This window comes from Anopheles arabiensis, chromosome 3 (genome assembly GCF_016920715.1).
Source record: "Anopheles arabiensis isolate DONGOLA chromosome 3, AaraD3, whole genome shotgun sequence".
Taxonomy (NCBI): Eukaryota; Metazoa; Arthropoda; class Insecta; order Diptera; family Culicidae; genus Anopheles; species Anopheles arabiensis.
In genome coordinates this window covers 59,153,404-59,225,492 of record NC_053518.1, presented here as the reverse complement: position 1 = coordinate 59,225,492, position 72,089 = coordinate 59,153,404, and the positions used below count along the sequence as shown (strand labels likewise).

At 41.2% G+C, this 72,089-nt stretch overlaps 3 protein-coding genes and 1 pseudogene across 3 annotated transcripts; 2 read left to right on the top strand and 2 right to left on the bottom strand.

Moving 5' to 3' along the window:
• The first annotated feature begins 4,162 nt into the window (after positions 1-4,162).
• Positions 4,163-7,063, top strand: LOC120901093 (annotated as a pseudogene).
• A 25,727-nt stretch (positions 7,064-32,790) lies between these two features.
• Positions 32,791-35,217, bottom strand: LOC120901092. Its single transcript, XM_040308798.1, has one exon. The coding sequence runs from the start codon at positions 35,215-35,217 to the stop codon at positions 32,791-32,793; it is 2,427 nt and encodes an 808-aa protein (XP_040164732.1).
• An 88-nt stretch (positions 35,218-35,305) lies between these two features.
• On the bottom strand, positions 35,306-36,265 carry LOC120901091. The gene has a single exon (XM_040308797.1). It carries the CDS (start codon positions 36,263-36,265, stop codon positions 35,306-35,308), a length of 960 nt encoding a protein of 319 aa, XP_040164731.1.
• Positions 36,266-36,366: 101 nt separating this feature from the next.
• LOC120901090 lies at positions 36,367-40,502 on the top strand. Its single transcript, XM_040308796.1, has 4 exons — positions 36,367-36,408; positions 39,647-39,728; positions 39,795-39,887; positions 40,004-40,502. Exons 1-4 carry the CDS (start codon positions 36,367-36,369, stop codon positions 40,102-40,104), a joined length of 318 nt encoding a protein of 105 aa, XP_040164730.1. The 3' UTR covers positions 40,105-40,502.
• Positions 40,503-72,089: the final 31,587 nt, after the last annotated feature.

Sequence of the window (72,089 nt, the reverse complement as noted above, 5' to 3'; positions counted from 1 at the left end):
GTGCAATGATGGAGACAATTACTAAGTTGGTCACGCAGTGCTCGGCGGGAGGGAGTGAATATGAGCCTTCTGTTTCGGAAGTCAGTGGTAGAGCAAAATCAGCAGAATGGCTACACAAGCAACGGATTTTTTTCCCGGATGTCACCTCTACCCTGCACCCGCAGGATAACGGGATGAAAGAGCCGACGCCGACGGGTAGCTACACAACGAAGCTAACGGCAGACCAGATCGTAGCGAGACAGACGTGGCCCAAAAAACTGCCGACGTCTCAGGCACACCAAGGGACTGGCCAAAATTCTATAAAAGCTTCGTGGAATTTACCGGCTGCATGTGGGTTATCCCACGTGGAAAATTTAGACAGGTTAGAGGAGTGCTTGACAGAGGGAGCGCGCGAGGTTGTCGAAGGGTGGTTTGATTCGCCGCAATCAGTGCCGTTAATTATAAAAACGCTGCAACGATTATTTGGTAAGCCATCGCTCGTAGCCAAGGACATGTTAGCGAAAATTCGCCAAGTGCCAGCACCAGGACCGGAACGATTGGATGAATTAATTACTTTCGGCTTAGCGGTACAACTCTTGTGTAATCAACTGAGCTCATCCGATAGAGAACACTACTTGTCGAACCATGAGCTGCTAGAGGAGCTAGTTGAAGAGCTACCGGCTTCAAGACGACTTGAGTGGGTTAACTACAAATTTACCGTAAAAAAACCTACAAAACAGAGCCTTTGCTTCAAGAATTTGAACAGTTCATGAAACAGCTAGTGGAAAAGGCAAGTGAGGTGACCACCTACACTTCACCTAAGACGAATTTCCCTCGAATCATGAGAAATCAGCAACGATCACACATCTTTGTGCACTCAGAAGAAGCTATCGCCACCAGCCCGGCAACCCCTGACTCAGAAGCCCACACGTCTAACGTCAGAGAAGATACTATCAACAGGATGCCCAAATGTTTGCTTTGCCAAAACCAAACTCACACTAGCGTTCCTTGATGAAGGATCGTCACTCACACTGGTGGAAACCGTCCTAGCTGAACGCCTCGGATTAAAGGGAAACCCGGACCCACGTACTACACTGGTCTTCTAATGTGGCCAGAAAGAAAACTGCATCACAACGCTTCAGCATGGAGATATCTGCAATGGGGATGAGCGGCGCTATTCAATAGGGGCTGCTCACACTGTCAACAAGCTAAGCCTTCCTCTATATAACAAAAAATGCAACACACTGATAAGTACACTTAACTATTTACAGGATGTCCCGCTAAACACCTACGACGATTAAATGCCAAAACTGTTGATCGGACTAGTTGATGTAAACCTAATCCAACCCCTGGAAACGCGTTCAGGACACTCCGGCAAACCTATTGCTGTGCGCTGCGCGTTAGTTCGGGTATTTATGGACCGTACAATACAACAACCGAAACGAGTCAGGGGAATGTGTACCTTAACGTTCATCGCGGCGAAGCTACTATGGGGATATTCTAGCTAATTTCACTACTTTCGGGTGCACGTAATGAGTTGGCTTGTAGCTCGCTTGGTGGTCACTCGTAGAATAATTTTATTTCTAACATAAAATATAATTCCAATCTAATATCTAATTGTAGTAGTGCAATCGTTTGCTATTGTTAGTGTTAGTGAGTGAGTGAGTGCTACACATTACGCGTGATGCGTTATGTATACGTAACGCGTCTTAAGAAGCGGTTACACGTTGTGTCACCACACTACCAACGAAGACACCGATAGCAAAAAACCCTGAGACCACGAGTTGAACGAGACAATGCGAAAATACTTTGCCTTAGAAGAAAGTCCAGTAAGCTCATTCAACAAATTCCTGCCTGAACCAGAAGAATTGCAAAGAGCTAAGGCGATGCTAGAAGCTACTACAAAAATCGACGGTCGTTTTACTAACAGGCCTGTTGTGGTAAAACGATATAGTAAATTTCCCAGACAGCAAACCGATGGCTTTAGCTCGACTGTGTGCTCTCGAGAAAAAGTTGGAGAGGGATCCATACCTAAAAGAAAATGTACACGATCAGATGCGAGCATATATAAAAATGGTTATGCCCACCAAGCAGACAAGACAGAACTGTATTCTGCCTGCCAAGGGAGAACCTGGTACTTACCACTAAATGTAGTCGGTCACCCTCAAAAACTTGAAAAGACACGATTGATATTGCATGCAGCCCAAAGCGAGTGGAGTGTCCCTCAACTCGCAATTGTTGAAAGGACCGGATCTCCTGGTACAGTTACCCACAGTCCTTTGCAAATTTCGTTAAAAAATAGCTTTCGGGGAGACATTGAGAAAATGTTTCATCAAATTCGTTTCAGAAAAGAGGACACTCACTCACAAAGATACCTCTTTAGGTTCGACAAAAATAAATCACCTAAAGCATTCATAATGGACGTAGCAACTTTCGGAGCCACCTGCTCGCCATGCTCTGCACAATATGTAATGCGCAAAAATGCAGAAGAGCACACAAAAGAGTTTTCAGAAGCGTCGGCTGCCATTATTAATAACACATATATGGACGACTACTATGATAGTTGCGATACGATAGAAGAAGCTATACAAAGGGTGAAAGTGGTGAGGAGAAGTTTAGGAGAATCGGCTAGCGATATAAACAAGAAGATTAATCTTTGTGAAGAGACAAAACACCCACGTGTGCTAGGTATAACATGGGACTCGTCGACGGATTCATTACAGTTCTCGGGAAGTTGGCATATCGATCTGAAACCATATATCGATGGAATAAAGAAACCAACAAAGCGTATAGTCTTGAGAGCAATCATGAGCCTGTTCGACCGTTTGGTATTAGTGGCACCAGTGCTAATTCATGGTAGAATGATGATGCAAGATCTATGGCGCGATAACTTAGGGTGGGATGACGAATTGAATGATGCACAACAACACACCTTCAAACGGTGGACGGGTTTACTTCTCGGAATACAAAGGGTGAAAATCCTCGATGGTATTTTACAGGTGCTGCACCAAATGCTGACAATGTTGTGCAATTGCACATATTTACAGACGCTAACGAACTGGGTTACGGTTGTGCCGCTTACTTTCGAATGCAAACAGCCGTACAACGTTTCACGTCACATTTGTGCGGACACAACAGTGGCGACGAGAAAAAAAAAATAGAGATATACAAGGCGTTCGGGATAATTTTGACAGTCACCTACGGAGAAGAAAAAAATTATGGCAAAATTAATCATCAGGGAATTTTTTGTTTTTGAAATAGTAGCTTATCATGTATTTTATTCATTTTATTCAAAATATCCGCCCTCGGCTTCTATTACGGCCTCCACCCGTCTCCGGAACCGGGAACAAGCCCTGGCGACAGTTTCGCGGGGTAGGGCCGCGAAAACGGACCTGATTTTCGCCATCAGCTCCGCCTTGGTGTTGCTGGAGGTTCTGTTGGTGTCCCGTTCCACCGCGCCCCACACGAAATAATCCATTGGATTAAGATCTGGGGAGCTGGGAGGCCACACATTCGGCGCGGTGAAGTCGTTGAAATTGGCCGGCAGCCACTTTATCGTTTTGGAAGCTGTATGGCACGGAGCGGAATCTTGCTGGAACACGTACGGTCTGCCGTTGGCCACTCTCGTGATCAAGGCGTCATTCAGGGCCATTTTCATCGTGGATGGTGCCACCCCATCTCACGTGCCAACGGTCGAATTCCAATCCCGGATTTCCCATCACGCACGCCTGGAGGTCAGCCAGGAAAGCGTCGGTCCTCACGCAATCCCGCCGCTGAGAATGTGGTTTTCGTGCTGCCACCGCTTCGTCGTCGTCGCTGTTTTCTCCCAGCTCACTCCGGATCGCCTTCACCGTGTTCAGCGAACACTGCACGCACTGCATGATGTCGCGGTTGTCGCGTCCGGCGCGGATCATCATGATGCATGTGATCCGCTTCCACAATGTACTCTTCGCGGGATGTTTTCGCTGCTTGTTCCATACACTTTTAGCTTTCGAATGGCGTATTGCTTGTTTTCCTATGCCAACTCGATCACGAGTTATAAACAAAAATGTAACTGTCAAAATTATCCCGAATGCTCTGTATTACATACACATAGAACTACAGTGCAGTGCAGTGATGCTTTCGGACGCCTTGGTGAATTGTAGTGAAATTAGTGAAAAATTGAGCGATAATTAAGCGAAGGATGAACAGCCCCGAAAACTCCGCTACGGATGAGCAGCGTCGAGAATCCCAACATTGGCCCACCGATTTTGGCGCCAGCACCTCGCGGCAGTATCATCCGCCTCCTGGACAAAATGGGAGTGGGCCGCCATCACAAAATGCTGCCCCTGTACCATCATTTTTATTCCAGGGGGCAATGCCATCTACTAATGAAGCAAGCACGGTAGTTCAAGTGTTGCAGCTTCTTAAGCAACAGATGGCACAACAGCAGCAATTAATGGAGCAGCTGATGAGTCAGCAGCAAGTTTCGTTCCAGCCGCAGCAGATTCATCCGCCTCCGCAGCCAACACCCAGCAACCCCGAACAAATTTTGGACACCATTGCGAACCAAATCGTGGAATTCCGTTTCGAACCTGACTCGGAAATAACATTCGAGGCCTGGTTCGCCCGCTATGAAGAGTTGCTGACCAAAGATGCTTCCAGGCTCGAAGATGCTGCCAGAGTTCGCCTTCTGATTCGTAAGTTGGGTCCCAAGGAACACGAGAGACTAAAAATTTTTCTTTTGCCTAGCTTGCCACGCGATTTCACCTTCGACGCCATCGTGGACAAACTAAAAAAGCTTTTTGGCAAAATGGAGTCGCTTCTCAGCAAACGGTACAAATGTTTCAACATTACAAAAGCACGCTCGGAGGATATGCTGACCTTCGCTTGCCGCGTAAACCGTGCTTGCGTAGATTTCGAGTTGTTGAAAATGACGGATGATCAACTCAAAACTTGGTGTTCGTGTGTGACCTCAGGGAAGACGAAGACGCCGAAAGCCGTACTCGCCTTTTGTCTCGCATCGAGGAAAAATGTGACATCACTCTCGAGCAGCTGTCTGCCGAATGCCAGCGAGTGGCTAACCTTAAGAAGGACAGTGCGATGATTGCTGATTGCAGTGAACGTGTTCTAGCGGTAAAAGAAATCATCAACGACGGTATTCGTACCAACCGCGGAATCAATATTAGGACACGTCTCATTCACACTTCCAGTCGAGCGCCAATGGAAGGCGCACACAGCAGGGATGGGAGAACGAGAAGGCAGAATATGATAAACCTAAAATCCTTGCTGGCTGTGCGGAGAGCTTCATTGGATGCGTGAATGTACGTTCATCCAATCATAAATGTCGCGACTGTGATCAAATCGGCCATCGTGAAGGATGTTGCAGCACTGCAAATCCACGTCGTAAATATGTCCACTACAACAACACTACAAGCTGAGGTGAAATCCATCACTGCTAGTAACCTTGGAGCTTTTCCTATAAGCTTCGATGAAGTCGCTTGTGAGACAAAATATAGACTCCCTGTTAAGAAAGCTTCACAAATACATGCAAAATTAATGGCAAAGATAAGAAATAATAGAACTAATAATAGAAAAAAGTACATTAAAAATAATTTTGAAAATTTCTATTTTTTATGCTGGCAAGAACAAAGTTTTATGTAGCTTTGCTGAAAATTTGAAGTCATTTTAATAACTAAACACAAGTTATGCACATTTTACCACGCAAAAAAATCTGAGTCTGACGTCTGACGTTTAACTGCTCGGTCGCATATCGCTGTGCTCCGCGTTTTTCCAAAATATTTAAGTGTATTTTCTAACGTACCCAGTTAATACTCGTTCAATTGACTACCAAACTGCTTCCTGTTACTGTTGCGCGTTAGTGTGTTATTTCATTGACCCACGACTGTGTATTAACGTTTTTAATCCGGGTTAACGGTGGTGTGATCAAAACCGCGCATAATTTCGCGATGGCGGCTATCTGTTTCGCGTGTGCTGTGCCACTGGATGCTGCCGACTGTATCGTCGGCTGTGCGTACTGTGAGGCTACTTTTCACCGCGGTTGTTGCAGGCTGCCTTCCGAGCTGATTGATGCGGTCCTGACTCACATCGATCTGCACTGGAGCTGCACTGGGTGCACCAATATCCTGAAAAATCCGCGCTGCCGATCAGTCAAAGAGATCGGGGCTCAGGTCGGTTTTCAAGCTGCTCTCACCTCAACTGTTGCGGCTATGGGGAAGCTTATTGAACCGATTATCGCCGAGGTGCGCAGCGGATTTACTCTACTGCAAAATGCACCCATATCTCAGCTTTGCAATACCGATCCTCGGCCCGTTGCGGGTAGAAAGCGGCGGCGTATCATCGAGGATTCTATGTCCCCTGATGTCAACAAAAACGTAAACATTCGTCAAAATAACATGTATGCAGCGTCATCGCCAAGCGCGTGCACTAACACTACAGTCGGCATCCCACCCCGTCTACGCTACCGGAAGAACTCATGGGAACCGATACGCTATCGTCACCGCTTCGAGCAGCGTTTCCCCAGCCGGCCACAGACAGAATATGGATCCGACTATCTCGCTTGTCCACTGCCGTCACCGTGGAGCAAGTGGTCGCTTCTGTGAAACGCCGTTTAGCCACCGATGACGTCCTAGCATACTGCTTGCTGAGGAAGGGAGTCAGTGTTGACAGCGTAAACTGGCTTTCTTTCAAAGTGAGAGTACCGGCCGCCCTTCGTCACGCAGCACTCGCCCCATCGTCCTGGCCTGTCGGTATTGGTGTACGTGAATTTGTACAATCCCGTCAACGAGAGCATGGACACTCATCGTCACCAATCACCATCAAACACCGTTCTCTCACACGCACACCTGTTGTCATCGATCGCCGTTCGATGCCTCGCACACCAACATCCACTGTCTATCACTCACCGGCAAACGCATCAACTTCACAGGCTCAAACACTAACATCACCACAATTGGGAGAACACACGCTGAATGACACCACTCATGGTCCTAATTCAACACTCATTGACGGCCCGCTTTTAATTCGCCGCACTTCCAACACCAACTTACAACAGACCACACTTGACCGTTTCTTTCACGAATAGACGAACCTCTGTTAAGTCTGCACAAACACCTACCTGTTATGTTCCTGCTGCTAATGCGCTTCGCACTGCCCGTTCCACTGCCTCTGTTTACTATCAAAACGTGCGGGGACTGCGCACGAAAGGTCGATGAAGTTCGCCTGTCGGTGTTGGAATCCAATTTCGGTGTAATAGTGCTTACGGAAACCTGGCTCGATCCTAGTCTACCTTCGGCTTTGCTGTTTGACGATAGCTTCCGAGTCTACCGATGCGATCGTAGTGTTGACAACAGTACATGTTCCCGCGGTGGAGGTGTGTTGATTGCGTGCTCTCAGTCTCTGACGTCACGGGAACACACAACGGTGCATCCATCGCTTGAGCTAGTGTGCGTTGTAATACAACTAGGCAATTCCCGACTTTTCATCATTGCTGCATACCTCCCGCCTAGACTTGCCGCAAATGCTGCCACGCTCCGTGAAATCGAAAACTGCATTCGCTCATTATGCTCAACTATGCATCCCGGAGACGGTTTACTCCAGTTAGGAGACTTCAACCTACCTCTCGTCTCCTTGTCAGCCGCTCAGCATGATCCGGATTTGCCATTTCTGCATTATGAGCCACGTACGCGATCGGCTCTCTCCGCTCTGTTTATGGACGAGATGCATCATAGCGGACTTTTCCAGATCAATGGTCATCTTAACACCAGCGGACGCGTCTTAGACCTGGTGTTTGCAAATAATGCTGTTGCTTCTGTTTGCCTTCCGCTTGAACTTTGCCTCACCCCGCTGTTAGCAATTGACACCTATCACCCTGCGCTTGAGTTGGCCATCCCGCTACCACGAGAGGAATCAGCCGTTCCTGCGCTAACATCACGCCTTGACTACGCGCGGACGGACTTTAACAGGCTCCTGCCGATGATCGCCTCGTTCGCGAATGTCTTCGATTGTTCCCGTTACGCCACTCTTGAGCTCGCTGTGAAAGATTTTGAGCGGTTCATGTTGCAAGCCCTGAATGAATGCACGCCGGTGAAACGACCTAAACGAGGCCCCCTTGGGGTGACAGAACGCTGCGCAGGCTCAAAACGGCTAAAGCTGCCGCGTATCGCGATTATTTGTTGCGTAGGTGTCCCGCTGCATTGCGCAACTATAATACTGCGCACTCTCTCTATCGGCGCTATAACAGGTTCCGCTACCTGGGGCACGTACGGCGTACGGTTGCGCTGCCGCGGCAATTCACGTGTACTGTGGAACTTCGCAAACAATCGTCGGAAATCCTCTGGTTTTCCTAGCTCCGTCAGTTACAACGGGCGCAACGGCAACAATCCGTCTGCTGTATGTGATATTTTTGCCTCGCGTTTTGCCGCCACCTTCCTTCCAGCTGTAACTGATGAGAGGCAGATAGCCGACGTATTATCAAAAGTACCGGTGGATGCTATGGCCCCAAACTTGCCGATCATCGATGAGTATTCAGTCTCGAAAGCGATTGACAGGCTGAAATCTTCGTTTGCTCCAGGGCCTGACGGGATCCCGGCTTCCACGCTTAAGCGTTGTGGCACCACCATCGCGCCTATCCTGGCCTCGATTTTTCGCGACTCGCTGCGTTCGGGCATCTATCCTGCCTGCTGGAAAACTTCGTGGCTTGTTCCAGTGCACAAAAGGGGACAAATCAAATGCATGTAATTACCGTGGCATTACATCGCTTTGTGCCTGCGCTAAGGTCTTCGAGCTCCTGGTGTACGAACCTCGAACTACATTAGCACAGCTCAACATGGATTTGTCTCAGCGTTCAACCACCACCAACCTGGTTGAGTTCGTTAGCCTCTGCCACAGGACCATCGATGCCGGCTCGCAGATCGACGCAGTCTACACGGACATTAAGGCTGCCTTCGATAGCGTTCCGCACGCCTTGCTGCTCGCAAAGCTCGAAACGCTTGGCCTGCCTGTGCAGCTGGTGGCCTGGATGCGTTCCTATCTTGCTGGTCGCACATACTGCGTGAAGATACGTCGCGCCGTATCGATGCTTCTTCGGAGGTGCCGCAGGGGTAACCTTGGACCGCTGCTGTTTGTCATTTTCCTGAATGACGTAACACGGTTGCTCCCTCCTGACGGCCACCTACTGTATGCAGACGACGCGAAGCTGTTCCTGCCTATCCGTGACCGGTCAGACCAACTCCGCCTTCAAGCCACTCTAAGTGCCTTCCAGTCATGGTGCTCTTTGAATGGTCTTGAATTGTGCGTCGAGAAGTGTGTTGTCGTTACGTTTGCGAGAAAGCGGTGCCCCTTAGTGCATGACTATGCGTTAAATGGATCTACCATTGGTCGCAAAAGCTGTGTCACGGATCTAGGAGTGCTCCTTGACGAAAAGTTGAGCTTCCACGATCAGCTAGAACACGTTGTCACTAAGGGTAACCAATTGATCGGCTTACTAAAACAAATAGCACGAGACATCACTGACCCGATCTGCATCAAGACGCTATACTGTGCTTTGGTGCGACCAGTGTTAGAATACGCTTCAGTAGTATGGTGGCCAACAGCTGCTCGCCCCTAGCTCGTTTAGAGTCGATCCAGCGCAAATTCACGCGGTTCGCTTTGCGCTCCTGGAGTGTCCAACTTGACTATGAGGGACGCTGTGCGTTGCTTGGCATCGAGACACTGAAGCAGCGGAACTGCAACGCTCAGAGGCTGTTTGTCGCGGGACTTCTTGACAATCGGATCGACTCGCCCGCGCTTCTTTCGAGGCTCAACATGTATGTCCCGCCGAGATCGCTCAGAGCTAGATCGCTACTTGACGTGGAGGAACGCCGCACTCGCTTTGGCTCCTCTGATCCGTTTATTCGTATGTGCCGTGAGTTTAATGTTATTTGTGATCGTCATCAACCTGACATGTTGCGCACCGCATTGTTCAATAGTATTCGTGTCGTGCGACCTTTTACATGTTAATTATGTTACTTAAGACTAAGCGTGACAAATGAATGACCGAAATGTGACTATGTTATAATGAATGAATGTAAATGAATTCGCTTCAAGTGGGCCACTTGCGGTCCGTTGAATTTTAATTAATAAATAACAAATAACAAATAACAAAATGCAATTTCTCATGCAAAATGTATGACCTACCCGGGTAGGTGGTCATAGAAGTAAGGGGTAAAAAGTTAACATAAAAATAATATATGAAAAATAATTTTGAAAATTCCTATTTTTTATACTGGCAAGAACAAAGTTTTATGCAGCTTCCCTGAAACTTTGAAGACATTTCAATAACTAAAACAGATAATATGATCAATTTACCATCCAGAAATGCAAACTCCCATACAAAATGTATGACCTACCCGGGTAGGTGGTCATAGAAGTAAGGTATACAAATTGAAAAAAAAAATGTTAAAAATAGTATTTATTATTTTTTTAATTCTGATTTTTTTTTTTACTGGGAGGAAACATATTTTCTAGGCATTCCTTAAATTTCAAGTCAATATATGAATTCTATCAAAAGATATTAATAATTTAAAACGCAAAACATACCCGGGTAGGTGGTAATAGAAATGAAGGTTAAACGCATTAGATATGATGTTCTCTTCTTCTTCTTATTATTAGGTTTGATGGAATAATATTCTCCTATGTTTTCCGTCATACGGAGCCATAATCAGAGTTTTGACCATCTGTTTAAAGGAGGGGGATTCAAGGTCCATTCTCCTTTTCTGTGTTCTCTTCTTTGGTTTACAGATTATGGTTGATTTCTTGTGGCTTTTGATTTTTCCGTTAATTATATTTGTATTTTTTCCTTTATCGGTTTGGTTTATATTATTTTTTTGTTTGTTTATTCATGTATTCATTTTAATTGTTTTGCAGAGTTTTTGTTTTGTAATTCTGTTTTTTTATTTATTTATTTATTTATTTATTTATTTATTTTTTATGGTGAAAAACTTTTTGTACTTGTGTATAAGAAAAACGTGGTTTTGTTTTTGTGATTATTATTTTATTTAATCTTTTTTTTGTGCTTTTGGCTTTTTTTATCTACAATTGGGTTGTTATGCCGTTTGGACTGTTTGATTGGAGTTGAATTTGAGCAAGTTTAAAAATATATTTGTATATATATATATATATATATATATATATATATATATATATATATATATGTAAATATGTATATAAAATATGTTTTGTTTGGAAGAATATTTTTGCGATAGATCGAAACTGGAAATTGGAATATTTATGGTAATTGATGTGGATTTCCGAGCAGGGTCCTTTTGCATCTTGTTTCATTAAGCTAGTTAATGGAAGGATGTATTTGGATTTCCTGGCTTCGTTTGGGGTTGTTTTTTATTTTTATTTATAAGATGCCTGTTATAAAGTATAGAAGCTATTTTTTTGTTTTATTTATTTATTTTGTTTTTGCTTCGGGAGTGATCGTTTTGCTTTTACTATGTTTTTCTTTAAATGATAATTAACAATAATTGTATAGGTACGTACATGAATAAATATATTTTAAATGTTTACGGCGGTATAAATTCAAAAGATATAAAAAAATAAATATATGAACTTAAACAACTATGTTGTGCACATATGTGATGCCAAAATAAACAAAGAACATGGGGGAGTTCTGTGTTGTTTACTGAATTTTGGGAAATAAATAATAGATAGATACATAAAATAAATTATGAGTTAAATTAAATTATCGTATGTATAAGTATAATGTTGTAGTGTATTTTTACCGTTGTTACTATAGTATTATGTGGTTTTTGCTATGAATTGTAATATTTGTTTCCATGTGTTCCCACTTTTTTCTAACCAATTGTTTTTCAGATTTTGTATGGTTATATCTCTTTCACGTTTGTATTTTTGGCATTCGAAAATTTTATGTCTTCCTGTTTTAGGGGTCTGGCATATATCGCACGTACCGTCATCTGTTATTTTCATTTTGTGTAGCCAAAATTCAGATGGGTCATGTCCTGCTAAAATCTTGTTTATTATTTTTATCTCATTTCCTTTTAAATAAATTCCTTTGTGCCACAACTCTAGTCTAAATTCTTTTTGGAATTCTAAGAATTTTCCCCTTTTCTCTTGATGCGTTTATGAACCATTTTTGAGTGTTTTTTCCATTTCGTTTCTAAATGTTTGGATAGCGTCTGTATATCTTATTTTATTCTATATTGTGCATGTTGAGAGAGTTCCCTTTTTCGCTAGGTCGTCGGCTTTGTCATTTCTATCAATTCCCACATGTGGTGGGATTCAAAAAATGTCTGCTTGTATTTTAGCTGCTATTTTTAGTATGTTGTACAAGATTTGTTCTATTTTGTTTTCTGTTAATGCGTTCTGAAGAATGTTACAGGATGTTAGACTGTCGGTATACATAATGGGATTTTCTATTTCCTTTTCTTCTGCTATTTGTAAGGCTTTCTCTATACCGATTAGTTCAGTTGTAGTTATGAATGTAGTATTTTTTAAGTTGTAGCTGTAGTAGTGTTGATGTTGTTTGTTTTTAATGTAGATACCTATGCCCGCTTTTTCTCCTGCAATACTTCCATCTGTAAAAATTGTGGTCTATTTTTGTCGTTTTTGTTAATGTTTTCTAAAGTGATTTTTTGATGGTTTGGGCGTTTTTGTTGTTTTTAGATCCTGTATCTAGTGTGAGACTTGTGTTTATTTTTATTTGTGTTTTTAAGTCATTATTCTTGGCTGTATACATATTTTTAGTATATGTATGTCTTTATCATATGTTTGTTCTTGAAAGGTTTTTTCTTTTTTGTATTGTGTTCTGTGTTGTTTGTTTAATTGTTGTCTGATTGGTCTGGAGAATACTATATCTTTGGCTAGTTCTTTCCTTACGATAAAATGGCTTCTGATATGGAACGGAATTTCCGATGCTATGGCGTGTAAGGTGTTGAGTGGGGTAGTTTTTGTGCATCCTGTCGCCTTCCTTATTGCTTGGTTTATTAGGGTGTTAATGGTTTTTATGCTGTTTTTCCTGCTGTTTGATATGTATGAAGCTCCTGTTTCTAATATATTTCTAATTGTTGCCCGGTATATTTTTAGGCTGTTTTCTGGACCTAAGTTGTTTTGTTTAGCGCTTATTATTTTTAAGAAATTTAATCTTGTTGTGGCTTTATTTCTTATGTGTTCGATGTGTTTTTCAAAGTTTAGTTTTTTGTCTATTATTGTGCCCAGGTATTTGTACGTATTTGTGTTTTCTATGTGTATGTTTTTTTATGTTGAGCTGGATATTGTGAGTGTTATTTCCAAAAATCATGAATTTTGTTTTATTTATGTTTATGACTTGATTTAATTTTTCAATTTCTTGAGAGAAGGAGTTTAGACTTTTTTGTAAGTTATTTTTGAGTTCGTTTTCGTTTTTTCCACTGCTAAGGATTACAAAATCATCTGCATATTGGATTATGATATTTTCCTGGGTGTCGTTTGTGATTGTGTGAATGTCTTTGGTGTAGATGTTAAAAAGTGATGGGGACATGACGTCTCCTTGAGGTAATCCGTCAGTCACTAACATGTTTTGTATTTTTTTGTTTCTTTCTATTTGTAGGTTTCTATTTCTAAGAAATGAGTATACCCATATGGTAATTTGTAGTGGTATGTTTACTGCTATCATTTTTCAATTAGAATTTTTGTTGTTACTTTGTTGTATGCTTTTTCTAAGTCTATAAATATTGCACCGCAAATTCTGTCCTGTCTTTGGTTGTGTTTGATATGGTTGTTAAAAAGGTTTATACATTGGTTTATCGTTTTTTTATTTCTGAAGCCCAGGGAGTTTTCAGGTAATATATTTTTGGTTTCTATGATTTTTTTTTAATTTGAACAATATTACTTTAATTTGAATAATACAAATAGCAGAATTTAAAATTTTTATGAGGGTTGGTAATAATGCTATTGATTTGTAATTATTGGGGTTGTTCACGTCTTTATTCGGTTTAGGTATTGCTATTATTTTAATTGATTTTAAATCTTTGCTTATTTTTCCTTTTTTCCACATGTTATTTCCATCTTGTATTATTTTCTCTAATGCTTCTTCATTTATGTGTTTCAGCATTTGGTATGTAATTTTGTCGTTTCCGGGTGCCGTATTTTTTTCTGTTTAAGAATTTTTTCCCACAAATCTTTATTGATTAGTTCATTATCCATTGGAAAAGTTGGGTCTTAATGTAGTCTAAATTAAGATTATTTGTTTTTAGTAAAATTAAGGTTCATAAATATTTTTGCTTGTTTTTCTTCATTGTGTATCAAGTTTGATTCCTTATTTTGGATGTTGTTGTTGCTTATTCTTCCCAGTAAATCCCATAATTCTTTAGTATTTGAGTTAGAGTTAATATTTGCTATGTTTTTTTCTGTTTGTTTTATTTTGGCTCGTTTGATTTTTACTTTGAATATTGCTATTTTTTTTCTTAAATCGATTGCGTGTGTAATATTTCTAGTGGTATTGAAAATTTGTCTGGCTTCATTTCTATCCTGTAGTGCCTGTCTTAGTGTACTGTTCCACCATGATTTTAAACGAAATTTTATTTTTTGTTTGCTGTTTGATATTATTTTGTTGATATTTTTTGTGAGTTGTTTTATGTTCTTAACGTCTTCTCCTTTCAACGTTTTGATGTTTTCTATTACTTTGTTAATATTGATTATAGTTGTTACGTCAAGTAACCGTCGATTCTACCGAAAGGATTCGCACAAAACTCGCGTGCACTAGTTTTCTTAAACACCGTTTATTTCGCAATTTACAAGTGTTAAAAAATTCACTGGTCTCTTAGCGGCTTTAGCGTACGAATGGGGTCAACGGCTTTCGGACGACGGCACCACGATCACCACGGATTATCCAGCTTCACGGATGCTAAATCGCCACGATCCTTCCGAGAACTGTATGCGTCGTACTGTTAGCGCCACCTGTCGTTGTCTAGCCGTTCTAGTTACGGTGACCCAGCTAGCCACCGATGCGTTTGTCGCAACAATAGTATTGTTGATAGGTCCAGTTTTTGTTTTTGTATTTCTATTGTTATTATTTTGTGGTTGCTGGCTCCGATATGTTTTTCCAATATTTCTTTTTTAGTGGTTGGGTAGATGTCTTTTGAAATAAAGGTCAAGTCTATTGCTGTTTGTCGTTTGTTGTGGTCGGTGGGAGTGCAAGTGTAAGTATTATTTTTAGAATTATAAGATTTGAATTATCTATTTCGTCTAAGATAGCTTGTCCTTTTTGGTCGATTTTACCGTCTCCCCAAAAAGTGTGGTGTGCATTAAAGTCTCCAGTGATTATGTTTTTTTTAATAGTTTCTAGTGTTATGTATTATTTTTGTTATTGTATGTTGAATTATTTGTTTAGTAGTCTGAGGTGCTATGTAAATTGAGACTATAACTAAGTTTCCTTCATGTAGTAGTATGGCTGTTGTTTGAATTCCGTCTGTTTCGTCTGTTAGGCTTATTTCTTTGTATTTAATTTGTTTTTTGACTAGGATGCAACTCCCACCATATCCGTCATCCCTGTCTGATCGTATTATATTGTATCCTGTTATGGTAATTTTTTTATCTCTTTTAAGCCAAGTTTTTTGTAGACATGCTACGTGAAACTTTTCCTCATGTAGTATATGATTTAGTTCTTCTCTGTTTCTTCTCAGACTTTGTATGTTAGTTTGGATTATTTTTAAATTATCCATATGAGTAATTATATGTGTTCAGTGTATTGTTTTTGTGGGGATATATCATATTCACCAATTTCTAGATTTTGTACTTCTGTGTCACTGAAATAAATTTCATTTTCACTTAAGTTTGTATTGTTGTTCTGATTTTCGATTGTTTGTAGTTGTTCTGTTTCTTTTTGTTCAATTTCGTTATTAATATTTGTTTCCTGAGTATCTCCGTTGGAGTTTTTATTATTTTCATCTTCTTCGCTTGTAATTTCTAAATTTCTTTTTTGTGTTACGTTTGTGTTTCCTGTTACTATTGTTGAATATTTTTCGTTTGTGTATTTGCGTGGTACTAATGGCACTGTTTCGCGTCTAATTTGTCTTGCTCCCCTCATGGTAATACGTTTCTCTGTCTGTATTTTTTTTAATTTCCACTTCATCCTTCCATATAGGACACTCTTTGTCTAAAGCCGAATGGTTTTCTCCGCATTCACTACATTTAAGTGGGTTATTGCAAATTGCGTGATAATTTTCTCCACATTTTGCGCAAATTTTCTCCCTAGAGCAATTATTTTTGTGTGGCCAAAACGCATACATGTCATGCATCTCATCGGATTGGGTACAAAAAGTTACCCTTTCCGTGAAATATCCTATCTCTATATTTCTGGGCAGCACTGTAGTTTTGAAAGTGATGATGGCGGTACGTGTGTTATATGTTTCCCCATTTTGTCCCTTTCGCTTCATGATGTAAACATCGGTGACTTTTGGGGTCGAAGACCTTCCAAATGTTCTTCTTCCGATAAAAACTTGCAGGCGTCACATCTGATGATGCCTTTAGTGATGTTTAGAGTTTTATGTTCATATATGTTCACTTTAATATTATCAGTACCGTGGTTAAGGTTGAGCTTTTTTAATTTATTTGCTTCGGTTTGGTTTTTTAGGCGCATAAGAATTTTACCATCCCGTAGCATTGTTGTTTGCAATAGCTTCCCTCCCAACGCCATCTCGGTTGCTTTCGCAATTAGAAAAGGATTGTATTTTGCCAGGCTTTTACCCTTGGTAGCACTTTCAATCACCATAAATACCTCCTCAGTCCTGGACCTGGATTCGTCGAAGTTGAGGTTGATTCGCTCCCCTCTTATTTTCCTTTTTTTCCTCGAGGTCCTATTCGGCGGTTCTCCCAATATACTGAAGTAGGACCCGAAAGTCCTGCTTTCTCCCAGGTCCACGACCCCCATCTTCTTCTTTGCACTTAACCACTTTTTTTTTTCTTGTACTAAGCAAAAAAAGTTAAACACTTTGTATTATTTTTCGTAATTTTTATTTTATTGCTCCGATTGAAAAAAAAAAAACGGTTTGGAAATGTGTATATGCTTTAAATCGTATGCGCTGCTTGACGGTTTGACTTGGAGTGTGTTCTCGAAATGTGACGAAAAGGAGAGTTTTGAGTCAAGGGTCACTTCCAGGTCGCGGATCACACTTACACGGGATAGTTGGAAGGAGCTAATAAAATAGTTAAAATGTATAGGTTGACGGGAACGGGAGAAGGAAATGATAGAACATTTTAAGCTAATTATCTAAACAGCACAAATTAAGCTAAGTACCTGAACATCAGCAGGACAAAGCGTTAAAACAGATTGAAGATCAAAGCAATTACTGAGATCAGAAACCGGAAGGTAGCCGGAAGAAGGGAGAATAGTGGAAACATCGTTTATAAATAGAAGAAACAGTATGGGTGTTGGCACGATATCGACCTCGTGCGAAATCTGTCAGGCAAATGTTGACAAATATCGAGCTATCTTGATAATAGCTCGAACAAGTCACAATAAACCCCTCAAATGACGCTATAACATACAGACAAAGACAAAAATGCGAGACAGCTAGATTCCCAGCATTAGGGCCAATTACGAGATAGTTCATCTACGGTCAACTTTAGGGCAAACAAGGTCACGGAGATCAGCTGATCGAGTAAAATGCCGCCATTGTAAAAGGACAGTAGCAAATTTACAGCGAAAGAATAAGGACTATTTTTTTAACTTTGCGGCGAAAACCCTATAGAGAGAGTCAGTTGCAAGAAGGTCTGCAAATCTACCAAAATAAACGGATTGTTACCAGGCGTAACAACAATGGGACTAAGGACACTACCCTGGGGGACCTCTGAAATGCTGGTGAAAGATTGCGAGCGGCAGGAGTCAATTAAAACTTCAGAGCGCCTTCCCATTAGAAAATACGCAATCCTTTTTATAAGGATCGCCGACAGGCCGAGTTTATGCAGTTTCGCTGGCAGAACACTATGAGGCACACTCGGTGTACACCGCATCAAGCTGTGAACCACGATCCAGATATTCAGTAGTAGACGATAGAAATAGCATAAAATTAGTCGCTGTCGACCGCCCCGGCATAAAACTGAGTGAACAACGGACACGAACACTTTGGAACTGGCACACTTTGGAGTTGAGTTGCTGCTGACATAGGAACGATCGCCTTTCTTAAATAAAGGACGTAAGCATGCAGATTTCCAAATATCAGGAAAAACATCCAAGGACAGAGAACGCCGAAATAGTATGCCTAAAGGATAGGCAAGAGTAGAACTACAGTTAATTAAAGCTGAGGCTGGAATCACATCAGGGCCAGGTGAAAAATAATGTTAAAGTCTGGATAACGCATTCGAATGTAGTGACATGCCATTTGAAACAGGCGGTTTGCGATTCGATGCAAACGCACGAGATTCGAACGTAGCTGGATACAAGTGTATTATCGTTTGTAGAAGTAAGATGATTCTGATTTTTTTTTATTTGTGTATCTTTTCCTGGTTTTGGGATTGCTTTTGCCTTAAGTTTTTATATTGTTTTTATCTTGCTATTTTGCCACATTTCATTTATTTCACGTATGAAATTGTTTCTTCTTTTGTGTATAGATGTTTTAGCATTTCTGATGAAATTTTGTGCTGATTTTTTTTTTGCTAATTATAGTATCCCAGTCTTTTATCTGTATCACAATTTCGTTGTTGATTCTGGTACATTGATTTTTTTTTAATTTTAGTTCCTTGTTCTTCTCAAAGTTTTTTAGAATATTTTTATTGCATTTCCCTGATTATTATGAATGATGTTTTCTTCCTGAGTACTTTATTTTTTAGTTAATTTAAAATTAAAATTTATATATTAAAATAATTTATAATAATTTATCATAATATTTATAAATTTAAAATAATAATTTATAATTTAAAATTTAAAATTTTCACGATTTCCCGCAGTTCTTTAGTAGATGTCTCTTCCTTTATCATTTTTATTATGTTTTCTGTGTATTTTCTTTTACTTTTAAATATGACTTATATAAATTTCCATGACGTTTTCTTTACTTGAAGTAACGATTCCTTGGTTTTATAATTAATAAGTGATTTTCTTACTTTTGTTTCATGGTAACATGCATTTGTCTTTCCTTACCCGCTGCACAAAGCGATCGAAAACTTCTCAGCCTCTCGCTCAATGTAGCAAGAGTGCAACAACCAATAACGATAAAGCGAGGTGAAAGGATGGGGAAGAGAGAAGGAGGAGGAAAAAGATAACGTGGTTGTGAACTATTTTTCGGCCATTATCATTTTTGCGCCAATACGGTCGCGTACCAGAGCTTTTTTGGCTGAAAGACATAAATACATACAGCGCGCTCTCTCGAACGACTGTAAACGCTTCAATCGATCAAGAGCTTCTATCGGTTCTTCGGACGTTTCTGCTCGCTTTCTCGATCGGTTTCGGCGGAAAGCGAGCTAGAAAGCGAGCTCAAAACTGCTGATTTTGGTGTGTGTTTCAGGTCGGTGGCAACGCTCATCGGATGCGATTTTATCGGACGGCCTGTTAAATTTTTATATGAGATTTGACAGATAACGTCGGACGACGAAATCGCACGTCCGACGTTATCTGTCAAATCCCATGTAAATCTCGTCCGACAAAATCGCATCCGATGAGCGTTGCCACTGCCCTCACCTTGCACCGTTTTTTAAATAGTGTTTTAAATTTGTAAGTTGTTTTATTTTTGTTTTACTGTTTATTCTGCTGATTTGTTCAAGTATTTTTTATTTGTTGTGTATAATTGTTTTCCCCAATGGTGTTCTTTTGTTTAGGTTTATTTCTATTATTCAGTGCTATTTCCAGCTATTTCCTTTGTGTTCCTATGTGTGTTTTTTGCATGGCAACATAAAATTTGTGTGTTCTTATTGTTAGCTATTGCGGTTCTTCGTTGATTTACATCGCAAGGAATATTTGTGTATGGTTCATTTTTAATACATTTAAATTTGAAGTTTGAATTTCTGCCAATAAGGGAGAAACAATCAAAACAATCGTTTATCATCCTAGTATTAGTGATGGCTGTTAAAATCTCCTGCAATTATCATCTTTACGCGAACTTTGTAATTTGTTCTAATATATATTTAAATGAACCCGCAGTTGCTTTCTTCGAGACAAATATTGAAATTATATTTATATTCACATCTGTTAGTTTTATTCGGGTAGATTGTATAAATTTGTACCTATGCAGTTCTTATATTTTTCTAAATCTGGTTTAATTAAATAATTATGCATATTCCGCCATATCCATCTTCTCTATCTTGTCTCATTATGTTAAATCCATTTATTTTATCCTTTTCGTTTTCGTTACGCCGTGTCTCTTGAAGACATGTTATTAAAAAATATTGAAAAAACTACTTCATCCTTACGATTTCTTTAATTTTATACATTATTTTGGAAAAAATGTCTCCTTTTTCTTTTTTATTTATAAATGTAATTTTTTAAATGTTTAAGTATCTGTTTGTTGGATGTTTTGTTTGATTTCTTTTTGCTTTTATCTGGCATTTTTCTTCCCCACTGTTAGCATCGGTGATTCATATTTCAATACTTTTGTTATTGTTCGTTATATGTTCTGTATTATTTAGTTGCATGAATATGGGGATGATTTTCTGCATATTAAAGTTGTGTTGTTAGTTATTTGTGAAAACGTTTGTTCATATATAATTTCTGGGTACCGCTACCGGTACTGGGTACCGGTACATGCGCTTTCCTCATTTCTCTTACTTTTATCGTGGTCAATATGTTTTTGTTTGGATTTTTTTCATTTCAACCTCATCTAAACAAACTGGGCAATTTTGGTTCAACGTTCTGTGGTTTTGTCGTGGTTCTGTCCATATTACATGCATCGTTCGACTCCATTGAAGTTTTCGTGATATTCTTTGGCACATTTTGCACATTTATTTGTTCCCCGGCAGTTTGCTTTTTTGTGTCCTAACCGGGGGCATTTCATACACGTCATCGGTTTGGGACAGCAACCCAACGGAACAAAAGTAGAAAGCTTGGAGCAAAATAATCGTTTTCTCCCTCTTTCTTCTATACCGCGCTTGCTTGCACTCATGCGCGAGCGCTCGAGTATATTCTCTCAGAATTGAGTATTCGCAGTTCAACCCGTGCAGTGAGAATGTATGTGTTAATGTGCAGCGAAATTTGTCTCTGTATCTCACTCCCCCACCCCTACACTCCCACATACACTTTCCACGCACTCTTACAATTTTGGCGCGCACGCTACGTACAACACAATACAAAAGGTCGTTTTAACCGCGCGCACTGATCAAAGTCCAAGTCAAAGATTTGGTGTGAAGAAAAGTTTTTCTGACCAAATCAACAACACACGCGACGACACACATCGTCACTAGTATTGGGTCAAGAGCGAAAGAGGTACCTCAATCGCTCTGCTCTTCTTGTGCGCGCTCCCGCACTGCCCACAGGAAGAAACGCACGGAGCGCTGAACACAGGAGCGATTGTGCGATGCGCTCCCAGGAGCGATGTTTCGCACCTCACGGAGCGCTGCACACAGGAGCGATTGTGCGATGCGCTCCCAGGAGCGAAATTTCACACTTTACTGAGCGCTGCACGCAGGAGCGATTGTGCGATGCGCTCCCAGGAGCGAAGTTTCGCACCTTACGGAGCGCTGCACGCAGGAGCGATTGTGCGATGCGCAGGAGCGAAGGTTCGCAATTCACGGAGCGCTACACGCAGGAGCGAAGTTTCGCACCACAAGTAGCGCTGAACGCAAGAGCGATTGTGCGATGCGCTCCGAGGAGCGAAGTTTCGCATCATACGGAGTGCTGCACACAGGGCTGCGTATGTGCGATGCGCTACCAGGAGCGAAAATGCTCTTAGCCAGGAGTGCTGCTGGATAAGTTGAAACAATGAGCTAGAAGATGTGCGCTTGAAAGCTTCGCACAGAAAATGATAGCTTGCATAAATCCAGGCTTTAATTTGCGGAATGTGAGCGGAATGCGAAAATTATTTTTGATCACCTGTTTGAAAGAAAATATTTTCTTATGATTTATGCAAGTAATCATTTTCAGCCAAGTAATTATCAGCCCGCTTACGTTCTGTGAGTGAGTCGTCGCGTGCGTGTGTGTATTGTACACTCTCGAGAACTCTTTTTTTCTTTCCTGGAACCAACATGTTCTACATTTTTCTGACTCTAAGCAACCAAAGTAGAACGGGAAGTAGAAGGCTACTTTATATTCTATTTTTTTATTACTTCGGAGTGTTTTGAATCGCTTGGGAAGAGGTCATTCTGTTTTACTCTTAATTATTCCAATCGCAATCAGAATCCCAATCGCAATCAGAATCCCGATCTCAATTAGAATTCCAATCGCAATCCCAATCGTATCGCACTCCCAATCTAATAGCAATCCCAATCAGATTCCCAAACGAATCCCAATCCCGATCGAATCGCAATCCCAATCCCAGTTAGAATCCCAATCGAATCCCAAACAAATCCCAATCCCAATCGAATCGCAAACGAATCCCCAACCCAATCAAATCGCAATCAAATCCCGCAAAGGGATCTTTTAAGGATTCGAATCCTACAAACGGGATCCGATCCGATCGAATCTTTCTTGGGATTGAATCTTCGAATCTTCCGAATTCGAATCTCCCAACACTAAACACGAGCCTACGTGCTCCGCTAACGATGGATACGATTGTTACTAAGATTCTTATTAAATTAGGCACAATTCCTACTGGAATATGTGAATCGGATTCTGCTTAAGCCACCACTTTCAGGTTGTGTTATACCTATCTCAATTCCCAATAAAGGATGTGTTCTGTCTCTCTCAATTTCCAACCAACACATACAATTTAATCTCAATGACAAACTATAAACTGTCAAAATAAAAATCGTCGTATCTGCAAATCGTTATAAGAGACGGGGAGGGAGACGGCTGGAAATACGCGGAATTGCTCGGAGGAGAGAGCGTGTTTTGCTTTCTACACAGTTTTCGCACTCACACAATCACACATGTGTGAATGTGTGCGTTCACTTTCAGCCAGCGCGCTCAGTTTGGTTTTCTCGCAGCGGCTTGCTGGTGTCGGTGTCTCGCTCGCACTAGTGCAGCGAGTGTTCCTCGTGCGTTCCCTTTCTTGCTACCACACAAAATCGTCAGTACAGTTCAAGCCTTCGCAGTGTGAGGCCACGCGCGTTTTAGTCTAAGTCCCGGGCGCTCGATGTAATTTGAAGTGAAGTGTTGAAGTTTTATTTATTTCAATTAACATTATTACGGCCTCGGTCGTATTTTCAAGTGTTGAAGTGTTGTGCGCATTTAAATAAAGCAGCGTTAATCTTTCATAATTCTACAAGAATATGTAAATTATGCTGCTTTATTTCAATGTTTTTTTACAGTATTCAACATACACAACATACAGGCAGTAAGGCAGGTGCTTGAAGTGATGATTTTTTTAAATTATTTATAATAAAAAATATGTGTGGTTTTGTGGCAAGATTGTGGTTAGCGATGTGTGGAACTGTGCCTTAAGTTTCAATAAAGTGTTAAAATATCAAACGAGTTTGATGTGTTTAAGTTTTATTTCGATGCATGCGATTTTATTACGCAGCAAATCTAAGTGAACGAAAGCGCACAGCGCACAACGCGCAACGAAAGAAACGAGGGGTGGGGTGTTCAGCGCAGCGCGCAAGTGCGGCAACAGCGCAGCGCAAACCGAAAGAAACGCGAGAGAGCAAGAACAGCTGATCCGCGCATCCAGCGCAGCGCGAGAGGAAAAACGGGAGGGAGGGGGTATCAGCTGATCAGCAGTTTTGTATCGCGAGAGCGCCCCATGTAATTTTAAGGCAAACGAGAGAGCGCTGCGCGCTTACTCAATTCGGAAAAAATCGCTTCCGCTCGACTATGGCGGCCAATACAAAATCGACCGAACCCCTTCCCCTGTTTCTACATGCCCCTCGCCTGTAAATTTCGCTCTCTTTGTCTGTCGGGGCGCATCCAGCGCAGCGCGAGAGGAAAAACGGGAGGGAGGGGTATCAGCTGATCAGCTGTTTTGTATCGCGAGAGCGCCCCATGTAATTTGAAGGCATGCGAGAGCTGCGCGCTCACTCTCAATTCGGAAAAATCGCTTCCGCTCGACTATGGCGGCCAATACAAAATCGACCGAACCCCTTCCCCCTGTTTCTACATGCCCCTCGCCTGTAAATTTCGTTCTCTTTCCTACTAGCAATGAGAATGTAAAAGTGTGCGTCTTTCAGGCGAGGGGCAGGTAGAAGCAGGGGGAGACGGCTGGAAATACGCGGAATTGCTCGGAGGCGAGAGCGTGTTTTGCTTGCTACACAGTTTTTGCACTCACACAATCACACATGTGTGAATGTGTGCGTTCACTTTCAGCCAGCGCGCTCAGTTTGGTTTTCTCGCCGGCTGCTTGCGCGTTGCCCTGTCTCGCTTTTACAACTTATGATCAAAGCACCCGTAGGCTTCTCACTCTACTACCGTGGGTATATTTTTAGCGACGCAGGCAAGTTGACACTTGTAAAATTTGCTGCGTTTAATCCACTAGCGTCTGCGTGAAATTTTTGTTTTAAAACGTTGTAAAGTTCTCCAATTAATTATGAAAGGTGTGAAGTGTTTTAAAGAGTGCGCAAAAACGTTGTAAATGTGCAGTGTTTGTGAACTACAGGTAAGAAAATAAGTGTGGAATCGTGCATAGTTGTTTTTTATTTGTTGCACCTTGCAACTTCAAAAAATATTTCAGGTGTGTTTCTAGTGGCTCGACCATTACATGTTTTTGTTGAAATGGTGTAACTTGTACCCCGGTTATACCTGTTATTAAAAGTATACAAGCATTGTTTTAAAATATTTACCTATAATAAAAACACCGTGCCCCTTGCGATGGTTGGATATTTGTGTATCCTTACCTGATCTTTAAAAATAAATCTACCTATTACCTACTACTCAAAGTATTGGCGAGTCATTTTGTTACCTTTATCGTGCTTATAAAAATAAACACATACTGTTATTCTGTCAATTGCATTCGGGCAGTCACCTCATAAGGACTTTAACAGTCGCATTCCTTCAAAAGTCTGTTATATAGTTGAATAGTGATTTGTCAGACAAATACGCCATTTTGTGAACTTACGTAAATTGTGTGTTACCAATATTAAAACAATGGAGAATCGTGAAACTGAGAATCGTGAAATTGAGAATTGTGAAAAACGTGGAACAAGTGCGGAAAAAGGATGCGTGAAACAGGTTCGATGAATAAAATCATAAAAAATCAACAACCGATACGATGCCGAATCCTTGGGCGAAACTAGCACATCTGACCTACATAGCATAAATCTGGTATCTTCAGATGAAGAGATCCCTAGTGCTTCAAACATGCCGTTATCAAGTGAATATCAAGAATTTATCGGCTGCCCAGAAGAACAGACAATTGAAGACGAACGGATCGTCGAAGCAGAATACATTAGTGATTGGATCAATTTTGACGAGTGTGACAATGTAGAAAATTATGAAATCATAGATGACACCGAAAACATAGTAGAGACAGCCTCCGATAATTCACAGCAAACGGCACCAAATAATAGTGAGGCGATGGCGGAACGACTCCGAAATTGGGCATTGAAAACATACCAAACGCATTCGGCTCTCAACGGATTGTTAGAAATATTTCGGGATACAACCAGTTACAAGTTACCCAAAGATGCGCGAACACTGCTAAGAACGAAGCAATGTGGAAAAGAAATACAGCAAATAGCTGGAGGAGAATTTAGGTATCCAGGAATAAAAGCAGCTCTGTTGAAACAATTTGGAAATGTCCAGCCAAGAGTAAACAAATTTTCATTAAATTTCTCTATGGATGGCCTGCCGTTACACAAAAGCTCTCGTAAGCAGTTTTGGCCAATACTAATGAGCATTGAAGAGTTACCCGAGGTTCCAGTATTAATGGTTGGAAATTTTTGGGGCAATCAAAACCTGCAAACCTAAAGGAATACCTTGACCCTTTGGTAAATGAACTCAACGAATTGATGGAGAAAGGCATTCAAATAGCCAATAAACTGATAACAATACGCGTTTGGGCTATCATCGCTGACTCACCTGCGCGAGCATTTATAAAAGGTAGGTTGCGCTAAACATGTACAAATCATGACATTTTATTATTTTATAATTTTGGTATTACTAAATATTAACATGTGCTTATTGTATCTATTTTTTTTCTTTTACTATTAGGAGTAGCCTACTTCAATCACAAAAATGGATGCCAGAAATGTACCGTTGAAGGTAAATTTGACAAAACTGCAAAAGTGATGTGTTTTCTCGACATAGACGCACCGCCGAGAACGCACAATGATTTTGAGAACTCCAAGTACGGTGAACATCACAGGAAACAACGCCACTTATACGTCTTCTCCACTTCGATATCATAAAGAATGTAATTATTGCTGATCTGTTGCACCTGATTGACTTTGGAGTAACACGAACGTCAATTACTGGTTGGAAATCCGGCAAGTTAGGTGGAGGCCCTAAATGGAGTCAAGATACATTAAATAGAATCAATAACATTCTTGACAAGGTGGAAATTCCTTTAGAATTTCACCGCAAATTGCGAAGTATTGAAGATACTGGTTTTTGGAAAGCCAGTGAATTTAATATGTTTTTGAACTATGCCAGTTTCATAGTGTTGAAAGAGGTGTTAACTAAATAACAGTATGAACATTTCATGCTATACTTTTGTGCGATTAGACTATTCTCTTTCGAATGCTACAGAGAGCATTGGCTAGCTGCACATTTGATGCTTAAACAGTTTGTTGCACAGTATGCAACAATTTACGGGCAACATCGTATCACCAGCAATGTGCATAATTTATTGCATGTTTACGAAGATGTGCAAAAATTTGGACCTCTTGTTAAATTTTCTTCTTATCGCTATGAAGCTAAATTACAGGATATCGGTAAAACCCTACGAAATGGCCATAAAGTTTTAGTACAGACAGCAAACAGGATTTCAGAACAGATTCCAACACGTTCATCAAGCAGTGAGAATTCACCGTTTCCTTACATTGAATCAAAAGTAATGGGGTAGTTGTGCACGTCAGCTCGATTATTACTTTATATCCCAGTAAACAAAAAAAAATGGTTTTTAACTCACGATGATTATATTGTTCAATATTGCAGTGCCAAAGTGGAAGGATCAGTTATTTACATAAGCGGAAAAGCTTTTAGTGAAATAGATGAAACTACCACATACCACTCCTCTAAGTGGATGATAGATATATATGAAGTGAATGTGTGCGATCTTTCCACAGATGAAATGGTATTTTTAATATCAGATATAAAATTTAAAATGGCAGCAATTAATGTTAGTGATAGCAAAATAGTATTAGTACCTATGCTTCATACTTTATTATAAAACATATCAATAAATTAAAATGTTATATTATGCAACGGTGAATAAAACCATAACTTGTGTTGTATTTATTTGTTTTCTATGTATCTCATAAGAAAATGCAAGAATTTTTCAAACGCATTGTGATAAGAATAAATGAATTAACATATTGTTTTCAGATAAATTTATTTCTAGAAAGTAACATGTATCCGTTTATTATAATTCATGTGGTCAATCAAGTAAACCAGCCTCCATCAGAGGTGCACAGTCTTTCTAGAGCTAATTCACTTTAATAAAACTTATCCTACCGGGGAAAATCTTATGTTCCTTCTCGTTTCAAAGAAGAAATATGTAGCATACAGCCTTTTTATCATTTGGATGAAATGATTTAAAAGATATTTAAATTATTGTTTGGCGCAAAGTCCTGCGCGGACAAAAAAAATTAAAATTTTAAAAAGATATGTTTTTATTTACATCACAGTTCGTTTTATTTGTTGCACCTTATCATACTAATTGTAATTCTATTATAATATGTACATCACAGTTATTTTCATTCATTGCAGCTTATTGTACTAATTGTAATTCTAATATAATATGTACATCACAGTTCTGTTTATCAAAAAAAGTTCATTCGCGAGGACGGTAATGAGGTGTTGTTAATTTTGATTCCTCATATTCGCTTCTTTCACTAGCATGTTTAAGTTTTTGTTGAATTATTTTCTCAACATATTCCAATTCTACTTCGACACCAATATGGTTTGTTGCCACAGCCTGAAACAAACGCACAATATTTACATATCTGCTAAACTGTAACTTAGCAACAACATTAATCCTTCCAGACCAGCTGAATTTCGCAAAAAACTTTTTATCGAAAAGTATGTCTATTGCATAGTGCAATCTATGTCTGGCATATTGAGAATTAATTTCAGAATCAATGCGTTGCACTATTGCATAGAAATATGTTGGGTCTGATTGTAATTTTTCTTCCATTTGTTCCAACATTTCCAAATTTCTTATTTTCTCTAAATGAAGAGAAAATGCATTTAGTCGAATTTTTGCATTGGTTTCACGATATTAAAAATTTCGGTTATCATCACGAAAGCTTGATCACTTTGGGCTTTTTCTTTTTTTTCAACACGACACTCCTCGCAACATGTATGTCCTTTGGAGGTCTGGTTTACTGAATCACTGTCATAAATCTGGTGCATGTGGTTATGTGAAGTAACTTGATTTGTTTCTATGGCTTCTCGGGACTCTATGTTTGAAAACAATGCGGAATTCGGCGGCAAAATCTCATCCGATAATATCATCACCGGACACGGAGTTTTTTCAACGGATTTGACAACACACTTGTAGAACCGCTCGACGTTGGATGCAATGAGGAATCCCCTACAGATGCGGCTAATGTTGAAGCTGTCGACGTGGACGGATTTAAACACCTTAAAATCGTGCCACGAGAAAGGCTAGCTGCCAGCGTGGCAATATCCGGTAAACTTTGCTCAGGTGCTTTGGACGAGGATGGTTGTAGATTGCAATTTAAAACTGTCGACGCGGTCGGCTGTACACAAATCATCGTGGCGGCAGGAAAACTTTCTGCGAAAGAATATTCTTCTATGTTTGACGATACTGCTGTGTATGATACTGGAGACATCAACGGTTCAACACATTGCATCATCCAGGAACCAGGACCAGAAAGGCAGGATGTGGTAGGCCCTGTTGTAACTGCACCCTCTGCTTCACCAGTCGAGGTCGGATATTGTTCCGTCGTACCACTATTTGCCTCAATATCGGCCCGGTAGTTCTTTTTTCCTGGACGACGGGTAATAGCATGCGTAGGAATATGTTCCGACGTGTTTAACAGTCGAATTGCTTTACCGGGGCCATGTGTCAATTCTGCGGCCGATGGAATGTGGATTTGATCTTTGCTACACGAAGCAACACTCGAACTAGGCGTGGACGCATCTTGCACGTGCAGCACTGCAACCTGTTCCAACGGTGGTAGATCATTCATAGCCGTATTAGGCACATGGGACCTGAGCGTTGCTTGCGTGGCAAGGATATCCAAGGCCGACATTGAATGGATTGCACTTTGCGCACCTTGTTCAGTCTCCGTTGCCATAAGGCGCGCGTGTTTAGCCGGCATCGACATCTGCAATTTGAAAAGGTAAATTAAAATCCACTTCATCTTATGCTTATTAATAATAGTTGTTTTTACATGTCACATAACTCACATTGTTCCTTTTTCTTCACAAGCTCGATTGCTTAACTCGTCGAAACAAACAAACTGCAACGAATGCGGACTGAAATTACGAATGACAAATACAAATAATAAAAGGTGACCACACTTTTGTATTTCACATATTAACTTACAAATCACTTGCTTATATTTTAACACAAACTTTAAACTATTTTTTTCAGGATCTACGCACTTTACGATGTTGTCGGTACCGAAATGCAAACAAATGTGAATTGACAGTCGAAATAAACCGGCGTAAGCGATGATACACACACAAATGTAGTTCAGCGATCTTTCACGCACACCACGGAAAAGAAATATTGCAAAGTGAGGCAACAGCGCAGCGCGCAAGTGCGGCAACAGCGCAGCGCAAACCGAAAGAAACACGAGAGAGCAAGAACAGCTGATCCGCGCATCCAGCGCAGCGCGAGAGGAAAAAAACGGGAGGGAGGGGGTATCAGCTGATCAGCTGTTTTGTATCGCGAGAGCGCCCCGTGTAATTTGAAGGCATGCGAGAGAGCGCTGCGCGCGCTCACTCTCAATTCGGAAAAAATCGCTTCCGCTCGACTATGGCGGCCAATACAAAATCGACCGAACCCCTTCCCCTGTTTCTACATGCCCCTCGCCAGTAAATTTCGTTCTCTTTGTCTGTCGGGTTGTCTGTCGGGTAGGGTTTCCTACCCGACAGACAAAGAGAACGAAATTTTCAGGCGAGGGGTAGGTAGAAACACGCGGTGGGGCCCGGCCCAAGATCGGATCCAAAGTCCGTTGTTTTGGGCTCGAAATTAAAATGGCGGATGAAGCGCTACCACGGAGAGAATGCGCTCTCTTGCTTGCCTTTAAAATACACGAGGCGCTCTCGCTGTAAAGAACGCTCGCTCGCGCTGTTTCATCGTATTTTCCTCATACCCCTTCCTTCCCGTTTCTTTCGGCTTGCGCTGCGCTGAACTGGTACCCCCTCCCACTTGATTCCAGCGAATTGCGCTGCGCTGGACTGACACCCCTCCCGCTCGTTTCTTTCGTAGCGCGCTGTGCGCTTCCCTTCATTCGGACTTGGTGCACCCGAATCAAAACAAAAACTTGAACACATCAAACTTGGTTTATATTTTATCACTTTTATTGCAAATAAAGGGCATTTTCACACATAGCTTCACACAATCTTGCCACAAAATCACACACATTATTTATATAAAAAATCGTCGTATTTTAAATAGTCGCCTAACTGCATGGATACCGTTGTTGATGTTCAATACAGCAAACAAATATTAAAATGAAGCAACGCAAATCACACATTTAGGATAAATGATAAAAAATAAGCGCAGCTTCATTTCAATGTGCACAACACTTCAACACTTAGCGAAAATTCGATCGCCCGGGACTTAGGCTAACACGCGCGCAGCCTTTCACGGCGAACGCTTGAGCTGAACTGACGATTTCGTGTGGTAGCAAGAAAGGGAGCGCACAGAGGAACACTCGCTGCACTAGTGTGAGCGAGACACCGATACCCGCATGCCGCTGCGAGAAAACCAAACTGAACGCGCAGGCTGAAAGTGAACGCACACATTCACACATGTGTAATTGTGTGAGTGCAAAAACTGTGTAGAAACCAAAACACGCTCGCGCCTCCGCGTAATTCCGCGTATTTCCAACCGTCTCCCCATGCTTCTACATGCCCCTCGCCTAAAAGTTGCACACTTTTTCAATCTCATTGCTAGTAGGGTAGGCTTAAAAAGGAGAGAAAATCGGTACCACCCCAAGCGGCATCGCTGAGAGAGAATTGAGCTTTTCCCGTTGTTTCCCCCCTGACATACCCACGAACGGTGTGTTTGTTTCTACGCGATGCGTTATTCTCTGTTGTTGTTGTTGTCTTTAACGCTGTTACCGCAAGAGCTTGAAGCAAGAAGCGTTTCACACCATCACCGTCTCACCCAGACTTTGGTGTTGTGATGCGTTTATTTGTACCCCGCCCCTATGTTCTTCTTACCCGTACCGCGCACCCCATACATTCTGACTTAGAATTCAAAGCAAAGCGAGATGGTCTAACTGAATTTGGAAAAGATGAGTGATGGATATTTCATAACGATTCAGATCACATATTTTAAAACAAAAGTAACAAAAACTTGTACTAAAATTTTATGAAAAAATTAAAGGTTAAAAAATTATATTAACAATTTATATAAAGTATATTATATATATTATAATATTATATACCATATGAATAAATGTATATATATATATAAGTATATATATATATATATATATATATATATATATATATATATATATATATATATACATATATACATATATATATATATATATATATATATATATATATATATATATATATATATATATATATATAAATATATATATATATATATATATATGTTTATATATATATATATATATATATATATATATATATATATATATATATATATATATATATATATATATATATATATATATATATTCTATATTTTTATTTATACATGTATGTGTATTTATATATGTTTTTTAAACAAACTTACATGTTTCTATTAAAAAAAAACCTTATCTTGAAGAATTGAAAAAGGAACAGAGTAAATTGTCTGTTTTACTTAATAACATTTGTTTTAGTTAGTGAATTTCTCAACTGGTAGAGAGAGGAACGTCTGTACTGATTGAACGCTTGCGCTAGACTCATTCTTTATTCCTTGTTTCCTTCATTCGTCCCCTCAATACAATTCCCAAGCAACAAATTCAAGTGACAGAAGGTCATACGTTTATACCGTACAAATTCATTACTCAACATAGCCGCCCCCGTTGAAAGGTAGCTTTCAACCCTTATTACGAAACCTCTCTTTCTTCCTTCTGTCCGGGCAGTATACAGATCTTGGTGATGGCTCTTCTGTAAAGTCCATCCTTCGTTTTCACATCAACCACTCGAACCAAGCCGTCATCACCAGGATAAATCTTCAGCACTCGGCCGAAGCGCCATTTTAGAGGGGGGAAGGTTGTCCTCCTTCAGCAGGACCATAGTGCCCTCCCGAACGTTGTCTCGCCTTGAAGTCCACCGGGTACGCGGATGCAAACCAGACAAGTAGTCTCGATTCCATCGCTTCCAAATCTGCCGAACATACTCCTGCAATTGTTGATAGCGGTCCAGGCGGTTGCCTGGAATCTCAGCATAAGATGGCTCAGGGACCGATGTAAGCGCCCGTTGAATCAAAAATGACCCGGTGTCAGAATTTCCAGGTCCTCTGGATCGTTGGAAAGTGCAGTTAACGGTCGCGAGTTCAAACAAGCCTCCACTTGAACTAAGATAGTTTCCAGGTCGTCTCGCCGCAAGATACTGGATCCTATCGTAGCCTTGAGATGCCGTTTCAGCGACTTCACTGCGGCCTCCCAGATCCCACCGAAATGGGGTGACCGCGGAGGGATGAAGTTGAAGGTGATCCCTTCCGTTCCGCAGTAAGTTGTAACAGCATCCTGATGTTGTTGTTTCTGGAACAGCTCATACATCTCCTTGAGCGCTCGATCAGCTCCCCGGAAATTTTTGGCGTTGTCGCACTGGATTACGGATGGTTTACCGCGACGAGCTATGAAACGCTTCAATGTAGAAATGAAGGCTGGAGTAGACAAATCGGCAATAAGCTCCACATGTACTGCCTTGATCACAAGACAGACGAAAACAGCAACATAGCATTTGATTGGAGCAGTCTTCTTGTTGGTTTGTCTATAGAATAATGGACCACACAGATCCACACCAGTGTTGTAGAATGGGAGAACTGGGTTTACGCGTTCGCTGGGCAAATCTCCCATGATTTGCTCTGCCGTTGTTGGTTTGGATCGGAAACAACTTACAAACTCATATACGACCTTTCGTGCCAGGTTGCGTACGCGAAGGGGCCAGAATCTCTCACGCAGGCTAGATATGAGCTCTTGTTGTCCCGCATGCAGATATTGTCGATGATAAGAACGCGCAATCAGTAGGGTCAATGGGTGAGAAAACGCTAAAATTATCGGATGTTTGCGTTCATAAGAAACAGGCGCGTTTCTCAAACGACCACCCACACGTAGGATACCCTCTTTCAGAATAGGTGTTAGCGTTTTCAGTTTTGAGTTCGGCTTGACCGCTCCAGTTTGACGAACATCCCGAAGCTCCTCAGCAAAGGTTTCTTGTTGGGCCAGACGAACGAGCGTTAGAGACGCTGACACTAATTCATCTATTTTTAGAAACCCCTTTCGTAGATTTCCGCGGTGTGTCGGTTGACAATTGTACATGAATCGCAGCAGATATGCCGTAAGTCGCACCAATTTTTCGTAAGATGAAGAAAGATCGAATAGAAAATTTGGCGGTACCTGTTGAGATGTGGCTACAATCGATCGCTCTTCCAAATCTTCCGAGGAAATTTCAGTATTGGGTTTGTTCGTAGGCCAAGCTTGACTTGGAAGATGCAACCATGAGGGCCCTTGCCACCAAAGTTGGGAATCCATGAGCTGCAAAGGCATCATTCCCCTGGAAATAATGTCAGCTGGATTGTGCTCGCTGGCCACATAACTCCAAGGCATCTTGTAGGTTTGGTGCTGGATTTCCGCAACTCGGTTCGCAACGAACTGTTTCCAACGGGAAGGACTGCTTGAAAGCCAATGAAGAACTATCGTCGAATCAACCCAGAAGTTGATTTTAAGCTCCAATTTCACCCCTTGCTTCACCTTCTGCCATAAGTGTGATAGTAACAACGCTCCCGACAACTCGAGCCGTGGAAGGGACACGTTTTTCTTCCGTTTGGTATTAGGTATCGGTGCCACCTTTGACTTAGCACATAACAACCGTACTGAGACTTGGCCATCGGACGATTCTGCTCGTATGTAGATACAGGCGCCATAAGCCCGTAGGGAAGCATCACTAAATCCGTGAGCTTCAATTCGCACTGTTCCACAAATTGCTCGTCGTGGAATTGTCAAGCTAGTCAGATCAGCGAGTTGTTCTCTGAAGCGCAACCAGAATTGTTGCCGTTCAGACTCCAAAGGTTCATCCCAGGTATTTTCGTTCTTCCAGAGCTCTTGCATGAAACACTTTGCTACTACAATGACTGGTCCTAACAGTCCAAGAGGATCGAACAACTTAGCTGCGTCTGATAACGCAATGCGTTTGGTGATGATTTCTGATTCCTTCCAACCAGGCACACTAAACCCTAGCTGGTCCGATGATGGCATCCATCTTAAACCCAAAGCCTTGATGGATGTGCTGCGATCGATGTTCAAAACATCTCCCTCGATTTGTAGTTCAGCTGGTATTTGCTCCAGTAACTCAGACGAGTTTGAAGCCCATTTGCGCAGGTGAAATCCTGCCGATTGTAGAAGCTGATTTATTTCGCTGCAAATAATCCGGCCATCTTCAACAGATTCCACACCGGTGATCATGTCATCCATGTAAAAATCTTGCTCGAGGACCTTGGATGCCCTGGGATATCTTGTTTCTCCTTCCTTAGCCAACGCTTGCAGACAACGGGTGGCCAAGTAAGGTGCGCAGGCTGTGCCGTACGTAACGGTTTTCAGCTGATAGATGCGAATTCTATCATCAGCAGATTCTTTCCACAGGATGCGTTGAAGACGATCGGATTCCTTCACCCAAATTTGGCGATACATTTTTCAATGTCAGCCAAAATCGCAAATCTGGGTACTCTAAATCGGAGTAACAACGACAAAAGATCATCTTGCACTGAAGGTCCCACCATCAGTGCATCGTTGAGGATACCCCTGTATCCGTAGAACTGGATGCATCAAATACGACTCTTAGCTTAGTCGTGAGGCTGTCGGGTCGTACTACACAATGATGCGGCATGTAATACGTCTTTCCAATGTCTTGGCGGTCAGATGGAATTTCTTCCATGTGTCCTAGATCGAGATACTCCTGTAGGAATTTAGAATATTCCTGCTTCAATTTCGAGTCGATATTTAATCGCCTACAGAGCGATTGTAGCCGCCGTGATGCAGCTTCATAAGAGTCACCTAGTTGATTAAGCCTTTCAGTACGCGTTGGTAAGGCTACCACGAAACGGCCTTCGTGGTCTCGTGAAGTTGTTTGTACAAATGCTGCCTCACACTCAGCTTCCTCGACGGATAACATCGCAGGGGAGTAGCAGCCTTCCAGTTCCCAAAACCGGCTTAGTTGGTCATTCAGCGTCATGACGTTGAGCACTAAGGAAGAGTGTGTTAGACCTTGGCTTACCTGACCTGAGACAATCCAACCCAGCTCCGTGTTTTGCAGTAGTAGTTTTGGGCTATTCAACCGAAGAATGTTACCCAAAAGTAGATCGTTGTAACCTTCTCGCCCAATAAGTAGATCAATTGGCCCTGGCTCATAGAAATGAGGATCCGCCAACGTCACTCCCTTCGGTAGGTTCAATCCTTCCGGATTGACTGCATGTGCTGGCTGGTCCCACGTCACTTCTCGCAGCACATGGAACTTCCAGCTTGCCTTGAAGGTAGAGCAGTGAGAGTGGATAGCAAGGCTCACAGAATGATGAGACGAATGCTGTGCCTTCCCTATTCCACCAAGCAGATGATGCTCGTTCCTCTTCTGGACTCTCAACAGCTGTACCAATCGTTCCGTAACAATGTTGATCTGTGAACCTCCATCCAGTAAAGCTCGAGCCCAGATACGTGTTCCGTCAACATTCACTACTTGTACCATTGCTGTTGGTAACAGGATTATTTTTTCGAAATTGTTGCGCGCACAATGTTGAACAATAGAAGCCGGTGTAGCTGCTTCTGCATTTGATGTAGACGGCAGTGATGACGCTGATGCTAATGACGACTGATCAATTGGAGAATTCGGTTTGTGAAGCATCGTATGATGATTTCGCTGACATACACGGCAAGATCCGGACGAACAATCCTTTCGCTGATGACCCGCCGACAAACAGTTAAAACACAACTGTCCGTTCCTCACTAGCTCGTGTCGCCTTTCCACAGATGCATTTCGAAACACTTCGCACAGGTACGCAGCATGTGAAGCCCTTTTGCAGAATGAACAAACCTTTGTGGCCGGCTTAACCACGCTGTACACTTCGTTGCGGGTTTTCATTCTGCCTCCAGCTGTTGTTGCTTCACTTGTTCGATTCCTGTCTGGAGCCATGGCTTGCAAAACAGTTGCTTGGCTGCGAAGGAATTTCATGATCTCGTCATACGTGGGAACATTGGTTGAGCTATGATGTATTTCCCATTGTTTAAGTGTGGCCAGGTCTAATTTAGAGCAGACCATGTGAGCTAAGAGCACGCTCCATCCTTCCGTGGCCACTCCCATTCTAGTCGTCATTTTAACACCACGCTCAAAACTGTCAATTAAAGAAATCAGTGATTCGTATGATTCCTTTTTCATATGTGGTATCGCAAATAATCCATCAAGATATCGTTTCACCACTAGCTTTTTGTTTTCGAATCGCGATTTCAATACTTCCCAGGCAACAGAATAATTTGCGTCGGTGATTTCGATGTCTCCTACTACGTTAAGAGCATCCTTTGAAGAGAGCCTTTTAAGTATCGTAGCTTGTCTACGTCGGCTAAATTCTTATTGCGATCAATAAGACTGAGAAAGGCATCTCGAAACGGTAACCAATCTTCCATCTTTCCATCAAAAGTTGGCAAGCGCATTTCGGGAAGTTTTGTGTGTGGCATGGTATCGCGTGTTGGTGTGGAAACTACACTTGATGACAAGTTTCTTTCAATTGCCAATGAAAGCTCAAAATGGCGGTTCTCGAAAGAGGCGTACTCTTCTTCTTCTTGTTCGAACTGTGCATTGGAAGAAGAAACCAAATTGTTGGTGTGCCACGTTTCATATTCCGTGGATAGCATCGACAAGCGTGACGCACATCCTTTCAGAAAAGCGGCATCCGCTCTTGTTGCATGCTGTAGTGCTTGATCAATGCGGTCCAGCCTTTGGTCGAAATGCTGACGCATTCGCTTTCTTTTCTCCGCCAGCATTGCTGCTGTTGGAAAAGTAGGACTTGAATTTACTGATTCAAAACCTTCAAACTCACTCTCCGAAGCTTCTCTTGCCACGGCTGCCCTCAGTATTGGATTGGCTTGGACATGATCGCTGTCTGATGCAGCTTGCACATGTGATACACGATGCGATGCGTCTTGTTCCTCAAACGCCGCCGACGTCGTTGGAACTGGTGAACCAGGCATTTTCACTTGTAACAAAAACACTTTTCACAACACTGAATGTTCGTAAAATAGTTCAATTTGTCCCGTACTCTACCCGTAGAATTAGTTCAAACCACGCGGTTTTATTGTTCGCACACTCACGCACACACCCGGATTAACACGCGCGGATCGTATTCTTCGCATACACTCACACACGCACACACTCGGATTAACACACGCGGAACTTTGCTTTACCCGAGAAGAGAGAATTGTTCACTCGCGCACACGCTCACTCCGTTTGAATAACGCGCGCGAACCGTATTGTTCACAATACGTTTGTTAGCACCGACCACGTTTTCCACGAATTAAAACGTTCGATATGCCTTAAGCAGGAACTTGCCTCCTTGCACTGAAAACACTTCTTGCGTATTCGAACGACTGATGATCGATCACAAGCAAAAGATACCGTACCGACCGCGTTTCCACAGATTGAAAACGTTCGATGTACGTGTATAGGGAACTTGCTCACCTACACTTGAAACATACAACTTTGAATTCAATGTTCACTAACACTTGAACAATGTATTGTTCAACAAGCGTCCAAAAGACTGAGGCTTGACCGTCAGAAACAATAACTGGCACCGACCACGTTTCCACGTATTGAAAACGTTCGATATGCTTTGTACAGGAACTTGCAAACCTGCACTGGTAATTTCTTGTGAATTCGAACGGCAGCGGTTCGACGACACACAATAATGTATCGCACCGACCACGTTTCCACAGATTGAAAACGCTCGATGTGCGTGTGTAGGTAACTTGCGCACCTACACTGGAACAAACGATACCACCAACGACGTTCCACGAATTGGAAGTCAGGTACTCGGTTTGTGGGGACACTTGCACTCCCGCACTGAAGCTACACAACACTTCTCACCGAAAACGTTCAACACTTTTAACGCTCGATGCACCAAATGTTGCGTATCTGGACTTCACAATTAAGCCACTTGTGAAGTGCACGATCTAACGCATGCGTATGCTCAAGTATGAGCCTGTCCGAACGCGCACAGCTATTTTACACGCACACTGAATGTCCTAGTGTCCAACTCACACTGTGACACTCGCGCGAACAATACACTGCCGTTATGCACACTTCCTCAATCTCTCTACGAGTATCGAAACAGCAAACGCACAATACACTGCCACTAATGCACCCGTGTGCAACGAATTGTCGTTATCTCGATAGCCAATTCTATCCGGTTCTACGAAGGACCATAATGTTTTAGTTAGTGAATTTCTCAACTGGTAGAGAGAGGAACGTCTGTACTGATTGAACGCTTGCGCTAGACTCATTCTTTATTCCTTGTTTCCTTCATTCGTCCCCTCAATACAATTCCCAAGCAACAAATTCAAGTGACAGAAGGTCATACGTTTATACCGTACAAATTCATTACTCAACAACATTCATATTGGGATCACAAAAAAATTATCAAATAATTACACACGTGCATGAACAAGCTTACTAGTTAGGTCATCGTTGTACATAAATGTAATAAAATACATTTTAATCATTATTAAGTTTATAATTGTTTTTCTGATTATTTAAAAAACACCAATGTTTGTTTTAATTGAAACCGCTTTGAAAATAGCAATATATATGATACAATTAGAACTCGCTAATTGCATTTATATCATATGTCTACAAAAAAAGATAGATTTTGTTTATTAGAAAGACATTTTGTAACACGACTAATGTCTGCGTATTTTGTCATGTTTGTTATTTTATACAATGTGGATAAACTGACTTTTTTCTCATATTTATGTGAACAACTCGGAATTTTGTATTCAATTGAAAAAGCAGACTTGCAATTGGCGAGGTTTGAATGTATTTGACTTCGTCACACGACAGCTAACATATCTGTCAAGTTAGAAACGTAAACAAACACGGACAACCGCCCGTAAAGATTGTGTGCAGAATAATCGTGAAATTTTATGTGAAAACTCGGGAAAAGGTAAATGTTCTGTGCATATTTCAGTAAATAAACTATCTTTTAATGCTTGAACACATTATTCCACAGGAAAAACATCATTTCATCCCGAAATTTGGCAACATTCGCCCGAGTATGATCGAGCAGCTGTGTGTGTGTGTATGCCGACGAAATACGACGCCGGTAAGATGAAATGTTTTACTTTTTCACTTTTACTTTACTTTTTCAATTTACTTTTCATGAAATCACAATGAATTGTAAAAATAATGCAGATTTAATGATATTGATCTTTGTTACAGTTTCTACAACAATCACTAAAGCCGGCTGTGATCGTGATCGGCACATTCTCAACCAACGTTGCCATACACCACAAAATAGCATGGAAAGGAAGGTATTATAAAATAATGTCATATATGAAAGCATTCTAATCTTTCCTTTTTATTTTTCCACTGCAACCAGGACATTGTATCGCCGCATCGACAAGTGGTGTTTATGTGCAAGTGTTGCGAAGAAGTGTGTTGTACGGTGTATTATGTGTTTTATTTTATTTGTATCGCTTTACAAGTGGTACATTTAGAGCGTTTAATCGTTGTGATACAGCTTTCTAACGATTCACCCGAGGGGTAGAAGCGGCAACAATAAATGTGCCTGACGCAGAGACAACAACGCCGTCGGCATCCGTTGATACCATCCAAAGTGATGGTTGAAATCGTATTTAAACGTGTAAAACCATGTATTGGGGCATGTAAGTATTGAATAATAGTTAAATAAAATACATTTTATCGTTGTACTGGACAATGTGCATCGAAATTTAAAAAAGTGTGTGTGTTTTTGTTTACATCCGAATACAGAACCCTCAGCGTTATACTGTGGTTCGAGCACTCGCTAAGTAACGCTTGAGCTTTGAGCTTTCATTGAGCTTACATAGAATGTTACACGCTACCTGCTCACTAAGGACTGCTATCGAGCAGTGTTATGAGCAGGTAGCGAGCAGTAACGCCTCCATACAAAAATCGCGAAACGTAACGCTCCAATGCTATTTGGGACGGTTCTCTCCCGCTCCCATACAAAATACACGGTGCGCTCTCTCAATGCTCGCGCCCATGCGCGCCTATCCTTTCGTGTGCTTGTGTTTGTTTCTTTCGTGTTGCGCTGTGTGCGTTTCTTTCGTTCAGCGATCGCTCACACTCGCTGCGTATTTTTTTATCTAAAGCTAAACAAAAAAACAAACATGCGTAGATATTTTTTTCGCACACAAGAACATTTCGCACACACAACTTAACATCTCATCCGACCTTCCACTAATAGCTATCTCTACAAAAGTACCATTCGATATTACCATAGTTTCTGCATACTTCCCTTATAAAATGCACCCCACAAACGAACTTTTTTTATACTTAACACAAACTCTGAACCAAATAAATGGCCCAATACTACTTGTAGGCGATTTAAATGCTTCTAACACCTATTGGAGTAATACACGAACTAACACTAGAGGAAAAATTCTCCATAACCTTTTTGACCTGAACAATTTACAAGTAATAAAAAACTCATCACCCACTCGCATATCTCCAAGCGACAGCACAGTATCATGCATTGATCATTGCGTTGTGTCGTCTTGTTCCACTTGTAATATGTTCGGACGATAGCTACGGTCGCCATGTAATGCGATGATCGTACAACTGTACTTCGAGTACCGTCGCGGTAGGTCAGTGTTTCGCTGACATGAGCCGAGGTGGAATAAAACTTCGTTCGAGCGGACTTTTCGACACTTGATCGTCCAGGCGATCATAGAAACCTTTAGGAGGTTTCCCTTACTGGAAACGTTGGAGTTTAGAAGCCTTACCTTGGGAAGGGGACATAACTAAACTCTTGAAATAAGTTGGAAGGCGAAGATTTTTGGGCAGCGTAATGTCCTATCTTGACAGTCCGAACGAATCTGACTTGCCATGATCGGAGTTGGTTTTATTTATACTCAAAAGAAGTTAAGGGTTTCTCACATTTGGTTCCGGGTTGTATGTTGAAAAGTTATTGTTTTCACTCAGCTAGTTACGTTTGTCTTTTGTTGACAAGAACGATGGTTCTTGTCACTAAGTTCCTGTTTTGGGTTATAATGCATAAACTGTTCCTGCTTATGTTGTACGTTTCGGTTGGTTCTGTTAAGTGTGTCACAATTGTTTATGTTGTACGTTTCGGTTGGTTCTGTTAAGTGTGTCACAATTGTTTTTATATGAACGGTGTGGCCTGAGCTCTTCCGGGTGTGTATGGTATGATCTGATTTACTGAGTGTGTTATAATGAATGTGTTACAATGGTGTGATTTGGCTTTCCAATGTGTCTATAGCTGATAGTGTGTATTATAATTAGTTCTGTATAGCAGATATGCTACACCTCCACCCTTTTTGAATAATGTACGATTGAGTTTATACGAAAGAGTGCATTATTCACTAAAAATGTTTTAATCTGTTTTTATGTACTGTTGTGGTTTTTCTTGTTCGATTGTGTTTTATAACGCAGTTCGTATTTGTAATTTCTACGACTGTAAATGGTCCTATATAAGCTGGATCTAATTTCCTTCTATTTTCGTTTGTTAAATAGACATAATCTCCTATTCGTATGTTTAATTTGTTTACATTTTCATTCAATTTTGCTTGACGTTGTAATTTTGCTTGAATAAGTTTTTGTTTTGCAATTTCATGTGATTTTTGTAATTTAAACTTCATTTCATTGTAGTATTGTTCTATATTGTATAATGGCTCTACTTTTGTTTTATATAATTCTTGTGGTAAATTAGCTTGTCTGCCAAAAATTAATTCGAAAGGTGTGAAATTAGTTGTGCTATGTACTGATGTGTTATAAACGAATTCATAAAATTTAGTCCATTGATCCCAGTCATCATGATGCTCATTGGTGTAACTTCGTAAATATTCATTTAAACTTCTATGGTTTCGCTCTAAAGATCCTATTGTTTGTGGATGATAAGCTGCTGCAAATGTTTGTTTGATTTCTAATATTTTTGATATTTGTGCCAAAATTTCATTGTTATATTCGGAGTCCTTGATCTGATCTCATTTCTAAAAAGTTTCCAAATGTAAGAATAAAATTTTCTACTAATGCTTTTGCTATAGTATTTGCTTCTTTGTTTGGAATCGGGATGATTATGATCTATTTCGATAATTCGCATTGGATCGTAACTGCGTATCGATTATTATTTGCTGTTTTTGGTAAAGGGCCTACGGTATCAATCGTTATGATGTTAAAAGGTTTAGAGGGTGTTGTCGTCACAACAGTTTCCTCTTTAGTATGTTTTAAGATCTTATTAGTTGCGCATGCTTTACAACTTTTACATACTTGATCCGCTTTCATATTTTTCCATTTGAATTTATCCTTTATCTTACTATACAGCTTGAATTGTCCTATATGACCTCCAGATGGTGTTGTGTGGAAATTGGACAATATTTTGATCTGTTCTTCTGTATCTTCTACCAGTCTAGGTGGTGTAAATACGACGATGTGAACGTCTGTTATCATTTTGTTAATTATTTCTTTTATGGTCGACATTGAGTAAAATTCGAATAATCTGTCATTCGATGCAATTGCTAAATTCTTGTGATACTTTCTAGCGATTAGGCATGATTCATGCAGTACAAACTCTAGTGTTTGACTTTGCTTCGCAGAAGTTATGGGTATTTTAAATTTTCCCAGCGCTTTGTAGTAATTGTGATTGTATATCACGAGCTTAATAAATTCATCTTTTTCGTTAATGTTTGATTTCATTTTCAACATTTTAGTTGTATCAGATGGCCTGTCTGTTTCATACATGTTTGTTGGATTATATTCTTCTATTATTTCTTCCTTTTTCTTTTTGTTTTCTTTGTTTTCTACAACGTTGTTTTTCTTTATCATAGCTCTAGTATTTACCATTAAGATAGGATTTGATATATCTGATTTATTTTTAAGAATTTATGCTTTAAGCTCATCAGAATCAGTTATAATTCTGGATAAAGCATCTGCTACTACGTTAGTTTTACCTGCTAAAAATTCTATTTTAAAATCAAATTCTTCTAAATCTAGTCTCATTCTTGTTAGTTTAGATGTTGGGTTTTTCATACCAAAAGTTATACTAATGGTCTATGATCTGTTTTTACGGTGAATTTTCTGCCGTATAAATATGGTTTGAAATAATTGATTGCCCGTGAATTGCTGTAAGTTCTTTTTCTATGATAGGCTTATTCTTTTCTCCTTGCGTGAAGCTTTTGCTTGCATACGCGATTGGGTGATCTTTTCCATCTGTGATTTGAGAAAGAACTGCTCCACATGCTACATCTGAAGCATCAGTTGTTAGTATGAATTCTTTAGTAAAATCCGGATACTTCAAGACTGCTGGAGACAAAAGGCTTTCTTTTAAACTATTAAATGCTTTTTGGCATACATCTGTCCAAATAAACTTGACATTTTTCTTAATTAAGTTATTTAAAGGTTTAGCAATTTTTGCAAAATTCTGTACAAATTTACGATAATAATTACAAAATGCAACAAATCTTCGTACTTCATCTGCATTTTTAGGTAAAGGGAAGTTTCTAATTGTTTCAAACTTAGAATCGTCTGGGTATATACCCTTATCTGTTATTTTATGACCTAGATAAGTAACTTCTGTTTTGAAAAATGAACATTTTTCTGGATTTAATTTTAAATTGTAAGACCTTAACCTATCAAAAACCTTAACTATGTTACCGATGTGCTGCCGTGCACTGCAGCCAGTGACGATTATATCGTCTATATATACAAATGCTAGCTCAGGAGTTAATCCTGCCATAGCGATAGCCATCATGCGTTGAAAGCTGTTGGGGCTAATGTTTAAACCGAACGGCATACGTTTAAATTGGTAATGCCCTGATCCGGTTGAAAAAGCTGTAAATTTTCTTGAATCATTTTCTAAAGGTATTTGATGGAATCCTGACATGAGATCAAGGGTGCTAAAATATTTTGCTCTCCCTAGCTGATCTAATATTGTATCTATTCTTGGTAATGGAAATTTATCTGGTATAACCTTTTGTTTAGCTGCCTGAAATCTACTACAAGTCTCCATTTTTATTATCATCCGTTGATTTCTTTGGAACCAATAATATAGGTGAGTTATATGGGGAGACTGAGTGTTCAATTATGTCATTCTTAAGCATTTTGTCTACCTGATTTTGTATTTCATCAGCCTGTGAGTATATTTGTTTATAATTCGGTATATACGTAGGAATATTATCCTTTAATTCAATTTTCTGAGGGTAAAAGTTATTTGTAGTAATGGGATCATCCTCTACGCAAAATATATCGTTATAGTCAGTTACGATTTTCTTCAAATTATAAATTTCTGTAGTGGGGATTTTATCCACTTTAATTTTTGTAATAGTTTTTGCAATCTATCATTATTAATTTCTCCTACTTTGTTATTCACTTGTTTCACTTCATAATTTGCTAATGGTTCTGTAATGGGTTTAAATTCTGCGTTTGTTATGTAAATATTTCTCTGCCTTGTATTGATGAATTTAATTAACTGATTATCCTTTGAAATAATAGTGCTGCCACAGAATACTCCTGGTTGAATTTCTTGTGCGAAGACTATAGTATCCTCTGTAATGTTTGGAAGATATACTTTACGTACCACTTCACTTCTGATTGGCAAAATAAATCCTTTTCCATCATCTTCTTCAATGTTATGCTGAATTTCTTCTCCCTGACACGTGAATGTAAGCATTTCCAAATGATAATTAATTGAACATCTGTATAATTTGTAAAAGTCTCTGCCTAATATACCATCTGCTCCTATGTTGAATTCATCTGGAACTAATACAAAATCGTGTTCCAATTCTAGATTGTTGAAATATATAGTGCATGTTGTACTTCCTTTTGAATAAATTGGTGTGTTAGTTATCCCAGTTAATGATATTGAGTCTGAACGTATTGGGCCATGATTTTTCTTTAACTTGCTTGCTTTAAATAAAGAAATTGATGCTCCTGTATCAACTAGTAATATTGATGTTTCATTATTTGCAATGCTCAATCTAATCTTTATATAATCAACTCCATTTAGCTCTAATGAGTAAATTGATCTAGGGTTTGAGTTGACTCCTGTTGGTCTAAAAATTGTTTTCCTCCACTTCCTGTATCTGAGCTGTAGTATGGTATATGTTTCGTTGTTGTTGCCCTGTTTCTCCATTTGTTATTGCCCTTAGGTTTTTGTTTGGTCTGTTCTGATTACCATTGAAGTTGGAGTTGTATCTTTCATTATTGTATCCCTGAATAAATCTGTTGTTATAGCGAATATTATTTCGCTGATTGTTGTTGTAGTTGCTATTGTTATTATTTCGATTATTGAAGCTATTATTATTTCTGTTATTATAGTAGTTTCTGTAGGGTTGGTTTGGATTTGGACCATAGTTGTTTTGATTGTTCCTATTCTGATTACCTTGGTTTCTAGGATAGTTTCTATTGTAGCGTTGTGTATTTATGTTAAGGACATTAGTAGTTCTGTTTGTTTCTTCACTTTCATTCTCCATTACTTTCTGTGTTGCATCGGTTATTGTCGCAAAAGTACCTGCCTTCAACAGTATTTTAGTTTCAGAGTTTGCTACCTTTTCTTTAAGTGTGTCGATACCTGTTTTAATTGCCATATCGTTAGCTATTTTTTCTGGAATTCCTTGTTTAAGATAAATTACCTTTAGTTTTTCTGAAAGTAGTTCGACCTCATTGCAAATTGATTGTGCATCCCTTGTTTTTATGGATTTTAGTTTTGCTATTACTTTATCAGGTGTTGTTTTTTCTTCACATCTTCTCTTTATATCACTGATTAATTCATTAAAAGTCGTTATATTGCTAGGTAACCCTATTCTAGCCTTACCAGTCAGTCTGGTTCTTATGAATTTTACGAGCATTTCTTCATGGTTTGGATTTAACTCGAACAATAGCGTTGAAGCGTCCTCAAATGCATTAAAGGTATCGGGTGACCCGTCATATGTGGGTACAAGACCTGTGGCTGTTTTAATATCAAAATTAGCCATTTTAATTTTTTCTGCAGCTTTAGTAAGACAAATATGATCTGAGCTAAGAGTTTAAATGATAATCTACTGGATGTTAACAGTGTTAAATTGATATTTTTATCCTCTGAGCTATTTGTAGAAAAATCAGATGACTTGTTACGTGAATCGTCGTTGGTTTTGATGTGCTCATAGCAATGATATTTTGTATTAATGCATTAGAAATTTTGCTAAATTCTAATAGTTTGTTAAAAGTATATTTGTATCTATTTTTTCGATGTCATTTTGAATTTCTTTAAATGTTTCTTCAGCTTTAATTCTTAGTTGTGTTCTTGTACAAGTTCTTTGATTAGGATCCTGTATTTTTTAAATATATATTTCAAAATTTCGATTTTATCGCTTATAGTAATCATTCCTTTTCATATTGTTTTCAATTACTTCCTATTTCCTATTTCCTAGCTTTTAAAACCCATTTGACCATATTTTAAAGTTACAGTACCTTAATGGAATATGCGACGTGCATTTTGTTGCTGCTGATTCTACGCTGTATTTATACTGGTGCTTGCAGTTTAATCGGTGCTTGGTGTGAATTTCCACGATGTCATCAGTTGTCGCTCGATGTCTTGTCGGGGTTGGGACACTTGTTCATTCTCGTCTGCCAATCCAGATTGGGCAGTGGGCTCGCCTTGTCTTTTCGTCTTCCACGTTGGGAACGGTTGTTCCATTCAATCACGCTGATCACAACTTGTTTTGCACTGCACTTTATTATTCCATATCACTTGCTCCAAGAATCGTATAGATTGCTACACTGTACTGTGCTGAACTGGGGTTGTTGTTAAAAGTTAGCATTTTTTTCTATAGTTTCCCATTTCAAGGTTACTCTACTAGGTAAACCGATCGCATAAGCGTTAATACGTTTTTACACATTTAGGTAGGTTCTCACATCACTGTGTACGGTTAATGTTTGTTCGTCAATTAAACATTCAATTTGCACTTACACTGCACTAAATGTTTTTTCTTTTCATTCTGCACTGTACGAAACTTGCTTGTAGCTGTTCTTTCATCGTTATTGCTTTTGTTTACATATGGGTTACTTGCGCCAGCTGCGTTGATGAATGTTCCGTAAAAAAAAAATTGCACATTTGACACTTTTTTTTCACTTTCCGCCGAATGCCGGTTATGGTCACAATACTTTTGGTTCGTCACACGACACTTTAGCTTTACGTTACCGTTGTACGTATCACATTTTACTTGAAATAATTTGCTTACACTTCTGCCTGTCGATTGCAGATTAAGGTCACGGTCGCCATGTAATATGTTCGGACGATAGCTACGGTCGCCATGTAATGCGATGATCGTACAACTGTACTTCGAGTACCGTCGCGGTAGGTCAGTGTTTCGCTGACATGAGCCGAGGTGGAATAAAACTTCGTTCGAGCGGACTTTTCGACACTTGATCGTCCAGGCGATCATAGAAACCTTTAGGAGGTTTCCCTTACTGGAAACGTTGGAGTTTAGAAGCCTTACCTTGGGAAGGGGACATAACTAAACTCTTGAAATAAGTTGGAAGGCGAAGATTTTTGGGCAGCGTAATGTCCTATCTTGACAGTCCGAACGAATCTGACTTGCCATGATCGGAGTTGGTTTTATTTATACTCAAAAGAAGTTAAGGGTTTCTCACATTTGGTTCCGGGTTGTATGTTGAAAAGTTATTGTTTTCACTCAGCTAGTTACGTTTGTCTTTTGTTGACAAGAACGATGGTTCTTGTCACTAAGTTCCTGTTTTGGGTTATAATGCATAAACTGTTCCTGCTTATGTTGTACGTTTCGGTTGGTTCTGTTAAGTGTGTCACAATTGTTTATGTTGTACGTTTCGGTTGGTTCTGTTAAGTGTGTCACAATTGTTTTTATATGAACGGTGTGGCCTGAGCTCTTCCGGGTGTGTATGGTATGATCTGATTTACTGAGTGTGTTATAATGAATGTGTTACAATGGTGTGATTTGGCTTTCCAATGTGTCTATAGCTGATAGTGTGTATTATAATTAGTTCTGTATAGCAGATATGCTACACACTGAACAATTCAGTTTGGTAATAGAAGAGGATTTGCACGGTAGTGATCACCTCCCCATTCTCATTTTTGATAAGCATGGGGATACGCGGCCAAAGTTGCGACCACGTCGGAAGTATAATGAGGCTGATTGGTCTAGTTATCGTTTTCTTATCGACAGGGTTATTGATGGGTCGACACTGCTTTTGGTTGATAGTGTTTGCAGTATTATTCTTAAGGCAGCAGAATTAAGCATCCCACGAACGTCAGGCAAAATTCCCAAAAAGTCGGTACCATGGTGGAATGACTCGGTTGAAAAAGCAATAACAGCACGAAGAAATCTCTACGGAAATTGAGGAAAGCCAGCACTGGGGCCCTTTCCGTTTGAAGCTCGTAGGCTGAAATTTCAGCCTGTCAGCTATTTCCATTGTATAGCAGTTTTCGAGCAGCTATCTAAGTGAGTACAATATACAGGTGGGCTTATTCCAAGGTGTATGAATTTAGAAAGCTGATTTTTATCGCTTCTGCTTCTGAATGAAGATTGTAAGGGTGTTTTGAGTATTCGTCAATCCTCCAGAAAGCTTGTTTGAGAAAAAGTGTTCACCCGTACTGTCAAAAAGTGATGTTCAAAATTAATTATGAAAACATGCCATGAGACCACCTCGACTACATTCACTTTGATTATAGATTCCATCACCAGATCTCTTTAATGCACCTTGGGATAAATGTAAACAACACCAACTTTGCATACGGTGCTAAATATTCGGTCACCGCCACTGCTGGACCACACAATTTTATCGGCACACACTCCACGCACTTCACCAACACCGTAGACCCACTAATATTTTCCGGTATTCATTTCACGCGCATTGCACACACTCACAGTCACACAAATAATCCTGACATGACTCATGAATCGAGGAACACTGGCGCTGAAACAACTTTAGTGAATGTTAATTGCACTTACCTGACGAATGTTCTTCCAGCAACAAACGATATTCTTTCTGCTGAGGCAGTGCTTGACGAAGGGCGCACGCAGCTTGATGATCGTGAGACCAAAACAAACCATCGCCATAGAACGGACACTACACTCACACAATCGCATGACTATCATGTCAATCCTACAGGGTCGCCTGCCGTAATAATCAAGGACGAACAATGACGAATAATGACCTTAGCATTTATTACCAAAACGTTCATGGACTACGCACTAAACTTGAGGATGTGTACATTGCTTCTAGTGAGCTTGATCATGATATTATTGTTCTCACAGAAACATGGCTTGATGATACCATACTTTCGCAGCAAGTAATCTGTGACAAATACGCTATCTATAGAAGCGATAGAAATGCTAATAACAGTGCCAGACAGATAGGTGGTGGTGTCCTGATTGCTGTTTCCAAACGTCTCAAATGCCTTCCTGTGCACACCAATATAACGAGTATCGAACACTGCTGGGTTAAAATCCTGTTGCCTTCAAGTAAAATATTTGTCGGTGTAAGTTACATCCCTCCTGACCTTAGTACAAATACTGCAACTATGACTGCTCTCGACGAGGCTCTTGATAGTGTGAGTGTTTCTATGAACGACAACGATACGATGTGTCTGTTGGGTGACTTCAACCAACCAATGATCTCCTGGCGTGCTATCGATAGGCACTATGAACCCGCGTCATCCATGCCTGGTCAAAATCGCTTTTTGGATTTGATAAATTATCATTGCTTAAAACAAATCAGTGGCATAGTAAATGACATAGGAAGGCAATTGGATCTTGTGTTTGTTTCAAATGATCTTGAAGATAGCGTGCCTGTGCAGTCAGTCTATGTCTCCCTTGTCGCGATTGTTCCGGTTGATAACCACCATCCACCATTGGAAATCAAGCTGCAGTTTTCCCACACTAGTTCAGACGATAATTCCGGCATAGTCTTGCCTGGTGCTGTATCTGCTTATAATTTTGCCAGAGCTGATTTTGTTAGCATAAAGCAAGCGTTGAGGGACACTGATTGGACTGGACTTCGAAACATGGATGTAGAAGCTGCTTCTGAATACCTTACGTCAGCAGTGTCAGACATTATTGAGCAATTCGTACCTAAACGAATATTTACAAATTCTCAACCATGGTGCACTAGATACCTTAAAAGGTTAGAAAGAATGCGTCGTTCTGCGTATCGTATATTCAGTCGTACACGCAATGAAGCCGATAGAAGCAATTTCCTGGAGGCTGCAAGAATCTTCAAGTTTCATAACCGAAAATTGTATGCTAATTACATTCGCCGTGTCCAGATATCCATTCGGGCATGTCCAAAATCATTTTGGAACTTTATGGACCGTAAGATGAAACGTACTTCCCTCCCATCATGCATGACACTTGATGGTCGATTGTTTACTGACACGCGAGAAATATGTAATGGTTTTGCTGAGCTGTTTGCGCGTAGCTGCACGAGCTTTCCCGAACAAAACCAGAAGGTAGAGGAAGCGTTACGTTTCGTGGCACAAGACTCCGTTGACATTTTATTGCCTTCTTTTACTATCGATGATGTTCGTTCAATGGCTTCAAAGCTGAAACCCTCCTTAGCCTCTGGACCCGATAACATTCCGGGAATAGTTATCGTATCATGCATCGATGAATTGGCTTCACCACTAGCATCCATTTTTAATAATTCACTTCGCACTGGTTTCTTCCCTGACCTATGGAAAAAGTCATGGATATTTCCCGTTTACAAAAAGGCGACAGAACTTCCATCTCAAATTATCGAGCTATTTCGATGCTATGTGCTCCCAGTAAGCTGTTCGAATTATTAGTCCATAAACATATAATGCATGGTGCTATTAACATATTTACACCTTTGCAACATGGCTTCCTACCTGGACGCTCCACCGTCACAAACCTAGTGCAGTTCTTGCATTTTACTTACAAGCAGCTAGACAAAGGGTTCCAAGTAGATACTGTTTACACTGATTTTCACTCTGCTTTCGATAGCGTCAATATCCATACCTTGACTAGCAAACTTTTAAAACTTGGTTTTCATATCAGCATAGTTAGGTGGCTGAATTCGTATCTGTCGCGTCGTTCAGTACGTATTAAGATTGGAGATTGCATCTCTAGGGAATTTAGCAGGGTCTCTGGTGTTCCTCAAGGCAGCATTTTAGGGCCTCTATTATTTAATCTCTTTATTAATGACATTGTTTACGCTATACCTGACTGCCCGGTGCTACTGTACGCAGATGACCTTAAAATGTACTTTCCTGTGCGTAGTTCTATTGACTGTCTCCGATTACAAGGCTTTCTTTCTGTTTTTAACCTTTGGTGTTCCTTAAACTGTTTGTCACTCAATGTTAGTAAGTGCTCGGTCATTTCGTTTACTCGTGCGAGAACTCCATTATGTTTTAATTATATTCTTTCTGACACTTTATTGCCTCGATCTGAAACTGTTAGGGACTTAGGCATTATATTAGACACGAAACTTGTTTTAGACAAACAATTTGACGACGTAATTGCTAGGGCTAACAGGACTCTTGGACACATAATTAGAAGTAGCAAAATGTTTCATGACCCTCTCTGTTTAAAATCACTTTACTGTTGCCTTGTTCGTCCTTTGATTGAGTACGCTTCAGTTGCTTGGTTTCCGGAGCAAGTCACTAGAATTGAGAGGCTTGAGAGGATCCAGCGAAAATTTACCCGGGTAGCTATTGAGCGGCTTCCGTGGAGACTTAACGACGTGCTACCAGCTTATCATACGAGGTGTCAGTTGTTAGGGCTTGAAACTTTGGAAAAGAGAAGAATGGTTGCCCAAGGAATTTTTATGTTCAAACTATTAACTGGAAGAATCGATGCACCTCTATTGCTAAGTCATGTAAATTTGTATGTCCCTACTAGACCTTTAAGAACTCGACAATTTTTAATAACTGACTTTCGTTATCGTCTTTTCTGTGCTAGGGATCCGTTGTTATTAATGTCCAAGAATTTTAATTTATTTTCAAATTTTGTAGACCTGTCCTTTAGTGTACCGAAATGTACTAGCGTCATTCGAGATTGCATTACGTCTAATTTTAGGAACACATAGTTTATAAGACATTAGTTTTAATTGTGTATGTAGGCCATGGAGGCTCGATACTCTATAATAAATAAATAAATAAATAAACACCGTGTTTTCGAGCAGGTACTCGAATCTAATTCTAGCTTTTAGGCTAAAATTTTCTAGACTGAAAATCGCAGGCTAGTTTTTTGTATGGATTGTTTACATGATTTCAGCCTCCAACTGTCAAACTCCATACAAAAAACTAACTAGAATCGTGAAGGCCCCCACTATCAGTAAAAACTCGGGTACTTCATACCTAGCTTTGAAGTACCAAGAAGCAAACAAGATAGCCAAAAATGAAATAGAAAAAGCAAAAAAGGTACACTGGTGGACATAAAAAAAGGAACTTTTTTCTGTGACCGAAAGACATAGTTCTTGTCAGAAATATTTGGTAGCCCTGAAAAGGACTGTTTAAGTGGTTGTTGGGAGGAGGTGTTGCGGTGTTCCACTGAGCGAAAACACATTCTAACGGTCAATCTGGTGACCGTTATTCGCTATCACTTCCTGACAGCGTTTGGCCATATCGCCGATGAGCTTACGGCATTCGCTTCTGGGTATGCGTTCCCACATAACCTCGCAGCGTGTCCATAGATCATCGGCTGAACGTGCAGGCTGGTTCTTAAGCTGACGCTTGAGAGTTGACCACAGATTTTCAATCGGGTTGAGGTCAGGACTCAACGCAGGCCACGGTAGAACTTGCACATCCTGGTTTGCCAAATAACATTTAACTGTTCGCGATGTGTGCTTAGAGTCGTTATCATGTTGAAAGATGTAATGCTCTTCGTCTCCGAATTGTTGTCGGGCGTATGGCAACATCTCACGACTAAGTATTTTTCTATACCCTTCCGAGTTCAGTGTCCCGTTGACACGGAACAAAGGACCCGTGCCGTGCCAGGAGAAGCAACCCCACACCATTACGTGGCCGCCTCCGTGACTAAGGGTTTTTATCGTATTTTTCGGATGATACGCCTGATTAGGAAAGCGCCAGACGTATTTAATGCCGTCCGAACCATCCAGATTGATTCTGGACTCATCCGAAAAAATGATTTTGCTCCACCAAAAGATGGATGCTGCTAAATGTTCTTCGGCAAACCGAATGCGCGCTTCTACGTGGTGCGGCTGCAGTTTACGAACCTTCCTCGGTCTCCGGGCACAGAACCCAGCGGCGTGTAAACGGCGAGACACCGTTTTCGCCGAAACTTGCAAACCAAGCTCCTGCTTGATACGAGCGCAAGTTTTGAAAGGATCCGCCCTGATCATCTCAACAATCTGCGCATCAACGTCGGCCGTTGTTTTTCGCGGACGACCTGTCGATTTACCCGTAGCCTCGCTACGAATGGCGTTGTCCACAAACGTCCGCGAACGGCCGAACGCCTTGCAGATTGTCTTGATTGGCACGTTCTCACGATACAGCCTTGAATGTGTTTTCGCTCCTCTGGTGTGCAGTGCTTTCCGCGACCCATGATGAACTTGTGGAATTTTTAAACAGCAACCTTTCACCTTGACCACTGATGGAAGAATGAAGCACAACACGGTTTGGCTCTCCTTTTATACTGCCGCAAAACGCTGCCGGCACTCAAAACTCAGATAAGTAGCGCACCAAAAATGAGAGTATAAAAGGCAAAATTCGGCTATTACAAATTCAGTACGCCTCGAACTGTTGGCGATGACACACCTAGTGCACGCAAAAAAAAACACACAAATTTTTTTTCCTATTTTAATGTCCACCAGTGTACCTAAGGTTACCTGCTGTCGCAACAGGGAGGGAGATCTGGTTAGTAACCAGCCAGAGGTCCTCTCCTGGTGGGCTCAGTACTTTGATGAATTACTCAACGACCAGTTTAGCAAACAGCTAGAAGCGCCACTAGCAGATAGTGTCATGCTATTGCCACCTAGCATAGAAGAAACACGAAAGGCTATCCGTTGGCTGAAAAATAACAAGGCACCCGGAACCGACGGAATTGCAGCCGAACTGGTCAAGAATGGAGGTGCACGACTAGAAAACGAGATTCACCAAATTGTTACTGAGGTGTGGGATAGCGAATCGATGCCTTGTGATTGGAATCTCGGCATCATCTACCTCGTATACAAGAAGGGAGACAGGTTGGACTGCAACAACTACAGGGGTATTACGGTGTTGCATACTGCCTATAAAATATTCTCCCTGATCCTTCAGGATCGCCTTGTCCCACACGTCGAAGAGATCATCGGAAACTATCAAAGAGGATTCCGAAACGGAAAATCGACCACTGATCAGATCTTCACCATGCGGCAGATCTTGGAGAAGATGGCTGAATACAGACACGACACATACCATCTCTTCATAGACTTTAAAGCCGCATATGATAGCATAGCCAGGGTAAAACTGTACGACGCTATGAGCTCATTTGGAATCCCGGCCAAACTGATAAGGCTAGTTAGAATGACTATGACCAACGTCACATGCCAGGTGAGGGTGGATGGAAAACGCTCAGGACCTTTTGCTACCACCAAAGGTCTGCGCCAGGGGACGGGCTTGCTTGTATCCTTTTCAACCTGGCGCTAGAGAGGGCCATCCGTGACTCGAGGGTGGAGACTACGGGAACCATCTTCTATAAGTCACCCCAGATCCTGGCATACGCTAAAGATATAGACATCATTGGTCTGCGGCTCTCCTATGTAGCAGAAGCCTACCAAGGGATCGAGCAGGCGGCAGAGAGCCTCGGATTGCAGATAAACGAGGCAAAGACCAAACTGATGGTGGCAACATCAGCGGGCCTACCAATAAATAATCAGAATCTACGTAGGCGTGACGTACAGATAGGTGAACGCACTTTTGAAGTCGTCCCAGAATTCACCTATCTTGGGTCAAAGGTCAGCAACGACAATAGCATAGAAGCTGAGTTGCGCGCAAGGATGCTGGCTGCCAACCGGTCATTCTACAGCCTGAAAAAGCAGTTCACCTCAAAGAACCTGTCGCGACGGACGTAGCTGGGACTATATAGTACCTATATAGTACCAGTACTCGCATACGCCTCTGAGACATGGACACTGTCCAAATCTGACGAAACCCTCTTAGCCGCGTTCGAGAGGAAGATGCTCAGAAGGATACTTGGCCCCGTATGTGTGGAAGGACAATGCAGGAGCCGCTATAATGACGAGCTATACGAGATGTACGGCGACCTTGTACAGCGTATAAAGCTCGCCAGGCTCCGGTGGGCTGGCCATGTTATACGCATGGAAACGGACGACCCAGCCCGTAAAGTCTTTTTAGGCCGTCCACAAGGACAGAGGAGGCGTGGTAGGCCCAAATTGAGGTGGCAAGATGGCGTGGAGGCGTCCGCCATTAAGGCCGGGATAACGGACTGGCAGACGAAGGCGCGGTTTTGGACCGTGAGCGGTTTTGGACACTCCTGAGGCAGGCCAAGACCGCAAAGCGGTTGTAGCGCCGGATAAGTCAAGTCATATAAAAACATAAAATATATCGGAATATAAATATACATTCAAATATCTATAATACAGGGTTTTCCAGTGGTTCTGATAACTTTGAGATGCTTAACGGACTCTATCGCACGGGAAGTGATACTTTTGGCGCGTTAGCGATAAATCTGTAACTTTACTGAACTTTATGTGACGGGAAGTGGATTCTTTGGCACCTTTTTTGGACAGGTCGTTTGGTGCCATTTGCCACCTGGGTTTTCGGATACATAAGGTGGTTGAAGTATTGCTATTTTCAATAATACACATCAATATAAAATTTGCACTATACAAGGCTATACACATTTATTAAAATTATGATGAAAGCATGATATGTTCTGTAAATTATCGAGTGATGTTATTTTACTTCAATTTATGTTGCTTTGTTATGGAAGAGTAATAACATTCAACTCAACTAGCATTTATAAACATTCGCGAGTGAAATCATCTTCTGTCAATTCGAATGGGTGGGAAACAACTACAACAACAATTTTCCACAGCCAAACGCATTCCGAAAATATCGCTTCAAAAGAGGTTTCATGCTGTCGTGGCTGTGCTGTACCAAAACATAATAGTGCTAATTCGTGAATTTTATTGAAGCAGTATATAGTTTAGCCCATAATACTTGAAGCGGTTGTAGCGCCGGATAAGTAAGTACTTGAAGTAGTTGTAATTATTTACGTGTTCCGGATGTTACAATTGTTTCAATATAACCGAAATCATTGGATGCTGTTTGTGAAGATCGATTGTGTTATCATTTTACAAGCAAAAGTAAGTCATTTCATATCCAATGCCTATGAGCGCTTTGTCCTCTAATGACTTTGTTATATATACTATACAGCTCATATATTATTACAGACATGGAGCCCAATACTAGTGCAGCTGCACGACGTGTTGTAAAAACCACATCCGATAGCGACAGGAAGCGGGTCATAACGGCGTATGAAAATGGCTCAGCTCCATCAGCAAGAAGCCAAATGCTTAATATAAAGAGACCAACGGTGTATGGAATCATAAAAAAATACAATGCAACTTGGCAAATCGCTGCAGCTAAGCGTGGTGGCACCTTTAAAAAAATGTTGTCGCAGGATGCGGTAGAAAGTATTCGAACCTGGATTGACGAAGATTGTGCAATCACGCTGAAGGCACCTGCACAGAAAGTATTTGAAAGACACGGTGTACACGTTAGCATCTCAACTATAGCCAGGGAAGTTAAGGGCTTCAACTACTCCTTTAAAATGCTGCAAAAATACCTGAAAGGTAATTTCAACACAACCGCAACGATCGAGGAACGTTCCACATACGCCAGAAACTTCTACCAAACAACAAGGGCATTTCCTTTAAGCGGGTTAATATATTTGGATGAAGTGGGATTCAACGTGAGCATGCGGACAAGCAAGGGCAGATCTCAGAAAGGAACGCCAGCAGTAACCGTGGTTCCTCAAATCAGAACTAGAAATATATCGATAGTATGTGCAATGAATTCGAATGGGATCGTACATTACGTCACACACAACCAACCGGTAAACAGAGAGCTATTCACCAATTTTATTTATGAGCTTAAAGATATTTTGCGATCCAAAAACATAAATAGAAGCTATTTAATAATGGACAACGTTGCTTTCCACAAGAGCCAGTCCGTGCAGGAAGCTATAGGATCCGTTATAGACAAACTTCTCTATCTACCCCCATATTCTCCCTTTGTAAACCCGATAGAGAATATGTTTAGCAATTGGAAAAATTATGTAAAAAGATCTAACTGCACTAATCACGACCAATTAATGGAAGCTATATGCAACGGAGCAAATTATGTTACCGCAGAAGATTGCGAAGGATTCATAAACAACATGTGGAACTACATGTCACGCTCTTTAAGCGGTGAAGAAATATTAGATTAGATTTATCTTTATTCTTTGATAGTTCCTTTAATAGAATTCCTGAAAAACATGCTGTGTAGTTTTCGTAACATTTATTATATTGGTTTTATTCAGTAGTTAAGATAGATGAGATTTATTAGTAGTAGTTAAGTCGATTAATACTTAAATGGAAAAACCGTACTCCAAAAACTTTTCCTCAAAATGTGCTGTGCAGTTTCCTAAACATTTATTACGTTTTTTTTTTTCATTAGTTAAGTTCTTAATCTTTAGATGGAAAAACGATAATCAAGAGTTCCTTGAAAACGTGCTGTGCAGTTTTCTCATCATTAATTATTTTTTTAGTCAGTAGTAAATATCTTGATTGTTAGATGGAAAATGATACGCAAAGAGTTCGTTGAATAAATGACAATGCAATTTTTGAACATTTTTTTAAATCAGTTTGTTAAAATGCTGAAAGAAAAACTAAGCTGTTTGCATTCTTAAATCAGCTTTTATTTACGACAAAACTCTGCCAGTATATGCCATCGTCAGGATGCCCGGATCGCCATACAACACAACATGCTCCTGATTCATTCTTCTACTCCACACTTTCTGTTCAAACATACCGCTAAAGATGACCCTTAGCAGCACTCGTGTCCGTAGTAGTGATGGGAGAACTCTACAAAAGCCTGGTTCAATTCCGAATGACTTCGCCAAAGACGAAAGCGCCTCAGAAAAGTTGGTGCAAAACTCCAGACTCTGAACCATCCGAAGCCGCTTCATCGGGATCAGCAAGACGAAATTAGGACAATATCAAAGATTAAGACAGCGTGCAGTACAAGTGGATTTGCATATTTTCTTCGTCGGAACCACGTTTCATTATATTCTTCAGTATAATTTTTAATTATGCTTTATTATATTTTTATAACACATTCAACATTCGCGCACCAGCTGGTGCTGTCTTTACTCCGAGTGGCTCAGACGATTTTAAAGCACTTGTACTGCACGCTGTCTTAATCTTTGATATTGTCCTAATTTCGTCTTGCTGATCCCGATGAAGCGGCTTCGGATGGTTCAGAGTCTGGAGTTTTGCACCAACTTTTCTGAGGCGCTTTCGTCTTTGGCGAAGTCATTCGGAATTGAACCAGGCTTTTGTAGAGTTCTCCCATCACTACTACGGACACGAGTGCTACTAAGGGTCATCTTTAGCGGTATGTTTGAACAGAAAGTGTGGAGTAGAAGAATGAATCAGGAGCATGTTGTGTTGTATGGCGATCCGGGCATCCTGACGATGGCATATACTGGCAGAGTTTTGTCGTAAATAAAAGCTGATTTAAGAATGCAAACAGCTTAGTTTTTCTTTCAGCATTTTAACAAACTGATTTAAAAAAATGTTCAAAAATTGCATTGTCATTTATTCAACGAACTCTTTGCGTATCATCTTCCATCTAACAATCAAGATATTTACTACTGACTAAAAAATAATTAATGATGAGAAAACTGCACAGCACGTTTTCAAGGAACTCTTGATTATCGTTTTTCCATCTAAAGATTAAGAACTTAACTAATGAAAAAAAACGTAATAAATGTTTAGGAAACTGCACAGCACATTTTGAGGAAAAGTTTTGGAGTACGGTTTTTCCATTTAAGTATTAATCGACTTAACTACTACTAATAAATCTCATCTATCTTAACTACTGAATAAAACCAATATAATAAATGTTACGAAAACTACACAGCATGTTTTTCAGGAATTCTATTAAAGGAACTATCAAAGAATAAAGATAAATCTAATCTAAAATTTATTCACCGCTTAAAGAGCGTGACATGTAGTTCCACATGTTGTTTATGAATCCTTCGCAATCTTCTGCGGTAACATAATTTGCTCCGTTGCATATAGCTTCCATTAATTGGTCGTGATTAGTGCAGTTAGATCTTTTACATAATTTTTCCAATTGCTAAACATATTCTCTATCGGGTTTACAAAGGGAGAATATGGGGGTAGATAGAGAAGTTTGTCTATAACGGATCCTATAGCTTCCTGCACGGACTGGCTCTTGTGGAAAGCAACGTTGTCCATTATTAAATAGCTTCTATTTATGTTTTTGGATCGCAAAATATCTTTAAGCTCATAAATAAAATTGGTGAATAGCTCTCTGTTTACCGGTTGGTTGTGTGTGACGTAATGTACGATCCCATTCGAATTCATTGCACATACTATCGATATATTTCTAGTTCTGATTTGAGGAACCACGGTTACTGCTGGCGTTCCTTTCTGAGATCTGCCCTTGCTTGTCCGCATGCTCACGTTGAATCCCACTTCATCCAAATATATTAACCCGCTTAAAGGAAATGCCCTTGTTGTTTGGTAGAAGTTTCTGGCGTATGTGGAACGTTCCTCGATCGTTGCGGTTGTGTTGAAATTACCTTTCAGGTATTTTTGCAGCATTTTAAAGGAGTAGTTGAAGCCCTTAACTTCCCTGGCTATAGTTGAGATGCTAACGTGTACACCGTGTCTTTCAAATACTTTCTGTGCAGGTGCCTTCAGCGTGATTGCACAATCTTCGTCAATCCAGGTTCGAATACTTTCTACCGCATCCTGCGACAACATTTTTTTAAAGGTGCCACCACGCTTAGCTGCAGCGATTTGCCAAGTTGCATTGTATTTTTTTATGATTCCATACACCGTTGGTCTCTTTATATTAAGCATTTGGCTTCTTGCTGATGGAGCTGAGCCATTTTCATACGCCGTTATGACCCGCTTCCTGTCGCTATCGGATGTGGTTTTTACAACACGTCGTGCAGCTGCACTAGTATTGGGCTCCATGTCTGTAATAATATATGAGCTGTATAGTATATATAACAAAGTCATTAGAGGACAAAGCGCTCATAGGCATTGGATATGAAATGACTTACTTTTGCTTGTAAAATGATAACACAATCGATCTTCACAAACAGCATCCAATGATTTCGGTTATATTGAAACAATTGTAACATCCGGAACACGTAAATAATTACAACTACTTCAAGTACTTACTTATCCGGCGCTACAACCGCTTCAAGTATTATGGGCTAAACTATATACTGCTTCAATAAAATTCACGAATTAGCACTATTATGTTTTGGTACAGCACAGCCACGACAGCATGAAACCTCTTTTGAAGCGATATTTTCGGAATGCGTTTGGCTGTGGAAAATTGTTGTTGTAGTTGTTTCCCACCCATTCGAATTGACAGAAGATGATTTCACTCGCGAATGTTTATAAACGCTAGTTGAGTTGAATGTTATTACTCTTCCATAACAAAGCAACATAAATTGAAGTAAAATAACATCACTCGATAATTTACAGAACATATCATGCTTTCATCATAATTTTAATAAATGTGTATAGCCTTGTATAGTGCAAATTTTATATTGATGTGTATTATTGAAAATAGCAATACTTCAACCACCTTATGTATCCGAAAACCCAGGTGGCAAATGGCACCAAACGACCTGTCCAAAAAAGGTGCCAAAGAATCCACTTCCCGTCACATAAAGTTCAGTAAAGTTACAGATTTATCGCTAACGCGCCAAAAGTATCACTTCCCGTGCGATAGAGTCCGTTAAGCATCTCAAAGTTATCAGAACCACTGGAAAACCCTGTATTATAGATATTTGAATGTATATTTATATTCCGATATATTTTATGTTTTTATATGACTTGACTTATCCGGCGCTACAACCGCTTTGCGGTCTTGGCCTGCCTCAGGAGTGTCCAAAACCGCTCACGGTCCAAAACCGCGCCTTCGTCTGCCAGTCCGTTATCCCGGCCTTAATGGCGGACGCCTCCACGCCATCTTGCCACCTCAATTTGGGCCTACCACGCCTCCTCTGTCCTTGTGGACGGCCTAAAAAGACTTTACGGGCTGGGTCGTCCGTTTCCATGCGTATAACATGGCCAGCCCACCGGAGCCTGGCGAGCTTTATACGCTGTACAAGGTCGCCGTACATCTCGTATAGCTCGTCATTATAGCGGCTCCTGCATTGTCCTTCCACACATACGGGGCCAAGTATCCTTCTGAGCATCTTCCTCTCGAACGCGGCTAAGAGGGTTTCGTCAGATTTGGACAGTGTCCATGTCTCAGAGGCGTATGCGAGTACTGGTACTATATAGGTACTATATAGTCCCAGCTACGTCCGTCGCGACAGGTTCTTTGAGGTGAACTGCTTTTTCAGGCTGTAGAATGACCGGTTGGCAGCCAGCATCCTTGCGCGCAACTCAGCTTCTATGCTATTGTCGTTGCTGACCTTTGACCCAAGATAGGTGAATTCTGGGACGACTTCAAAAGTGCGTTCACCTATCTGTACGTCACGCCTACGTAGATTCTGATTATTTATTGGTAGGCCCGCTGATGTTGCCACCATCAGTTTGGTCTTTGCCTCGTTTATCTGCAATCCGAGGCTCTCTGCCGCCTGCTCGATCCCTTGGTAGGCTTCTGCTACATAGGAGAGCCGCAGACCAATGATGTCTATATCTTTAGCGTATGCCAGGATCTGGGGTGACTTATAGAAGATGGTTCCCGTAGTCTCCACCCTCGAGTCACGGATGGCCCTCTCTAGCGCCAGGTTGAAAAGGATACAAGCAAGCCCGTCCCCCTGGCGCAGACCTTTGGTGGTAGCAAAAGGTCCTGAGCGTTTTCCATCCACCCTCACCTGGCATGTGACGTTGGTCATAGTCATTCTAACTAGCCTTATCAGTTTGGCCGGGATTCCAAATGAGCTCATAGCGTCGTACAGTTTTACCCTGGCTATGCTATCATATGCGGCTTTAAAGTCTATGAAGAGATGGTATGTGTCGTGTCTGTATTCAGCCATCTTCTCCAAGATCTGCCGCATGGTGAAGATCTGATCAGTGGTCGATTTTCCGTTTCGGAATCCTCTTTGATAGTTTCCGATGATCTCTTCGACGTGTGGGACAAGGCGATCCTGAAGGATCAGGGAGAATATTTTATAGGCAGTATGCAACACCGTAATACCCCTGTAGTTGTTGCAGTCCAACCTGTCTCCCTTCTTGTATACGAGGTAGATGATGCCGAGATTCCAATCACAAGGCATCGATTCGCTATCCCACACCTCAGTAACAATTTGGTGAATCTCGTTTTCTAGTCGTGCACCTCCATTCTTGACCAGTTCGGCTGCAATTCCGTCGGTTCCGGGTGCCTTGTTATTTTTCAGCCAACGGATAGCCTTTCGTGTTTCTTCTATGCTAGGTGGCAATAGCATGACACTATCTGCTAGTGGCGCTTCTAGCTGTTTGCTAAACTGGTCGTTGAGTAATTCATCAAAGTACTGAGCCCACCAGGAGAGGACCTCTGGCTGGTTACTAACCAGATCTCCCTCCCTGTTGCGACAGCAGGTAACCTTAGGTACACTGGTGGACATTAAAATAGGAAAAAAAATTTTGTGTGTTTTTTTTGCATACACTAGGTGTGTCATCGCCAACAGTTCGAGGCGTACTGAATTTGTAATAGCCGAATTTTGCCTTTTATACTCTCATTTTTGGTGCGCTACTTATCTGAGTTTTGAGTGCCGGCAGCGTTTTGCGGCAGTATAAAAGGAGAGCCAAACCGTGTTGTGCTTCATTCTTCCATCAGTGGTCAAGGTGAAAGGTTGCTGTTTAAAAATTCCACAAGTTCATCATGGGTCGCGGAAAGCACTGCACACCAGAGGAGCGAAAACACATTCAAGGCTGTATCGTGAGAACGTGCCAATCAAGACAATCTGCAAGGCGTTCGGCCGTTCGCGGACGTTTGTGGACAACGCCATTCGTAGCGAGGCTACGGGTAAATCGACAGGTCGTCCGCGAAAAACAACGGCCGACGTTGATGCGCAGATTGTTGAGATGATCAGGGCGGATCCTTTCAAAACTTGCGCTCGTATCAAGCAGGAGCTTGGTTTGCAAGTTTCGGCGAAAACGGTGTCTCGCCGTTTACACGCCGCTGGGTTCTGTGCCCGGAGACCGAGGAAGGTTCGTAAGCTGCAGCCGCACCACGTAGAAGCGCGCATTCGGTTTGCCGAAGAACATTTAGCTGCATCCATCTTTTGGTGGAGCAAAATCATTTTTTCGGATGAGTCCAGAATCAATCTGGATGGTTCGGACGGCATTAAATACGTCTGGCGCTTTCCTAAACAGGCGTATCATCCGAAAAATACGATAAAAACCCTTAGTCACGGAGGCGGCCACGTAATGGTGTGGGGTTGCTTCTCCTGGCACGGCACGGGTCCTTTGTTCCGTGTCAACGGGACACTGAACTCGGAAGGGTATAGAAAAATACTTAGTCGTGAGATTTTGCCATACGCCCGACAACAATTCGGAGACGAAGAGCATTACATCTTTCAGCATGATAACGACTCTAAGCACACATCGCGAACAGTTAAATGTTATTTGGCAAACCAGGATGTGCAAGTTCTACCGTGGCCTGCGTTGAGTCCTGACCTCAACCCGATTGAAAATCTGTGGTCAACTCTCAAGCGTCAGCTTAAGAACCAGCCTGCACGTTCAGCCGATGATCTATGGACACGCTGCGAGGTTATGTGGGAACGCATACCCAGAAGCGAATGCCGTAAGCTCATCGGCGATATGGCCAAACGCTGTCAGGAAGTGATAGCGAATAACGGTCACCAGATTGACCGTTAGAATGTGTTTTCGCTCAGTGGAACACCGCAACACCTCCTCCCAACAACCACTTAAACAGTCCTTTTCAGGGCTACCAAATATTTCTGACAAGAACTATGTCTTTCGGTCACAGAAAAAAGTTCCTATTTTTATGTCAACCAGTGTACCTTAATATTTTAAAACTAGAAAACAATTTCTTTCCGTCACCCATTTTGAAGATTGTTGATGATGCCAACAGGTAGGCGTTGATGAATGGCGCATGCACCTGTAACTTTGAAGACGATAAGCATTAGTTGAATTAGTACATTGAAGCACATATGAGATCAAGAAACTTACTTCAACAAGTTAGCTAGGATAAATCATTCCACAATGGAATAAGAAGCTGTGGAATAATGGTTTACCACTGCCAGGCGTGATGCTACCTGGCATGAATATAATGTTAAGTGACAGGAGGTAGGGTATACAGCCGTTGCCGTCAAATTTTGGCCGTAAGTCATGTATTTTTGTCTCGTAGGCGTCAATTTTTGACTGTGTGCATCAATTTTTGTCTCGTAGGCGTCAATTTTTGACAGTGTGCATCAATTTTTGTCTCGAAGGCGTCAATTTTTGTCAGTGCGCATCAATTTTTGTCTCGAAGGCACCAATTTTTGTCCAATGGTCACAATTTTTTGTCTCTTGGTGTTTTTTCGTTATTTTAATATTTTAATAATTCCAGAATGCAAAACAAAATTAAAGAGGATATACAATGCAAAGGAATAAATTCAGGAATTCTATATTTCACATAGTTTTACGTCTTATTTATAATAATATCAAAACAATTTAGAGAAGATTAATCCACGATTATTTCTTCATTTCGGCATCGTGGCAAATCTTCTTCTTCTTTTGGCTCAACGATCATTTTTCGATCAAAGCCAGCCTGTACCACAACTTGTGGGCTTGGCTTTCAGTGACTAATAGATTTCCCCCCATAGCAGGATAGTCAGTCCTACGTATGGCGGCATGGTCCATTTGGGGCTTGAACCCATTACGAGCATGTTATTAAGTCGTACGAGTTGACAACTGTATTACGAGACCGGCAATCGTGGCAAATAGTTAGATAAATTCCTAAAATAGTTCTCGCAATCCGTACCTAAATGGCAGATAAACCTTTGTACTGCCATTTTCCATTGAGGAGTACAAAGTATATTCGTTGTTCAAAAGCAATCAGCTGTGTTGATCTACGTACCTGAAATTTAGTCAAAAATTTTGAAGCATTTTCTTTAAAATCCCAATAAAATATTCATAAACCACAGATTTTTATTGAAATTAAATGTTACTACAATAAAATAACCCTAACTACGCGTCAAATCAGGTAAACTCATGTTGATATATAAAGAGGCAAAATTTCATGAACAAGCGACAAAAATTGATGACCATGAGACAAAAATTGGTGCCTTCGAGGCAAAAATTGTTGCGCACTGACAAAAATTGACGCATTCGAGACAAAAATTGATGCACACTGTCAAAAATTGATGCTTTAGAGACAAAAATTGATGCACACTGTCAAAAATTGGTGACTTCGAGCCAAAATTTGACGGCAACGCCTGTAAAGTAAGTTGCTATGTTGAATAAACTCTCTCTCTGCGTTCTGAACTCTACCCCTCAAGTGTGCTGCGTTAATTCATTGCGATTCTGCTAACAGAAGCAACACTGCGCAAAAGGTAAACAAGGAAAGTAGGGGACACAAGAAATCACACATCACTCCCGCACATCCTTTCACAACGAAAGTTCTGGACAGACTGAGGATGCCTAACAACCGGATGAGTGCGATAGCAGAACAATCATGGTAGAACGAGAGAGATGTGTAGATTCGGTTCAAAGCAATCCAACGGTAGATGCATGTGTGTGTGAACAACGAAAGGCTTCAGACCCCGCTCCTCGCGTTTTTCATCCATCATTTTTCGTCACACGCACACACCTCTACACGCGCGGCGGTTTTCTTTCCAAAATCTAGAGAGAGAAGACAGGGCATCTCGCTTTGGCACACAAAAAAATCTCTGAACAACTTCGGCTCTGCTACTTGGGTCATTCCCCAATGTTATTATATTGACCTTTCACTTTTTCTATCTGTCTCTCGCTCTAATTTGAGTGATTTTCCCTTCGTGAGTATCCACGAGCTCCCTCGTGTGGTTGTTGTTGCCCAACCAACCAAACCGTGCTCTTTCGAAGTAAATTTGCTTCGATATAGCTTCGATAGAAGTTCTCTACCGAAGGTGTATCAACTTTGATAGGCAGTTCCTACCGAAGTTAGGCTCGGGTGTTTAGCCGAAATGCTACAAAAGAGAAAGAAAAAAATCTCTCTTATGCTGCCGCGTTCTCGCTCAAACGCGCGCCCTGCCCTCTTTTATTTACGTACGTGTTTATAGCCCCTCCTCCTCCTCCCTCTCCTCCTCTCATCTATCTTCCTACCTTATGTGCAGTGGTTATGTGTTTTTAATTGAAATTGGAAGGAGAGATATTCGATTTATTTATTACGTGCTATTTAATCAGAGAATTGAAACATGGTAGTAGGTGGATCTACTGTTCATCACAAGCGGGCCTAACACTTTAACTATTTGTGGATTCGCGTGTGAGGACGTAAAAGGCGCAATAATAATGGAGCGGTTCTAACGTAAACAGACAAAATCGCTCAGCTGAAAATTTGATAGAGCGGAATAGCATTTCATTGTAATAGCATTGCTAGTATATCATCCGCGGACCCTATGAACCGTACTTTTTCAAATATCTTAAAAAAAAAGTCGCTAAAAGTGACTTTTGAAATTTTACTCGGATTAATGTTTATTCCTTTAAATTAATTCATAAATGGGGCAAGGGAAATAATTTATACTAATACTAAAAGACCACGACTCCATTGCCTGAAATATTTAGTGCCTCAAAGTAGTATATCCTCTTTGCCAAGCGTTTGAGTTAAACTAATTCTTCGCAAAATGTGAAGAGAGCGTTCGGTCCCCCTTCAGATGCTTCGACAGAGTGAAGCTCCTCCCCTTCCTCCATTCGTCATCCATCAATTTTTCTCCGCGCACTCACACATCTACACGCGCAGCTGTTCGCATGGCAACACGTGAGATGCGTGACATGCTTTCTCGCTCATCACGAAGGATTTGCTTCGAAAGAGCTCGGTTTGGTTGGTTGGGTGTTGGAAGTTGAAACCGAAACCTCCTCGTGCGCTGCCAAAATCAGCGAAGAACGAAATCGAGTGGCTCAAGCGAAAAAACGAAAAAAATGATGAACGAGTGTGCTGTGACAATAACACACACACACACGCACAAGGCGACACCCGAAATCTGGTGCGATACCGGCTTTCAGTGGAGCAAGTACACACATGCACACATTTGGCCACACCAGCGCTCTGTTCTAGTGCAGGTAGTTTTCTGCAGTCCACGGTGATACTACACACAGCCACGCACTTGGCGATACACGCTGTGTGGTGGACGTTTAGAATTCAGTGGTGCAAATACACACATGAACACACTTGGCGACACACGCTCTGCTGTGCGGTGAGATTTGTGTTCTGTGTCCAGTGGTGCAAATATACACACACACGCAGTACGGCGCGGTTGGCTAGGCAGAAGCGCATACACACATTCACGCAGTAGGCTTTACTTTCAGTCCAGTGAGGTTGGTGCTTGTGTGGTGTTTCAGCGCTTGGTTGTCAGTGGATAAACCCCGTAAAAAAGGAGATCATTCTAATTTAAGGTAAGTAAAAGTGATTAAAATTATCAACCAACATCCCCCCTTCTAATTAATATCATTTTTCTTCCATTTCATGTGTGTTTCACGGCGAACGGAGACAACAAAACCTGTGGCTGTGTCGTAGTGTTGGAGCAGTGGCCCGTACAGTGCAGCGAGAAAAACCAGGAGCAACAGCGATGAGGAGCAGAAAGTGCTATGCTGAATTTGTTTTTTTCACTGTGCGAGTGTAAAAAGTGTTTTTTTTTAAATTATGTGCGTTGATTTAGAATTAAGTGCAGTGATTGTTGTGCAAGTGTTCTGTTTTTTGTATTCTATGTTGGTTCGATATTCAATAAATCGAATTACGATAGTATAATGGTGTGCACTGTATCATTTTGGAAAGAAATCCTGGCAAAAAGGGGGAGGGGGCTATTAAAACGAAGGTTCGTGCAGACCCCCGTTCGGGTTTTGCTTCGGCTTCGGGTTTGCTTCGGCTTCGGGACCCGACGGATCACTTGAATAATTTCGCCAACTCAAGTTCTTTTTCAAGCGCGTATTCAAGCGATCTCTGAGTGCTGGTGCCCGGTGGGTTGGGTGTTGGAAGTTGAAACCGAAACCTCTTCGTGCGCTGCCAAAATCAGCGAAGAACGAAATCGAGTGGCTCAAGCGAAAAAACGAAAAAATGACGAACGAGTGTGCTGTGACAATAACACACACACACGCACAAGGCGACACCCGAAATCTGGTGCGATACCGGCTTTCAGTGGAGCAAGTACACACATGCACACATTTGGCCACACCAGCGCTCTGTTCTAGTGCAGGTAGTTTTCTGCAGTCCACGGTGATACTACACACAGCCACGCACTTGGCGATACACGCTGTGTGGTGGACGTTTAGAATTCAGTGGTGCAAATACACACATGAACACACTTGGCGACACACGCTCTGCTGTGCGGTGAGATTTGTGTTCTGTGTCCAGTGGTGCAAATATACACACACACGCAGTACGGCGCGGTTGGCTAGGCAGAAGCGCATACACACATTCACGCAGTAGGCTTTACTTTCAGTCCAGTGAGGTTGGTGCTTGTGTGGTGTTTCAGCGCTTGGTTGTCAGTGGATAAACCCCGTAAAAAAGGAGATCATTCTAATTTAAGGTAAGTAAAAGTGATTAAAATTATCAACCAACATCCCCCCTTCTAATTAATATCATTTTTCTTCCATTTCATGTGTGTTTCACGGCGAACGGAGACAACAAAACCTGTGGCTGTGTCGTAGTGTTCGAGATGGTGGCCCGTACAGTGTAGCGAAAGGAACTAGGCGCAACAGCGAGGAAGAGCAGAAAGTGTTGTGACGATTTTGTGATTTTACCCACTGTGCGAGTGTGGAAAGTGTGTTTTGAAATAATGTGCGTTAATGTGAAATTAAGTTCAGTGTTCGTAGTGCATGTGTTTTTGATTTTTGTTAAACATGTTAGATACAGATACAGACATGTTAGAGCCAAAATGTTATTAATTTCAATAAACAGAATTTTTGTGATATAATTCTGTGCACTGTATCATTTTGGAAAGAAATCCTGGCAAAAAAGGGGGAAGGGGCTATTAAAACGAAGGTTCGTGCAGACCCCCGTTCGGGTTTTGCTTCGGCTTCGGGTTTGCTTCGACTTCGGGACCCGACGAATCACTTGAATAATTTCGCCAATTCAAGTTCTTATTCAAGCGCGTATTCAAAGGATCTCTGAGTGCTGGTGACCGGTGGGTCGTTTCTCACACCACCGCCCACCGGTCACCAGCACTCAGAGATCCGCTGAGATTGAAGCTGGCTTTGAAGCTGAGTTGGCGAAATTATTCAACCGATCCGTCGGGTCCCGAAGCCGAAGCAAACCCGAAGCCGAAGCAAAACCCGAACGGGGTTCGGCACGACCCTTCGTTAAAATAGCCCCTCCCCCTTTTTGCCAGGATTTCTTTCCGAAATGATACAGTGCGAACCATTATATCAATATGATTCGATTTATTGAATATTTTATATAACATAAATACAAAAAAAACACAACACATGCACAATAACCACTGCACTTAATTCTAAATTAACGCACATAATTTAACAAACACTTTTACACTCGCACAGAGAAAAATCAGCACAGCACTTTCTGCTCCACATCGCTGTCGCGCCTAGTTCTTCTCGCTGCACTGTACGGGCCACCATCTCCAACACCACGACACTGCCACAGGTTTTGTTGTCTCCGTTCGCCGTGAAACACACATGAAATGGAAGAAAAATTATATTAATTAGAAGGGGGGATGTTGGTTGATAATTTTAATCACTTTTACTTACCTTAAATTAGAATGATCTCCATTTTTACGGGGTTTATCCACTGACCACCAAGAGCTGAAACACCACACAAGCACCAACCTCACTGGACTGAAAGTAAAGCCTACTGCGTGAATGTGTGTATGCGCTTCTGCCAAGCCAACCGCGCCGTACTGCGTGTGTAGCCAAGTGCGTGTGTGTGTGTGTATTTGCACCACTGGACACAGAACACAAATCTCACCGCACAGCAGAGCGTGTGTCGCCAAGTGTATGCATGTGTGTATTTGCACCACTGAATTCTGAACGTCCACCGCACCGCACCACACAGCGTGTATCGCCAAGTGCGTGGCTGTGTGTAGTATCACCGTGGACTGCAGAAAACTACCTGCACTAGAACAGAGCGCTGGTGTGGCCAAATGTGTGCATGTGTGTACTTGCTCCACTGAAAGCCGGTATCGCACCAGATTTCGGGTGTCGCCTTGTGCGTGTGTGTGTGTGTTATTGTCACAGCACACTCGTTCATCATTTTTTCGTTTTTTCGCTTGAGCCACTCGATTTCGTTCTTCGCTGATTTTGGCAGCGCACGAAGGGGGTTCGGTTTCAACTTGCAACAATAACAACCACACAAGGAGGCTCGGGGACACTCATCAGGGGAAAATCGCTCTAATTAGAGCGAGAGACAGATAGAAAAAACGAAAGGTCAATATAAAATCTTCGGCTTTTGACTGTTGGGCGGCATCATCGACGAACGCAGGCAACGAGCGACTAATCTGAACACGTTCGACCGCGTGTGCGGATTTTTCTGCGCCGACCTAGCCAACCTTCTGGAGCGACTTTCCTTCTGGAGCGACCTAGCCAACCTCAGCTGGACTTGCTTGCGCCCCCGTACCCGACCGTTATCCACTACCGTTTTTACAGGACTTCACGATGCATTTGCAAGGCAAGATCATATTTTCCAAGGTCGATTTGCACAAAGCATACCACCAGATACCAATTCATCCGGATGATATAGCGAAGACAGCCATCACGACACCCTTTGGACTTTACGAGTTCACTACCATGCCTTTCGGATTGAGGAACGCAGCGCAGACTTTCCAACGCCTTATCCATGATGTCCTACGAGGGCTCGAGTTTGTTTTCCCGTACTTCGACGATATGATCGTAGCATTAACGTCCGAGGCAGAACACCACGAACACTTACGCCAACTTTTCGAACGACTGGAGAAGCACCAACTAGCCATCA

Bases quoted from the DNA above. Each gene is read 5' to 3' on its own strand.
- LOC120901091 (XM_040308797.1), bottom strand. From the start codon at position 36,265: ATGGTACAAGTAGTGAATGTTGACGGAACACGTATCTGGGCTCGAGCT.
- LOC120901090 (XM_040308796.1), top strand. From the start codon at position 36,367: ATGACGCTGATGCTAATGACGACTGATCAATTGGAGAATTCG. The intron at 39,729-39,794 runs GTAAATGTTCTG...ATTATTCCACAG, and splicing joins ATGTGAAAACTCGGGAAAAG to GAAAAACATCATTTCATCCC. The intron at 39,888-40,003 runs GTAAGATGAAAT...TCTTTGTTACAG, and splicing joins GCCGACGAAATACGACGCCG to TTTCTACAACAATCACTAAA.
- LOC120901092 (XM_040308798.1), bottom strand. From the start codon at position 35,217: ATGTATCGCCAAATTTGGGTGAAGGAATCCGATCGTCTTCAACGCATC.